Source organism: Sinohyriopsis cumingii, chromosome 18 (genome assembly GCF_028554795.1).
Source record: "Sinohyriopsis cumingii isolate HCF-2022 chromosome 18, ASM2855479v2, whole genome shotgun sequence".
Lineage (NCBI taxonomy): Eukaryota > Metazoa > Mollusca > Bivalvia > Unionida > Unionidae > Sinohyriopsis > Sinohyriopsis cumingii.
Window position 1 is genome coordinate 19,427,357 of NC_142978.1, and position 69,311 is coordinate 19,496,667.

At 35.6% G+C, this 69,311-nt stretch overlaps 1 protein-coding gene across 1 annotated transcript; it reads left to right on the forward strand.

Moving 5' to 3' along the window:
* Window positions 1-32,933: 32,933 nt before the first annotated feature.
* LOC149776176 (uncharacterized) lies at window positions 32,934-57,158 on the forward strand. The gene is made up of 13 exons (XM_089942485.1): window positions 32,934-33,066; window positions 36,775-36,876; window positions 38,868-39,005; window positions 39,632-39,727; window positions 41,012-41,158; window positions 41,438-41,533; window positions 43,415-43,563; window positions 45,364-45,462; window positions 46,895-47,028; window positions 48,335-48,468; window positions 49,149-49,196; window positions 50,097-50,290; window positions 54,257-57,158. Exons 1-13 carry the CDS (start codon window positions 32,986-32,988, stop codon window positions 54,855-54,857), a joined length of 2,019 nt encoding a protein of 672 aa, XP_089798611.1. The 5' UTR covers window positions 32,934-32,985; the 3' UTR covers window positions 54,858-57,158.
* The last annotated feature ends 12,153 nt before the right edge of the window (window positions 57,159-69,311 follow it).

Consider the following 69,311-nt stretch of genomic DNA (forward strand, 5'->3'; position numbering starts at 1 on the left):
AACGTTCCTGTTTACCCACCCGACGATTATCTTGCAGCGCAATAAAAATATGTCGTGGCGCAGAAACCCCTTGTTGTGATGCTATATGCCAAGTAAATATATCTTTGACGGAACTTTGGATAGCGTTTGTGGTTACTGTTAACCACGATAACAGTGATTTACCGCCTTGATTCATAAAAGAGAGTAATCGCGGTTCTTCTGTGACCGATGGAGTTAATACCGGCATCCACAATGAAAGTTTTGTTATATTTACCATACCAGCATCAGCAACACCAGCCCCTCGCCAGATCGCATCATTGTCATCAGTTTTTCTTACGAGCACAACTATGTGTTTAGCTCCAAAGATGACCCTTCCAACATCTCTGCAAAATCCGAAGATGTGAGAAAGTGGAATCGCGCACGAAAAACTGTTATTGTTTCCTGACAACATTGCTCGGCGTGTTGTAAATCCTAAGTTGTGAGTCTCGCTAACTTTTGTAACATTCAAAGCAGCAGCCGGTTTAGCTATGACCTTAATGGGGGCATCAGCTGGTCGATCAGCTGCAGAAGTGTCTTTTAATACCACTTCAGTATACTAAATATGATCGTCATTGTCGGTAATATCTTTAGCAAACATCATTGATGGACCAGCTGATCTTGTATAATCATCAGAATATCTTGCTAGACCAATTATTGTTGTAGCAACATCGACATCCTTCTGAATCGATTCGATATTTCTTCCATCAATCATGTAGATAGCACTATCAAATAATGCCATAATTCCATTATTGACAAAAACAACTCGTGTATTGGGATCGTGCGCAGTATTATCCGCCTTTACAAGTTCGCCTTCTACTTCAATAAACGCCTCAGTGGGCAGGAAATATCTACTTGTATCATGAACTTGAAGTTCGATACGCCCTCGTCGATTTGGGTTTCGTGCGTCATAGGAATAAAATTGATAATCACGCACTGAGTTATCTCGCTGGACCGCCTCATCTATATTGAATGCTGGGTCGGATATGTATTTGAACATTTTATACTATTGCGTATTTTCCAAATAGTAATCATTATCATCCCACACGAAGTCCACTTCCTGCTATCAAATTTGCTGTGATATTTCTTTGTGCGTCAGATTCCTGATCTATCAGCGCTGCTAGTTTCTGATTTACAGCCCGATTTATCACCTTACTAACATACGCGGGCATAATTTCGGTGCTTGGTAATTTCACCGGTGGTGGTGAACCTCTTTGAGGTTTACGCATTAGTCGCGCTAGTCTTTCTTTGATTGGCCGAGAGTGCCTTACCAGCAGCACTAACAATTGCACCAGGAGCTTTTCCACTAACAACAATGGCTTTCATTGATAACTGTTTTGCAAGAGGACCCACTTTTGGTGCTAACCCCGCAAATAAACCCTGAACCACATCGCCGAGTCCGTCTCCGTAAGTTGCTCTATAAACTGGTAATCGTGAGTTTATTGCTCTGACTTGTACGGGTGTGTAATGTTTGTTGTATATAACCATATTATGTTATTTGTTATTATTTATCTAATCGCTGTGACTTTAGTCACTATAATCATCAACGAGTTCATCAATGAGTTCTTGGTAAATACTAGCATCCATGACACCACCTTGAAATAATCGCCGACAAATATCAGCGGCTTCATTAATTATTTCTGGTGAGTTATTCCCAGCTCGTTTTCCTCCTATGAGAACTTCTAACCGCGAAACGTCATTGAAAATATTATCAGGGCAGGGAATAAAACCACTTCCCAAACCTTTGCCGGATGGTTTTTTATGCTAATCGGCTGTGTTATTATCCGGGGTGTTTTTAATGGTGTTGACACATCTGCGGTCACAACAGGGCTTGCAACTCTCTTTGCTTTAACATCTTTCTTAAATTGTTCAAACTCATTTTCGTATTTTGCCGTGACCCGCTGAATACCTTCATGTGTAGTAAACACCAACCGTTCCCATTGGTCATACTTTAACGACGGCGAACCCAGCTCCAGGTAGTTTTCATGATCATTAAATTCACCTACAAGATCAACCGCGTTATCGTAATTTTTCATCTTAATATTTTTTGCTACATCCTCCTTGATTTCTTCCTTACCAGGTTTGTATTCCGGCGGAGCTTCGGCTCCAGGTAGCGTTTCTGACGCACTACAAAAACTTCTTCGGGTGGCCTTGTTGCAACTCTCCTGATAGCAGTGACCGCCCTAGTAGCTGCTTCAGCGGATCGTTCAGCTGCGGCTGCTAGCCGTCTTGTCGCAACATTTTGTTGTTGAGCAGTACGCGATAATGATGTGGAAACAGGTTTAAACAATAGTTCAGTTGATTCTGTAAAACCCTCCATAGCTTCTTGTTGTAATTGTAAATTATTTTTGAAATCCTCCTTTACAGGGATATATTTCTTAAGTGCTTCTTCTCGCTCTCTGGCTAGTCTAGCCGTGTAAGATTCCGAGTGTACCATATTATTATATAACAATTTTTTAATTTATGACAACAGACACGCGAATGTTTTTTTTTTTCGCACCTCGATAAAGACCTTAGTTTTCGAAAAGGGACGCAAGAAGCAGCAGGGAGGGCAACGACAACAAAGGGCAGCAACGACGGCGACAATTGCGTTTACATAAAGCGTCATCGCGGTTTTATAAAGGGTTTATTTCTGCATTTGGAACCTTCTAAAAGTTGTAGGATTCGCCCTCCCTGCTGATAATGTAAATGTCGAAAACATGAATCTCTTTTACGTTTTTTTATAGATCTAACCAGAAGTACCACGTAAGGCTGCAGAGACAAAAGTGTCATTGATTCTGTTTATGAAATAAATCCAGCGTGTCCTATTGCATGATAAATAGAGAAGAAAAACGCAACTATGCATTACAGTCTCTAAGGCACATTCTGAGTTTCTCCAATAATAGGAAGGCACGGATATTTTAAAAATGGAAATACAAAATTCTATAGTCAATACAATATTATTTTGTGATAATTACTTGATTAATACCGAATGACTTTAACATAGTGGGTCTAGTAATACTCTGAACAAAGTGATTTATGTATTTTAGCAAAAGTAGGAGATTCATACAGGGTGAATTTTTCCATGAAACTGTGTACATTTCGTATAACATCAATCGTTACGATAGAAACTAACACAACTTGAAAGTGATAGATGTCCACGTATCATATTGGTTTATTTAACTAAATTTTTCATACGCCTATCACTCTTTTGCTGAAGAAAGATCCGACATTAAACCGTCATTTTGTGTAAGTAACACGATACACTCGTTTTCCGCTTCCGTTATCACCATACAAGGCTGGATCTACTGTTCCTTGAGGTCTCCCGGTTATAACTCATCAACCGCGAGCAAACAAGCCATAGCTTCACTTGACACGCAAAAGTAAATGAGTGTCATTCTCTGTAACACATCAGTGTCACCAAGCTCCAATAATTTATCGAATCTCGCTGTAAATAACTGTCACAATATTGATGTTATTCCAAAGACAAGAACCCATCTTATCCTATCACACCTCTTTCAACCTGTCCTCGGAGATAAACTTTCAAACACCTGTTGAAATCTTTCGTGATGCAAAATTTGACAGCTGCATAAGAACTGTAAATAGCATGAGTCTGCTGCCCCCATGCATATCAGAATTCATGCTACAAGCTGCAATATTCGCGTACACATCAGATGAACAATATGTAATTAGGTTTAAGATTTAAGATGATGCTAGCATTTAAAAGGTTGAAAAGTTAAGAAATTTTTATTTCTTTTTCAGGTAAGTATAGTGATTTCATTAGATTACCTGGCAATTGGTTGATCTAGAACAAAAAATTGCCCAAGTAATTAGATCTAGATTGCTAGGTCACGTGGTGTTGTCATTATATATAAATCTGACAGATGACTTGACACTTCGAGGCTCCTAACGATACTGATCTAGCAGTCAAGATTATATATATATATATATATATATATATATATATATATATATATATATATATATATATATATATATATTACTCTGACACAGGTTAGAGAATTTTTAATTTTTACTGTAGGGAGATTCGAACCGAGGTCCACGGGTAAACGGCACCCATTGCCTTGCCTGTACACAGGAGCTCATATGCCCTCACGACTAAGCACACATCATCAAAAAATAATATTACTCAGTCAGTGTTATATGCACTCATGTGTAGCAGACACACTAGCATGACGACCTAGTAATTTATTTCTCATATATCTATAGTCATGTTTCTACACTAGAACGAATTAAAAATTCTCTAAGCTCTATGATAGTATTATTTGTATCAAAATATTAATTCTGCCTACTAATTTCAAGCATTCTCCTACAGAACCAGGGATAGCACTTTCCGTTCTGTCTTGTATGTATGATTGTATATATATATATATATATATATATATATATATATATATATATATATATATATATATATATATATCATTGCTTCTTTGTTCGTGTACTATAGACAATAAACGAACATGCAATTTCCTGAAGATTAATACTGTTGTTACGATATGATTGAAACCGATTTGATTTTAAATCGAGTGAAAATACAGAACATAATGTATGCGAACGAAAAAGTGTTTATGAAATGAAAAATAAAACAAAAATTAAAAATCAAACACGCAGACCCTAATAATGATTTACCTCGCACACTGACAATTCAGTATACACAAGATTCATAAACATGAGAAGAAAAAAACACTCGTCAAATGGCTCGAAACTGCCTCACTGAATATGTACTCAAAATAACTCATCTGTTGTTGTTGTTGTTCTACGGTTTAACGCCATTTTTTTCAGCACAAGATAGGCTATACATGGCGGCCAGTATAACTGTTGGAGGAAGAACCCTGGAAAACAGGGAAGAACCACCGACCCACGAGAAGCTACAGGCAGGCTTTCCCACGTACCCACGCTAGCCGAGCCTTGGACTCGAACCCACGCAGACAGAGGTGAGATGGCAGTGATCCGGAGCGCTTTAGACCACTCAGCCACTCGGGGCCCCAAATAACTCAGTACGATTCATGTAAGCAGAGCAAAAAAAAAGTTGATAAATATGATAAATATGGTTCATGCTACTATATGATATACAATGAATACGGCTTATACAACCACGTGATGTAAAAGTGGGTATGGTTCATATTACTATATGATATACAATGAATACGGCTTATACAACCACGTGATGTAAAAGCGGGTATGGTCATATTACTATATGATATACAATGAATACGACTTATACAACCACGTGATGTAAAAGTGGGTATGGTTCATATTACTATATGATATACAATGAATACGGCTTATACAACCACGTGATGTAAAAGCGGGTATGGTCATATTACTATATCATATACAATGAATACGGCTTATACAACCACGTGATGTAAAAGCGGGTATGGTTTATATTACTATATGATATGCAAAGAATACGGCTTATACAACCACGTGATGTAAAAGCGGGTATGGTTCATATTACTTTATGACAATAAAGAATGAGCATCAACCTCGTAACCATAGGTTTTAAGAAAATGAGTACAACAATATGCTTTAAAGAAATCAGTGGTTCAGACAACCATGTGATTTTGAAGAAATTAGCATGGTTCATACAACCATATAGCTTTACAGTAGTATTTTCACAGTCCGAAATCCGTATCCTTCAATTAATTTTGACTGTCACAAACTGCGCTGCCTCACTGCCAGGTGACACACGGCCAGTTATGGTACTACATATAACAGCTACGCTGCCACACTGTTGGTTAAAACTGTTATAGCAATCGCTACACTGCCACACTGTTGGTTAAAACTGTTATAGCAATCGCTACACTGCCACACTGTTGGTTAAAACTGTTATAGCAATCGCTACACTGCCACACTGCAGATCATGCTATCACATTATCAGCTATACACTGCCACGCTGCACTACTTCAATCGGCCTTATGCTGCCATGTTGCCAGACCCATCAGCTATATGCTCCCACGCTTTTCCAGCTCTTCCCGCTTTTGCAGCCCTTCCAACCCTTCCGGCTATTAATAGACCAAACCGGCCATCGTATAACAGTGATTAAACGTTAACAATACCAAAATATAAACATCCCCTAAATCATGACCAGCATATAGAAATACACTAAAAGTGGCAAAACAAAACAAAAACAAAATGAAATACTTGCTACCATCATCATTTATCTACATCAAAATAAAGCCCTCAAAGATGATTTATATCAAACTGTCATTTTTCTACCCAAGAATGAGCGAGAATTGTACCGTCACATCCTAAATGTATTGCCATACCCTCAAGCTAGGTCGGAGCTACTGTTTCCACGAGGTTTCCTGGTTACAAATGAACAAGTGTGAACAGCAATGTCATGACCTTACTTAACATAGACATTTAAATAATTAGTATTCACTGTAGCAGATCTGTATTATCAAGTTCCATTCCGGCTATAAATAACTCTTACAATGTTCCGCCAGAAGCAGTTCAAAACGCTATCAGCCGGACCTCGAATAGAGACTTTCCTAGCTATGGTCGCTTTAGGAAAAGAGTTCATTACGTCATCGTGTTACATTCGGGTAAGCCCCAGAGATACAAGTCAACAATCATTATATCGGACAGTACACCTAACTACGACGTTGCTAAATTCCACAGAGTAGTTAGCACAACATAATTACTATATGATTTTGTGGACGTGTGCACGTGTGTTTCCTCTGTAAAGTAGAAATGTCACTTACTGTCAAACTATGAGTCAAATTCATTACTACCCTATTTACACGCTTAGATCAAGAGTCCAACTACAAAAGGCACAGACCCAGACCTGCGGTAGCATAAAGCGTCAGAAGATCTGGGTCTGTGCAGTTTGTTAGGAGTAATCAGTAGAACAAACAAAATAGACCCTAATCTGCAGGCGCATTATGCTACGACAGATGATTATATTCGTTGCTTGCACTTTGGCTCAACTTAAAAGTGAGTACATACGGTAAATTGTTTTGGTAAGCCTTTACAAAGATCTTATTTAAAAACATGTATATCATCGTATCATCGTTTTCATTTTTTAAAGAAATACGTTTTATAAGTTTATATAGGATTGTACCCAGGTCACTCAATTGCGTGTATCAGTTCTTGGAAATGTATTACCGTGATTGTCGTGAATTAGAAGACTTGAACACAAAAAAAATGTTTTATTTTCTTTGACCTTTCGGAAGCTTTGTATAGAATTTTGCATCATGTGTTAGTTTCTGTTTTTTTTCTAGGCTGGTTTCAAGATTATGTACTTAACAAAAAATAAAAAGTGGTAATTAAGAATGTTTTAGAGACAAAGTTACTCCTTACACCCTGTGTTATCCCAGGGTGTCTTAGAGCCACTACTAGTCTGAGTTATATTAATGACATTCATTATTACATTAGTTCCATACCTCGACATTTCACCGATGATTCCTACCATGATTAAGCTTTTCTATAGCTGGGATTAAATTTTAATAGTTCGAAATAATGATCTTCACTCATTGCTAATATTGTTCAGACAGCGGCTTTTGAAACCTGATCCGGAAAGATAACGTTATGCTTGATACTAGCATACCGGTTAGAATCCTACCTTGACTAGAATAGGACAATATTTATCGAACTTTAGTCCAGTAACACAATCGATTTGGTTCGTGTTATCTTCTGATTGCTATTGATAAGGTAAAAAATTCTACTTTCAAAAGTGTTTTTGACAGTTAATTGTCCTGATAATTCACACCACAGTCAGATGCTTGATAATGGCCAATCTTTTTCTTTTTCATTTATGATCTTAAACGTCGTATTGGCAATAAATACAATACAGAGAAGACAAAAACAATATTCTTGCATGTTCAGAAATATACAAAACATCATCATCATCATCATCAAAACATACAAACACAATAATTATAACAATAATTTTCTCTTTCTTATTCATATGTGTGTGTGTGTGTGTGTCTGTGCAATCAGCTTATTTTTTTAAATTATACATTTATGTTGTTCATTCTTTTTACAGTTATATTTCACTTAGACAGAGGAGGTTTTATGTTTTAGAACCTTTGTCTGATCCATTTGCAGCCTATCTTTGGCACTGAAATGCGCCTAAACAAATCACCAATTTATGGATTAGGATTATCGATTTGTCAGGAATTCAATGGCAAAGATCTACATCTTGTGGGTCTTTTTGACTCGAGATGCAGATACACATGCCAAATTGTGTGTATTGCTGGAATTTGAAGTGTCTGTGATTACAAGATAAATGCATTTGATGTACAGACAGGAAAACTTGTTATCTTCTTACGGCAATAATTCTGACAACCGGTAGGCAAAAGTTACATATCTGCCTTAATTATCTGTCAGAAGAGTCTGCAAAACGGCGGTTTGCGTGACGCCAAGTCTAGAGCACTTGCCAATTGACAAAGGGGCCATATCTATCTATCTATCTATCTATCTACATGCCTACCTACCTACCTACCCACCTTTCTTTCTTTCTTTCTTTCTTTCTTTGTATGTATGTATGTATGTATGTATGTATGTATCTCTCTATCTATATATCCATCATCCATCCCTCAATACCTACATCCATCCATCCATCCATCCCCCTCCCTCCTTCCCTCCCTTCCTCCTTCCTATCTCTCTCCCTCCCTCCCTCCCTTCCTCCATCCATCCATCCATCTATCTATCTATCTATCTATCTATCTATCTATCTATCTATCTATCTATCTATCTGTCTATCTATCTATATATCTATCTATCTATCTATCTATCTATCTATCTATCTATCCATCCATCCATCCATCCATCCATCCATCTATATATCTATCTATCTATCTATATATCTATCTATTCATGTAAATAATGTATATGCATGTAAAATCGGTATCTTGGTAAGCTAGTGAAGTTGTTATTGGATTGCTAGTCACGTAATTTAGGAACTGAGTACAAATATTGTTGCAAAACAAAATAAAATTAATTTTATTAGCTAAAATTATATGGTTCTTATTTTTCTGTACGACAAGGAAGTCAGATAAGTAGAAGAGATCAAAAGAGAATACTGGTGATTGGTTTAGGACAGAGATTTTACGTTTCCATTCCTTTGCATCTGTCCATGACGGTCACTTCCGATAAAAGCCTGGAACACACCTATAAAAACATCATGTCATGCACTGGTCACGCACTGATTAATGCCAATCACACTCATTAGAAACAGGGACGTCATTGGCGGGGAGGGGGGCGGGGGGGGGGGGCAAAATGCCCCTTCCCACCCCGAATTTGCATGTACTGTAAAATTGATGTAGCCTATATACAAAAATTAACAAGCCCGTCAAGTTTTTACCCACCCACCCCGATAAAATTGAAATGACGTCCCTGCTATTACTATCTCTCTAATCTGTTATTCAGCCTGAGCCAGCGCGTTGATATTTGCATGAATCGAGTTTTGCCCCCCCCCCCATCAAGTTTGCCCCCACCCACCACCCACCACCCACCCCGAAAAAAGTTGAAATGACGTCCCTGATTAGAAACTGGAAATAACGCTTGAAAATCATTACAATAAGTTTGCGTATGTTATAACAAGTGCACTGGATTTAGGCCTACAAAAACAAGTAGGAAAACTGCATCGGATTATGTTATCAAAAAACAATGGTAGAACTCGCACATTGCCATGGTCTTTTTTATGTTTGTAACAAGTGTTCAGTCAATAGTATTTGTGCCGCAGCAGACTAATTAACCTGTACTGCCGCACTTTTAAGTTCAAAGCTATTTGTCTTGTATTCAAAACGGTGTCCAATCATACTTCTATCTCGACAAGAAGCAACGTCTCGCATAAATCTTTACTTGCGAAAGAACGAATGTAAATAAGATGTTCTTCACCCTGCAGTCTGAACATTAAATTGGTTGCACCTATATTAAGATGCTACATTGCCAGACATCATCTCTTTTTATAACTCTTCTGTATCTGATCTCGTTCTTCTTTGGACAATTTAATATGTATGCCTATATTGTTCAGTCAACATTCGCCAATACTATAACATTCGTGTAAAATAGCAACTCCAAAATGTCAATAAGCTAGCACTAAAGATATTGGTATCATTATTCCCATAACGATTCCCCACCCTCATCACCCTTCACCAAAAAGACATCCATAGTTATTCTACTTCCGTTCATCAACAACAGCTGTCATTTTACTGTTCTTGTACCTGACGCAATGTACGACGTCTAGTCACTGACTCCTCGTCAGCAATAATATATACATGAAGTTACTAGTGTTCAAAATATTGCATTCATTGACTCCTCGTGGGCCATTAAGATATACTTGTATTAAATATGTATCTATGTGTGTGTATGTGTGATGAACGCTGTATCATTGATGAACCAGATGTATAAATTTTGCACTGAATGGAAACGAGGCTTGATGAAAATACGAGTGGTATATCAAACATATAGCATACATACTTTTTTATTTATATCACACACAAATACATATGCTTGTTTTTCTAACGCAGTTTAGACTGACTGCAAGCGTGTATTGACGGAATGAATAAACACTGCACAACCCTTTCCTGTATGTGCGTTACAAAATATAGTTCTGTACCTTTTGCGAGTAATCACAGTCTCCTTCTACAAACCGATATGTTGCTTCTTTAATTTTTTAACTTGTATTTTCATTCATATTAGTTAAACAAATATGAAACACACTTATGATTTAAACATGAAAAATGGTTCAGATAAAGAAACGTAGAGAACAACAAACATAGCATAGTTATGTACTTGAACATTGAACACGCAGCATATTGAAACGAGTGGGAAATATCAAGTCAGCAAAATGAGGAACCAGCAAGAGGTTTTTCAAGCATTTAAATGTATTAAATTTGATCTAAGTCATTATAATGATTTAATTAACATTACTTCCGAAAATACACTTGCTTCTATTCCTCCATTTATATCTTGTCCTTTTCCGTCGTTTCACGTGATTATAATTTGCCGTCATTCATAGGTCCAGAGCCATCATCGCATGACACAGGCGAATATCCCTCTGGTATCTTTCTACTATGGTCGATCGAGAGAGACAGACAGACAGATAGATTTAGTGATGCAGTTGGGGAGACTTACCATTAAGGCATTTGTTCATTGCCAAAATCTATGTTTCTTTATTGGTCGATTAGTCTGCGTTACCGACTCAGTGAGAGAGAAAGGCTTGGGTGAGGTGGAGGTAGAGCGGACTCATTGAGAGAGAAAGGTTTGGGCGAGGTGGAGGTAGAGCGGACTCAGTGAGAGAGAAAGGCTTGGGTGAGGTGGAGGTAGAGCGGACTCAGTGAGAGAGAAAGGCTTGGGTGAGGTGGAGGTAGAGCGGCCTTCTTACATTTTAATATTAAATAATCTGTATTCAGACCCTTATTAATGTTTTGTGTCAAATGGAAAGAAAGAAATAAAAATAATCAAAGCATTATACAGACTACAGTATGTCTTCTTCCTAACGAATTATTGTACCGCATTGTCTTGACAGACTGTTGCAACGTTCTATAATTGGTATTATTAACATTGTATTAAAATCCAATGAAATGTGTACATATAACCGTTATGTAGACCCAGGTTCTTGTAGATTACTTGGTGGTACACGTTCAGTATTTATTTCATTCTCCCTCGACAGACTTTCTCTCCGTTGTGCATGAGAGAGAGAGACAGAGACAGAGACAGAGAACTCAAATGGAAATCATAGAGGTTTTCGATGAAACTGTGTCCCTTTTCGAATTCATTTAGATTACGGGGATTATTGATGGTTTATATCGTTATTTTATGACATTGCTAATGATTAATCAGTGGAAAGTTTGGAGAATAGAGAAATGGCGTCATACTCTTGAAATATAACCTCACGTTGAAACAACATGTACATACTGGTATTACTGCGCCATAGGGGATCATAATGTTATATACCAGTAATATTGGTATATCAGATTACTGTATTCCAATTCCTATACTTTAAACGCCGTGTCATTTTCATAAGACGGTCAATTTCTGTGTGTGTGCGTGTGTGTGTGTTTGTTTATGTGTGTGTGCGTGCGTAGGTGTGTGTATTTGTGTGTGTGTTTGTGTGTGTTATTCTGCTTTATAACATATTAAACTGACAATCATCACCGACTGAAACTCTTTTTGGAAAACTTTGTAGTTCTATGAGCAGGACTCACAATCAGCAGGCTGGATTTGAAACTTTCCCAGACGAGACTGGTTGCACTTTACCTTCAGTGCCTCGGCTAATCAATCTTTCGTGCGCCAATATGCCGTGTACCGTCAATCAATCAAGCAATCAATCATTTTATCATTCATTTTCCAGTGTGCATTTATTCAGAAGTCTACACTAAGCATTTGCCTAAGTCTATAATTATCTTCCTGTCATTCCTTTGTCCATTGTGTACTTTACAGTCTGCATGTCTAAATTCTTGAGTCAAGTTGCAGTGAATACAGATCAACGTTGATATATATATATATATATATATATATATATATATATATATATATATATATATATATATATATATACGAAGTTGCCAACATAAATGTTTATTAAGGATATGTTTGTTCGAAGGTACATTAACATTAGGTGTAGGTTTGTTATGTGGGTTTAATGTGTAATTTTTTTCTAAGCTTGCTTAGCCCTGAACGTTGGGAAATCGTTTTGAATTTGCACCGTTATCAACTTGTGTGTCACATATATATATATATATATATATATATATATATATATATATATATATATATATATATGTATACAAAACAGAGTAGTACAATTCATTATGATAATATGGATCTCATCCCTATCCAGACGCGAAGAGATTTTTTCCTCACCCAACTGTACTTAGTTTCAAATTTTCCTAACATGAAAAGTCTCTACCACGTTATAACTCTTTTCATCCTTGAAATGCGCATATAGTTCGATAAGCCCTTTTGAGAGTCTATATCGATCATATATTTGCTACCTCCAATGGTAAAATGATATTGCTTGCGCAGAACATCTTGAGCTTACATTACCGGTTGCCATAAGATTGGTGATGGACAGTTTAATGTCTTTTTGCCAAAGGATTAAATATTTTGGACTCTGTGAAACCATGCGGTAGAAGAAACTAATCTTTTTGAATGTAGAAGTAATGTTCACAGCTCGTTTACGCTAAAACATAAATTGGAAAGATTAACTAGTGTGTACAAAAAAGGATAAATTGAAAACCATTCCAAGCTCTAGAGGGATTCGTAAGAACTTGTTAAAATGTTTCCAAATTCAAATATACTTATAATATTGTATCGATTTTTAGTTTAGCTGGTATCGAGTACTTCGTTCCCGTTACTGTAAATCTTTGATTAATTTAGCTGTTGTGCGAGACAAGGATATCCATCACAGAATGATCGAATATTATTTCATTTCAACCCCAAACCTCATAGGAAATGATGTTTGCCGACTTCGCATCAATTTAAAGTCTATTCTTCATATTAAAATAACGTCCTATATTCATTTCCAGAAGAAAGTATGAACATTTCAAAAATATTAGATTGATGCCATTATCCAAAATTCTGTTCTACATACGACAAAACAATAAAGAAATTATCTAGAATTTGCATAGAATAAAGTTTATAATATAGACCGAACACAGATAGCCGAACTCAATACCGTCTCTACTCCAAGCATTGATTGGTCACATTTAAAAACACGGAATTAAGATCTCCGTCTATCCAAGCAACACGTGCGTTGAAACGTACTCTTCCGATAAAACGATTAACTGACATTACATATCGCCGTTTGGGCGCAATTGCCGAACAGTAGACAAGAACGACATTAATCACAAATTGACTGTGGATGCCAAAAGATGCGATGATAACAAACTGACATAAAATTACTGGATACGCCGAAATGCCATAATTTTGAGATTTTTTAGTAGAAGACGTTGCATGTCGGCGAATAGTTTTGGAGAGAAAACGAAAGTGTCTGAACTATACCGACTGCTGCTGGTAGGGACTTCTTTACTAGATGGGCATGCTAATCTCTGTAACTGCAGACAGGTTAAAGCTGCGAATGGAAATCTTGATTCTCCTATACATTTATAATTCAATACGATAAAATCGATCATCATATGTACAGTAAAAAGCTAAGGATTCTTCAAAACACGACGTAGAAGGTACAATATATGAATTAAAGATGTTCAGAGTACGATGAAGATAAAACATAGACGTATATAAAACAAGTCTTTTATAACAAATTCAATATGGATTGTTATTAGCTACCAGGTACATCTATCCTGGCTATAGTCCCACTATCCGATGCAGACTTGTAACCAGATTTATCTCCAACTGACTTATGTCCCACTATCAGAAACAGCCGATGCAAACCTGTTTTCAGGCCTATCCCCTACTGCCGTATGCCTCGCTGTCAGGAAAAAAAGCCGATGTAGATATATATCCAGGTTTATCTTCTCGTGATGTATGACCCACTGTCAGAAACAGCCGATGCTAAGTTTTATTCTTCTTATCTCCTACTGAATTATGTCCAGCTGTCAGAAAGAGCCGATGTAGATCTATACAAATTGAAGCATCTGTCATAAATTGTTATTGATGAAGAAGAAAAGCCAGAAGAACACTACTAAGCTGCAGTAATAATAATAATAATGGTACTACTACTACTACTACTACTAATACTACTACTAACAATAATAATAATAATAATAATATTGATAATAATAATAATAATAATAATGATAATAGAATGTAAGTTAGTACATTAGCATGGTCCACCACAGTAATATCATGTACAATTTACCTCTTGCAGCAGCTAAACATATTCTGTGAATCGACAATTTTGTCAACAGAAGTAAACCTGTGGGTAATTCCATTTACTTTCTCATCGGTTAACATAATGTCTTATTGTTAAATAGGTACCTTGATTAGAAGCTAAAACAGCTGTACCGTCTCTTGATTTTTTGCAATAAAACTACACCCCTATATTTTGGGATATTGATATCAGTAGTTTTGTGTATTGCCAATGTTATTTTCATTTGATCGAAGATGTTCGAGAAGAATTTATAAAAAAAAAAAAAAATCCTTCAGTCAAAACTATATCTTCTTGAGAAATAACTTTAAGAAAATATAATTATGAAATGGTATCAATAATAAGGGTAGGTATAACATTGATGACAAACGTTTACAACTATGAAGTTCAGAAAAGATTTCAAGCCAATTTTAGGATAGATAAAATTCATTTGTAATTACACAAAAATATGTTCACCCCTTGATATCAATATTTTAGCATGCTCTGTTATCGACATATACTGTAGGTGACAAATGGACCCCGCACAATCCAGATGAAAATATATTTTGCACTTCTTATGAACAAAGTCAATCTTTGGTATTACTGTAACGCTACAACCACTAGGACATTCAAGCCCCTGAAATAGTCGTTCTATCATTGAATTCAATTACAAAATTAGAACTCTTTTTAAATGAAACAAAATTCACCCCAATATCAATACCTTTGTATGGATTTTTGCTTGCATGTACTTTGAATTTAACATTAGATCCAACTAACTCATTATTAGAGACACGCAGTAGTTTAAGATTGTTCGCTCTGATCAGTCAATGTTTTTAGCTGGTGCTTAATCCTTGTATGTGAAAAATAAACAAGCTTCAAGTTACTTTTGATCCAAAACTTTAAACATAGTATATAAAACAATGAGTCGGATGAGATAAATATTGAAATTTAATCGTTTTGATATGTATTGACTCTGTCTCAAAAAATTATATTCAGTATCAAATTTATTTATGTTACGTAAACATTCCGTGCGAGAAGTCTGACACCTATTAACTAATAATGTTATAAAATTAGGACAACGCATATATTGTTGATGGGAGGTGTGCGAGGAATGGGCGTGACGTCCCGCTCGCCAAAGGAAAGTGAAGCGTTTCTCACAGCCTCTCCTTTCCAGGTGTAGTGATCGCTGCGGAACCAGTGTCTGGTTCTGCTGTGCAGGAAGTTACTTGCATATGGCCTCTCCTACACTATTGTGTCCACAGCATCACCTTCATGAGCCCCCCACCCCCGTTTCCACAGAGCCCGCTGTGTGGCGCGACCGAGTGCCCGGCGGTATAACTGGGTGGGCAAACTGGGCTCGATAGCCTTGGCAGGCAGCCAGTCTAAGAGAAGAAAACTCTGACTCCAAACCCGGGCAGATGGAGCTCGTTAGCCTTGTCAGGCAGTTCGTCTAGGAGAAAGAAACTCTGATTCCAAACCCACCAAGTCTCATCCACTGGATAATGGCTCCGCTGCCTTGTGGATATCTTCGGGAGACGGAAAGGCCACGGGAGTAAACCCATACAGAAAATACGGAGTGGAGCCCTTAAGTCGGCTTGGTGACATCTACGACTTCCTTCCGGCAGCTCCTGCATCCGAACTTTTGTGAAATGTCATGCTCAGCATTCCTTTGGACCCCACCAGCAAGGACGAGAGGGGGATCCTGACGTCTGGGCAGCCAAGGATCTCCATACTCCACGCCCAGCCTTGCGCCCAGGAAAGGTCACTCCAGTCTCGTTACTGAGTGAGGAAATAGCACGGAAGTTGTTTGTTTATGGGTTATAAGTCCTATCTGATTGGCATAGGGAAGGGGCGCCACAGGTCAGCTTCGACGGTGGGAGGGATCATCGTGTCACACTGGCCGACTAAAGCCCGCCACAAGCCGGGCAGCCCCCGGTCAGTATGACCAGCAGACGGTAATTCCACACCAGACAAAAGAAACAAAAAACCAATAAAGAAGACACCAGCTGTTCGATTCGCAAGCTGCAACGTGCGCACCATGTGCACAGGCATCTCTGAGGACCTCAGGGAGGTGGACGACACCAGGAAGACGGCATCATCGATAGAGAACTCACCAGACTAAATATCAGCGTAGCTGCCCTCCAGGAAACCAGGCTTGCCTCCAGCGTCTCCCTAAGAGAGGAAAACTACACCTTCTTCTGGAAGGGTCGAGAACCTGAGGATCTCCGCCAGCACGGAGTGGGCCGTGCCATCAAAAACAACATTCTATCCTCGGTTGAGCCTCCCACAGGGGGCACTGATCGTCTCTTATCCATCCGCCTGACCACTGCTAAGGTCCTGTCAACATCCTCAGTGTCTACGCCCCCACCCTCACGTCTTCGGAGGACACATAGGTTCAGTTATATGGGCAACTGGACGAACAGATCAAAGAATGCCCCAAAGACGAACACTCCTCGGCGACTTTAATGCCAGAGCAGGTGTGGACCACGATGTAAAGGTCTACCTGCCTCGGACATCATGCCACTGGAAAGACCAACGAAAGTGTAAGCCACAACAAAAAGGGTCATGGAAACACCCCATGTCTCATCGCTAACACCGGCTCGACTTGGTCATTACCAGGAGCTCTGCCCTTAACAGCGTCCTCTACACCAGAACATACCCTACCACAGTGCAAGCTGCGACTCTGACCACGCCGTCGTGAGCAGCAGGGTGCGTCTACAGCCACACACACTAGACCGCTCAAAAATAAAAGGACCCCATCGCATAAACACTGCGCAGATGTCTTTCCTCTCCAATGTGAAGGAGTATGCGTCCGCCCTGGACGTGGCTCTTCAGGACCTGCCAAAGCACGATGCCTTAGCCAAGCGGAGCGCCAAGAAGGGTGCCACCTAAAGCACAGCCATGTCCACGTTTGGCAAGAAGGCACGGTCCAGTCAGGACTGGTTCAACGCATATCTATCAAGGATGGAACAAATAATCGAAGACAAACGAAAAGCGTTCATAGCTTACCAAAAATGCCCTAATGAACGGATGCTTGCTGCTCCCAGAAGTGCCCGAATGAACACCCAACGCATCGCAACACAGTGCATTTAATGAGTACTGGCATAAACTGTGTGAAGGAATACAGCGCATTGCCGAGTCCGGAAAAATCCAAGGTATGTACAGTGGCATCAAGAAGGCTCTAGGCCCTACAGTAAAAGGGGTTGCTCCTATGAAATCTCTGACGAAAGAGGAGATAACTGACCGTGAGCAGCAGATGGCCAGATGGTTAAAGCACTACTCAGAGCTATACTCCCGAGAAACGTCGGTCACCGATACGGCCCTTAGCAGCATAAAGAAACTGCCCATAATTGACGAGCTCGACAAAGTGCCCACCTTAGAAGAGCTCAGCAAAGCAATCGGCTCCATCCTAAATGACTAAGCACCAGGCGCTGACGGCTTTCCGCCCGAAGTTATCAAATGTGGGAAACCAACATTGTTTAAACCGTGCATCAGCTACTTTGCCTCTGCTGGGAGGAAGGAGCAGTCCCCCACAATCTTGACCCTTTGCAAAAACAAGAGCGACCGCAGTGACTGTAATAATTACAGAGGGATCTCGCTCCTGAGCATCTTTGGCAAAGTGTATGACCGCATGATGCTCAACAGGCTTCAGTTGCTGCCGGACCGTGTGTACCCGGAATCCAAGGGGGCCTTCAGAGCAGGCAGTTCGATGACAGACATGATCTTCTTCCTACGACAACTCCAAGAGAAGAGCAGAGAGCAAGGTCAACCACTCTACATGATGTTTATTGACCTCACCAAGGCCTTTGACCTGGTCAGCAGGAAGGGCGTTTTTGAAATTCTCAGTAAGATCGGTTGCCCCCCAAAACTCCGCAGCATGATAATCTCTTTCCATGCAGACATGAAGGGAACAGTCCTGTATGATGGATCCTCCTCAGCCTCTTTCCCAATCAACATCGGCGTGAAGCAGGGCTTCGTGCTGGTGCCAACCCTTTTCGGGATCTTCTTCTCCCTGCTCCTGTCCTACGCCTTTGACTCTTCCACTGATGGTACATATCTACACACCAGGTCCGACAGGAGGCTGATCAACCTAGCACGACTGCGCTCAAAAACCAAAGTGAGGTCGGTGCTCATCAGGGAGATGCTTTCTGCAGATGACACGGCTCTTGGGACCCACACCGAGGATGCCCTCCTGAGACTGGGAGACCGTTTCGTTGATGCCTGAAAGCAGTTTGAGCTCACCATCAGCCTGCAAAAGACAAACGCCTGCTTGAAAGATACCACCATTGCCCCTTCCATCACAATTGATGGTGTCACCATGGAATCAGTCAACAACTTTACGTACCTGGGGCAAACCATAATCAACAATCTCTCCCTTGATGTGGAGCTGGACAGAAGGCTTGGAAAGATAAACACCATCATGACACGACTAACGAAGAGGGTGTGGGAAAACAACGCACTGACAGAGCACACCAAGATCCAAGTCTACCAGGCCTGCGTTCTCAGCATCCTTCTATACGAAAGTGAGACCTGGAGCATCTACATGAGGCAAGAGCCTAAAACGCATCCTGAAAATCAACTGGCAAGACCGCGTCCCACACAGCGATATCCTGCAGCGTGCAAGTACCCTCAGCATGTACTCCCTGCTGATCAAACGCCGCCTTCAATGGCTGGGACACGTCCGATGGATGATGGGAGGCTGCCAAAAGACAGCATATATGGACAGTCGCCACGGGCACCAGAAGATTACATTTTGAATTTACAAAGAAAGCTAAAAGGCTAACTTTTTGAATGAGTATTTTACGTCGATTCATCTATTGGTGATCGTAATGTTGCAATCTCAGACTTTCAAACTACACGAGAATCCGTCCTTGGACCTGTCTTGTTTCTAATCTTCGTAAACGATATTTCTTTCGTTTAAACTGTAATGAAATATCTCTCTTCTTTTTAATCTACTTAAATGATATTGCCGATAGTATCAATTAACTCGTCCGTCTCTTTGCAGATAAATCATCTCTTCATTATTCACCCCTTTATTCTGCAGAAATATAATTACTCATGAATAATTATATAACAACACTGCATACCAAGAAATGGCTCTTAAAATGTAATAAAGAAATAGTGGCTATGATTTTACGAACAGGAAAGTGGTAAATATGCATCTAAGTGTTTTAAAAATAACGATATTATGTGGATTATCATCGTGGCGTACTACTTTTATAAAACGTAAAGTCTTATGTTGATAGCATCATTCAATTATAAAAACAGAATATCATTGAATATCCAATATTTTAAGACTAAAATACAAACTTAACATGATAATGTTTCAGAACTGTATATAACTTATATTAGGTCTATTTTGGAATATGCATGTGTCACTAGAATAGATGATTCTATACATTTAAATAAAAAAAAAAAACAACACTACAGCTAGAAGTGGCAAGAATAGTTGAAGCACTTCCAAAGTAAACGATTAGGCAATCTCTTGAATATGCAGCTGGGTAGGGAAGTCTGCAATCTATATGAAAGGGACAAAAATATTAACACTACATAAAATTTAAATGAGGCAAACTCGGATGTCCCTAAGGAATTACTCCCTCTACTGTGTCCAAACAAACAAGCCATAGCCATGAACGTTCAAATAATTAAGTCACTTGCAAATTCAGGCTAAATTCAACTAAATCATCTTTCATACCCTCAACAATGGGCTTGTGAAACAATCTTGCATAGGGTAACTAATGTAGCATACCTAACAATCCTTTGAAAAATGTTTATGTCCAAATGTAGAATCAAGTAAAATTCCTTGTTTTAGACATCGAGTCTTATATATTATCCATACTAGATTGCCTCACAGTGTAAACTGTTCGTTACCGCGTTCAAAGTGGTTACACCTCTTTTTATTCCTGCTATGAAATAGAAAGCACCCTGCTTTTCATCAGGTTATGTCCCAGGTATTAGCAGCTCCAATCTGAGTTGATTAGACAATTAGCCTTTTGGGAAAAATACGGTACAAACAAACAAAAAAATCAGAATTCTCCAACATATGTGAAATATATAAATAATATCGGATGACTTAAATAATTCATTCATATCATTAATGCTGTCACTGTGTCTCCTACCCCACCCCACCCCACCCCACCCTCTTTCTCTCGCTCTCTCTCATTTGTTTTAAATATTATATTCATAAGCTCAATTTCTGTATACCATTTGCTCAGAGGAAATCTGATTCATATAAACCTAGTAGCGAACCAAAGTTAGAAAGGTCCTTAGAACTGCATAATTTAACTGTATTACAATGCAAATGTTATGGTATAAAGTATTTGGACTCTTGTATTCAGCCTAGGTTTTGTGCTCTAATATATTCAAGAATATAGGATCTGGAATTTTAGCGAAATTTAATACTGAACGTGGAGATATTTCATGACAGTTTAAAAAGCAAGACGGGGAGATATTTTTGATTTGTTTATTTAATTACATAGCATCACATATGCATGAACGAGAAAATGACAGAGAGATAAGCAGGTTACAAATGGCGGTATTTAGACATACCTATTCGACAAATAAAAACGTATATAAATGCTTAGGTTCATCCTCTTCACATGAAACTGGTGAAGAAAGCAACTGCTCTGAATATAATGCATATGCATGTGAAATATGTTATATGTGCTTTGCTCTCTGGCAATAGGAAATAAACGGGATGGTATCAACAAGGTGGTAAGAGGTTCCATCGTCACGTGTCAGGCTAATAAAGACAAAAAATTGCAATCATCTGGTCGAAAACGGGGTTTCTCTTATAAACTAACTAAAAGAGATCTCCAAAATTTTAATACTTTTTCGGTAACATATGCACAGATATAACTACTAGGTATAGCTATGGAGACATAAGGTACACATTTAACTTATCCGGGATGATATTTTGGATTGCGAATTGTTAAAAGGAGACCGTATTTCTGCTAATGATATATATACTTTTAAATATGTATCTTGCACTGAACTTAAACATGATTCAGGTTCTTTGGGTGTAATGATAGTTGTTATGTACTGACAACAACAACCTTCTGGTGTAATGATAGTTGTTATGTACTGACAGCAACAACTGATAATGCGGAGTAATGTTCGAAGGACACTTTTAATCTGGATGAAGTTCTTATGTGAAGTTAGAATTTCTTTATTTATCATATAGCTTCTAATATGCCTTGGATCGAACATATTAGACGCTCCTTGAATATCAAAGGACCTAATGCAAAAGTAACCAACGAAGTAAATTACTATCGTTTTGTAACATCTAGACTTCCTTTCAAAGTCAATGTAAACAAAGTAAATTTTTTATCGTCTGACAAGTAAATTAAAGTTTTAATATTTTGTTATTTCTCTTAAAGAAGTGTAGAATACCAATCAGATGTTCATTAGGGTAAAGTATTACGGGTATTCAATAAATACATTTTCTAACATGACCTTTATATGGTGGCACATTGTTAAAGGAATCATTATCTTCTGCAACGAGGCACTTCTTTCCATTTATTCTACATGCATATGAGCCAAAGGCATACATACATGCGCTTGGCAGATCCAATGGGCATTTTAATCATTGACAAAGATGCGGTGAATATTCTGACCAAGTTTCTTAAAGCTGCTATGCTTAGTGGAAAAAGCAACGTAGCGTATTTATTTAGGACGCTGACGACGTATTCGTCGTTGTTGATACGTTATAGAAGTCACAAGACCTTGACCTTAGCTCCCAAAGCGCCTCCATCTACATAGCATTCCCGTGTTGTTTTCAGCATGTGATATTGAACATCAGATACAAAGAAAGCTGTACATGCATCAAAACATTATACTAGGTTTTAAAACTGTAAAGATCAGACACAAAGAAAGCTGTAAATACATTTATACTCTGTACTAGCTTTTGAAAATGTAAAGATTAGTCATCCAAGAAAGCTGTATATGCATTTAAACGTGTAATAGGTTCTAACTCCTATAAACTGACATACACCATCTTTTAATTTCTATATGGATATTCACAGTATGGGATATTTTGGCTAGTGATGTTTTCAACGGTATAATTCGACTATATCAGCCATGTGTTTTGATTCGACTGTATCAGCCATGTGTTTCGATTCGACTATATCAGCCATGTGTTTTCATTCGATTGTAGCAGCCATGTGTTTTGATTCGACTGTATTAGCCATGTGTTTTGATTCGACTGTATCAGTCATGTGTTTTGATTCGACTGCATCAGCCATATGTTTTGATTCGACTGTATCAGCCATGTGTTTTGATTCGACTATATCAGCCATATGTTTTGATTCGACTGTATCAGCTGTTCTATCCAGTTTTTAATAACTGTATGAATATTGACAATAATGGACTCTGTATTCTGCGTTATCTTTATTGAGGATATATATATATATATATATATATATATATATATATATATATATATATATAGAGAGAGAGAGAGAGAGAGAGAGAGAGAGAGAGAGAGAGAGAGAGAGAGAGAGAGAGACAGACAGACAGACAGACAGAGACAGACAGACAGACAGACATAGATTGGGTGAATATTTTGTAACACGCAATAACTGTCCTTAGAACATTCATAACGTTTGGCTTACATATCGTTATTCTGTTATAGATCCTCATGCACAGATTTATACTGTTTGTTACACTATAGATAAGGGTAACTCGAAGGGTTTCGTTCTTGTTCCACTATATATAAGGGTAACTCGAAGGGTTACATCAACAATTAACTGTCAAAGGTGTTGAGACCTTGAAGCCCGTGACGCTGTTGTTGCAACGTCTAGCAGCAAAGATCATTTTGACAATTTGTGTTGGATTGCATAAATATGTTCATTCTTCCTGAAGCTTATATAATTTATTTAACTTTACATGTTTTACATTAATTTTTATTCAGCAATTGCTCTGATGTGCTGTTGATCACTATGTATGCTATATATGCTATATATATATATATATATATATATATATATATATATATATATATATATATATATATAAACACTATATGTCAATTAGTCACAGATTAGATAAACTCGATGAATTTTTAGCATTAATGTACTTAGTGGTCCAGTTTCTGCTGTAAACAGTCGTAAACTTTAACTAGCCGTCTAGACAACGATATCTGATAGACCTGTCTGATTGATGCAAGCTTATATATGTATGAAACAACGATTGAATTATAACATTACAAGGTATTATAACATGCAAAATGAATGAAGTATACCATTTTTGGTATTGTGTCTTCTTTATTGATTATCTATGTTTAGCGGACTGCTGATAAAAAAATCAATGGACAAAAAAATTGTCGCCTCCTGAAAAGAGTTCTTAATTATTTATAGTCTAAATATGAAAATAAAACAAAAAAAAGTAATGAGTTCCTCGGTCCTGTAATTTATACCGAAATATATTATACGAGCATCTTCAATATAAAATGTGGCGTCTATGAATATCTATACTAAAAAGGACATTTCTTTCTGCCACCTAAACATTGCATCTACTGGACACTTCCATAATGTAAAGGTAATGAAGGACGGCAGCGACTTCTTTTCATTTGCTAAAACATTTGGTCTATTTTGTGATAGCAGTCCGAAACATAACCGGCGAAAAGAAAATATTATCAATAGTAATGTTGATCTAAATCTTGACCATGCTTCAGAATTTGTAGCAACCTTCGTAAACAAGTTCCATTTTTATTTTAAAATGATTGCTTTTCGTCAGGGTCATTTTTGGTGTGCGTGACACAAACACTGTCACGTGACCCCCCTCCCCTTTGATTTCGCAATTCCGGTTTTTCAATTACTGCGCATTCGTTAGTTTTAATAGAGATGCGTAGAGAGAGATTTCTCAGTTTTGGGCTTTTTACACTGACGTCAAGTTATTTTCTTGTAGCCAGATTTTCTTCAAATCAGTTGGATTTCAAAAGGATTGATTCTTTTTTCTCGGGAAATATTTTGAAGATTGCTCACACAGAAATTTCGGAAAGACATTGCTTACAAATTTAATTTGGATTTGCAACACCGAAGTGTCATTATTTGTATTTCTACAAGGAACTGTAGATAAGCACAGTACTGACTACAGCATACGTCATCGTCATCCATCTTGGATTCTCCATCAGTATTCGAACTTGAAATTATTAGAACATTTTTTATTAGGACTTCTCCAATTTAATTCGTGGATTATTCTTGTATTATTTTTTTATTTGATTCTTGAAGCCGTAAGTATATATATATATATATATATATATATATATATATATATATATATATATATATATATATATATATACACACTAAAATAGATATATACTAAACCATTCACTAAAATAGATATATGCTAAACTTTACTCTCAAATAGATATACATCAAACTATACACTAAATTAGATATAATACACTTAACTTCACACTAAAATAGATATACGCTAAAGAACACCGTCACGGACCCCCTACGGCATTATTACTGACACCGGGAAAGAACGTACAATCAAAAGATTAAATAGCTCAGAGCCCCAAGTCAGCAAGGTCAACGGTCTTGGTATATAAAGTATTTTAAAAAAATAAAGTGAAAGGAATAACATTTTAATAAACTATGTCACGGTATTCAACTAGTACAGGACAATTTTTCAATGCAATTGCTTCCAATCAATACAAGACCTATTCAAATTGCCAGTTATTTCATCACGAGAAATTAAAGATGAGATTGTTTCCTTCCCGTGTCCCTTCTATGTTACTCGTCTGAAACTTCCGCCTTGTCAGTACTTCCGGTACCCTTATTTCCGTTCTCCGACCCTTTGCCTTCGCACAACTGCCTATCCTCGCGTGTTCTCCACGCGACGTTACGACATGTTAAAAATTCTGCTATATATAGAAGATTAAATTTCTACTAAGTTAAATGCACACAATAACGTATAAATCTTACAACACCTTGTTACGGAAGCAAGACAGATTCAGCCCCAGATATTTTACTTCAGAAACCTTTGTTACAAATCTCGTCTGAAGTTCCTAGAACTCTCTTTCCCGCTCGTTTTTATGAGTGCCCAATTTGTTCTCGGAGTATGTGATGTTTCGTTAGTCAAATCAAAACTATACTGACTCTTCCAAAATGAATGTAACAGGATAATATCTGGCTGCGTGAGAAACCCGCCCAAAGTTTGACTATCTTACCGGGTAGTTAGGATTAGATACCGGTGGTCTCTTTGAAAACTGTCTGGTGTAGTAGCACTGATATGCTATAATGTCGGGTTTTCCGGTCTTTACGCCTAAGCCGACCGGTGACGTCAATGGCTGATTGCAAAACAGAGTTTCTCACCACCGAGGCAAGAATCTCTTTGAATTAGTCGCGAAATTGACTGTGACGTAATCACGGACAGGTAGTTTCTTTGTTTCAGAATAGGTCTAAAATCGTAATATTATTTTGCACGTATTGACTTTAACCAAAGTACTTTGAATTGGGAATCCTATCAGAAGACATGAATAAACATGAGGCAGGACTTGTTAGCAACTTTCCTCACACAACGTGACATATACGAGAAATATAGATACACACTAAACAGCCTCCTGTTCATTGTACGATATTATTTTTCAGTTTCTGGGGAATAAAATAGCAGAGAAGCAGCTATATTTTTTTTCAAGCAACTAAACTTGCAAACCACTATTTGAAGCAAATTAAACTAAATTTTACTCAATATAAACCCTTGATTTCGCAAACTAAACTGCTTGTTTTAATTATAAATGTAAAAAAGTTATGTTCGTAATAATAGAAATTACCTCAGATTATGTATATTCGTTTCCTCATGTTAATATTTGTAGCTCTATGGCGAAGAAAAGAAATTGAAACTAGCAAATATAAAACTATTGCACGTTCTTATGTTACATGTTTAGGCTCGAATAAACAGTAACACAAGAAAGAATGAAAACAACAAACTTTAAAAACTTGAACAAATTATTTTTTTCCCTGGAAAAATACTGTAAAAAAAAATAAAAATCAGAACTTACGGTTTTAAGAATAAAATCAAAAAATAATCCAAGAATAATCCACGAATAAAATTTTAGAAGTCTTAATATTGAAATGTTCTAATGATTTCAAGTTCGAATCCCGACGACGAATCCAAGATGGAAGGCAATGGCAATGACGTATGCTGTATCCTGTATTGTGTTGTGGTCTACAGTTCCTTTTAGAAAAACAAGAAGTAATCCGGTGTTTGAAATTCGAATAAGATTTTTGAGAAATGTCTTTGTTCAAGAATTCCGTATGAGCACTCACAATATTTCCAGAGTAAGGAACTAATCCTTTTGAATCCAAATAATTTTGATAAACATTAAAATGTAATTCCCAAAATGACACAACAAAAAAAACACCTTTAGGTCTCAGTGTTTAGAAGCCCGACTGTGGGATCTCTCTCTAATCAATGGTTTAAAACTTGAAGATCGCGAAAACAGATGCCCGGATAAGGGTCACGTGATCATCTTTAGATCACGTACTCTCAGCATGACCCTGACAAGAACCAATCATTTTACTCAAAGAATAAAATTTTAAAAAGTTGTTTACTTCACTAAAATTTATTTACAAGCCTAGGTTTTGTTCAATGCAGCCGCGATCTCACTGTTGTTATTCCCACAATAAAAATAAAGTTAAAAAACACTTGTTGAGTGACTGTTACTAATTATGAACTAAGGTCTGGATCCAGGTCAGCCTTATGTTTTTACAAAAATGAAGAGTCAAGGTCAAACTATTTTCTGGAAAAAGTATCGAGTTCCTAGCAAACAGAACTACATTATTTTGACATATAATGAAATTAAGAAATAAAAAGATTTTCAAACTTACAAAAAATTAAATCAGATATAAATTAAATCAAATAAACTTAACAACGTATAGTTGTAAAAGCTTTAATTAAGATCAATAATATAGTCCTTAGTAAAGTAGAAATTTTCCAGCTTCGCGGATGTTAAAATTTTTAAATCAGGACTAGTATCCATGAAAGCTTTGCGTCCTGAGATACAATGGAAGAAGAAAGCATAATGTTTTCTAAGTTCTTGACGATATTCTAAGAACTAAATGAGCATTCAACTCACGATTTAGCAATTATGCAATACATTAAAATACCTGTTCTGAGACATCTACAGCCATCCTCCATGACTGTCGTTGAAATGATGCTGCCCACAGTTCATATTAAATCTAAAACCGTTGGTAAATGTACCACGTCCCTGTGGATGTGCTAGTTATTCTTTTACCTTACCTCACTCATATGAAGTCAAAAATCGTGGATAAATTTATCATGTTCTGTGGATGTACTAGTTATTCTTTTAATTTACCTCACATAAAGCCAAAAAGCTTACATAAATAAATCGTGTCCCTGTGGATGTACTAGTTATTCATTTACTCTACCTAACCTCCTTCTAAAGCCAGAAATCATCTGTAAATACCTCATGTCCCTGTGGATGTACTAGTTATTCATTTACCCTGCCTAACCTCCTTCTAAAGCCAGAAATCATCTGTAAATACCTCATGTCCCTGTGGATGTACTAGTTATTCATTTACCCTGCCTAACCTCCTTCTAAAGCCAGAAATCATCTGTAAATACCTCATGTCCATGTGGATGTACTAGCTATTCATTTACCTTACCTCACATCATTATTAAGCCAGGAATCGTAGGGACTATATGATGCCCCAGTGCATGAAGATAGAATTTCTTACTTATCTACCAGTGTGATACACTTATTCCACACTAATCATAAATTGTAAATACGGACATAAATGAAAAATCACTAAGAAAGCATTAAAATTAAACTAAAGGAACTAGCTAGTATTGCAATAATAATAATGTAGTTTGTTTGTTGTTTAATCGGTCTATGATTCTGTTAGGCATAGCACAAAAGCGAAATCACACAATGTATTCTTTGTTAAACAGTTTAAAACACTCCTTATTTAGTAAACGTTAAGGATTGATCTTAGAACTTGTACAGATTCAAACTGGATGCCGTTGGAAATGATTCATGAAAGGCACATACAACTAGAATTCTGAAATCCGTAGTAAATGCACCCTTATTCTCTCACTTATAACAATTTTCCGTCAAATCTGCCACACACCACTACCAAATTCCACATTCCCGCTACGTATCATTGCTCAGGATGGGTAAACTTAGTTGCTAAAACCAGTGTGTTCATCAACGACAAATACTAAATGAAATCTCACAGTTGCAGATTTCTGTATTACGATATGTTTGATGACAAGCGCCAAACCACTTTTACGCATGCAAACACAGACGAGTTGTCTCTCGTGATTCGCGTTTTATAGCTGAGACAAGAATTGATTTTATTTTTTCGATAGTGCTCGATTTATATTGCGATCGGTCACTCAGTTTTAAGAATTATCAAATGATCATTTGGTTGATCGATCCACCAATACTTATGCACTGAGAGAAACGGGTGCATAGGCTTTTAAAAGTAGTCATGGAAAGACACTAAAGCAGGCAGAAAAATATCCAGATCTCTGCATTGATCCAGATCTCTGCATTGATCCAGATCTCTGCATTTGCGTATAAATATTGAGACGTATTTATATTTTTGTATTATTTATTAAAACGCATAACGCATTTATCCTTTAATGAAACCTGATATGTAATGTGCGTTTCAATTAGACGGGTGCCTGCTAAATCAAAACGTTCTGTACTATATTTATTCATTCATCTAATCAACAACGTTCAATGTACCAGTCTGATTACTGTAATTATACATAAGCTTGAAACAGACCTTAGAGAATACCATCACAAAGCAGCATACAATTTAGAACGTATTTTTTATCCATGAAACCCTATGTAATGCTGACATTGTGCTTGAGTATGTAATATAGTTAGGTGTCCAAAACTGTGAAAATATAGACCACAAATGGATTTTACAAATGCATGTAGCGTAACAAGACACGTCCGATTATTTTAAAATGTGTCTGTGATGAACGTCGTTAAAAACAAGACATAAAGATTGCAATGTCGAAATGGCATCCATCCATCTTAAGACTGGCGTCCATCGGTTCGTTCGTAGTCAACTTTCGTTAGAAGGAATTTGAAAGGCAGAATAATTTTCTGTTTTGTTCGTGATCATCGTCAGAACTTGCCAGTAATTTTTTGAAGGGGAAATTAATATCCATAGAAATGCGCTGCTAAAAATAGGTCACGATATTTAGGCTAAAAGGGTCAAGTTGTCAAAAGAGACGTTTTATTACACAATAGTTGTGGACCTGGTATATCTCTTTTCAGAGAATAAACTGTAATCAGACATTGCAGGAGACTAGAGTGTCATGAAACAAAGCTAAATTAATAATAATAATAATAATAATAATAATAAGGTCGTCATATGACCCCTTCACCCTACAACATAATTTAATTTGTTACTCAATTCTTACGTAAAAGATTATCTCAGTATATTGGCTTTCTTTCCTTATGTACGTATTAATATCGCAAACACGAAACCATATTGACTAATATTTTGTGAAGACGTCAAGAACGCTTTACTTTATCCTCAGATTCATTAATATTTTATTGCTTTCAATAACACAAAAGGCCACACGTTGTATAATTACTGGAGAAAGAAAATGAAAAGTTTGAAGCACACGACGTTTACAATTAAAATCTTGGCATACTTCAATGAAATTGGTCTAGAGCTATTTGAGAATTGGCGATATCGAACGGTTGTATATATCAGGTTTGGCAGAACGTTTGCAAGATTTGCATAGCAGACTATGGTGTTACATATATGAGATTTAATTTATATTTCATTTAAGTTGTATTTGATTTGATTTGATTGTTTATAGGTTTTGGAATCTTTTTATTTTCTTTAATGTCAATATAATGTACTTTTGTTTAAAAGGAATTTGATATTTTCCAGAAAATTCAGTTTAACCTGAGCTTTAACTTAAGAACCTAATAATAGAAACACTTTCTTTCTTCTTTTTTTTTAACATAGTTCCTGGCCTTGATTGAGGGACAAGTAAACAACTTTTTCTAGCAGTAAAATTAATGGTTCTTATCAAGGACATACAGGAGCTATGTGACTTTTACATGTAAACATGATCGCATCATCTTCTATTTCATAATATATTTCGCAGTTAGGCATTTCCGAAATTGCGAAATACTTAGTATTAATAGTGATGTTGAGAGAGAGAGAGAGAGAGAGAGAGATCTGAGAGTCCATGGCTTTTAAACACTTGATGTCAAGTTCTTTTTTTCTGTTGTGACCAGTAATGAACTTTTGAGTTTTTGAGTTATTTATGTATGTAAAGAAAATAAAAAGATTCCGAAACCCACAGACAGTCAAATCGAATCAACCACAAATTAAATCAAATATAAATTAAATAAAATATATGTAACAAGTGCAAGATATTTAAGGATGCTTGATTATAAACTTCTTTCCGATTTTGTTTCAACGGGTAATATTAGGAGTCACGTGAAGGTAAATTATAGTCTGTCAGTCGGTATTATCTGTTTAATCTCATGAGAAGGCGACATAACTTTGTATGGCTATTAATATTTTTTTAAAATTGTCTAGACGTTTGAGGAAATGTCCACTACCTCATATTAGAATAAGCTCAAAGAATTATTGATTGCTCTATTATAAAAAAATAATTGTTTCTTGGAACATTTTGTGTATTACGTATAAACCGTGTTTATTACTTTAATACGTATTGGAAAATTTGTAGCGTTTTTGCATCCACATCTCATCTCATTCTCCCTCGTTAGTATCTGACGATGTTGATGTCTCATATAATACTATAGACCTAGAGGAAAGGGCATGACGATTTCTTTATAATGTAGAAAATATGAATCCCGATGACTCAGAATCAAGTAGTGAGGAGGAAGTCATTGAGGAGGAAAATAAAATAGAACACTTTTAGTAAAAGGATAGTGGATAATTTTGTCAGAAAGGCATGCTGTTGAGGAGAAAATTGCATTGTTAGTCAAAACAAATATGTTATTTATGAACACATCTTACACATGAGGAGAATGCTAAAGGATTAGAGAGAAACAGTGCCAATTGATCGAGATACTACTTGACAATGGAGCGACTGGAATGGATATTTTGTCCAGTTCTTTTAGCCCCTGCGTGCCATACGGCATTGCGTTTATCAAATTTTATGTCATCTTTGCATATTAAGAAAATGTATCATAGTGTCTTACATCCAATACAAAGATGCTGATATTATTCACCACGGATGATCATAAAAGCTGTTTAATTAATCTTGGGCGAATGTTACTAGATAGATAACAATTTACATTATTTTGCCTACAGTTTGATACCAAATTTTGTTAACAGTTTTGCTTTCAATATTCTCAACGGATGAAGAAAATACTACTTGTGAAATGTTACATTAGTGCCTAATCAGGATTCTGTTTATGTAAACAATTCAATTATTCTATTACAGTTTATGCAACGGTGCCTTAACGTAAACTGATGATGGGGTGATGTTTTTGTCGTTGATTCATTCAGTTCGACGCGTCACTGACTCATCATTCCTCTTGTGTTTTTGATGAACCTGATCAAGAAGAAAGAGGTCTCCGAATATTTGGGCTGTATTTATATCTTTGATTCATTCACTTATACGTGTCGCTCATCATTTGTCTTGTTGTCTATGATGCTGATAAACATAGTAGTATGTTTATCCGGGTTGGTTAAATTTTAACTTTGACCAGTCATTTAGTAAACAATGTTGGACGCACCTGTCTGTATGATGTAAATAAACTAAGTTTGAAACAGCACTTGAAGCGTGTTATGTATGTATGTATGTATGTATGTATGTATGTATGTACTTGCATGCGTACGTGTGCGTGTGTGTGTGTGTGTGTGTGTTCATTGCTATTGATCTGCCTAAAACTATATTATCTCTTCTAGCAATTTTGTTTCAAATTTTTATTAACAATTTTGCAGTCAGGCTGAAAGGAAATGTGAGGCCCAAATAATGTATGGTAAGCATAGGTCCCCAAAACTGTGTGGTATATATGGAGCCCCAAATATGTGTGGAGTAGAAATATATGAACTTTTAGAGTCTTTCATTAAGTCAAGATAACAGGCTTGATGCGGTTAATCTCGTCCTCTTGTAAAGGTGACATGCGTTATCAAATCGGGTATCAGATAACTGGGTATATTGCAGCATGTATATTAACTCACCTCCGTTGTTACATTATACTCAGTCAAACCATGGAGAAGGGAGACACATCTATGTGTCCAGAAAATTGTACCCAAAGGGGCACTTGTGACGACGGGATTTGTATTTGTCTGGTATGTTTATTTTCCCTCCCATATTTCCTTCTGCCCATGCCGCTTCCTCTGAATACGTTTGCTATATTCTGGTGTGCTGGTAGAGTCCTCAGTCGTCGTTTCTCTATACTTTTAGACAGTGACAGAGAAACGAGGACGTTGTATAGAAATTAAAAAAGGCATTGTGTGCTATTGAACACTTGCTAATATATCTCAGCAGGTCTGCGTTCGTTATAGAGAGAAAAGATTTTATTATTCGAGTCTCTTTTATCATCTTAATGAAACTAAACACTGCCTCATTGCTACAAAAATGACGACGACGCTTAAGTTTAAAAGTGGAAATTCTCATCAATTCAAATCTACACGGTTGAAGTGGCTTTCACTTCGAAATCTTCATGATATACTTAAAAGCACTGATCCCATGAGGTGTTAGGCGAAAACAACTCAATGTCATGAATGATATTTCGTCAGTAAAATAAAACCTGGTCAGAATGCTCCGTTTTTGTTAATATCAAGCAGGGGCAACATTATAACTTCCTTTGTAATCGTCAGTATTGAAATTTCATACTAATGTTATAATGTCAAGTTAGAGCTATTTCACAAATGACATTCTGTAATATTATTGTAGTACGTATATACCATGAAAAGAAGTTTCATACATGTGGCATTCGGGCATTAGCAGAAAAGTAAAAATAGAAAAGTGAAATGAGGAGAAAGAACACACTGAAAGTAGATATTCAGCAAGGACTATGTGCTTCTTTCTTTCGTTTTATTTCGTTTAATAATATGCAGGACCAATAAAATAGCTATTCTGTTTCAGTACCATAAACCTTAGCTCTAGTATAGACAGACATAATCAGTGGTATTGTAAACTCTGCAAAACAAATTTGTGCTGAAGACGCAGCTCAAAAAAAAAAAAAAAATTGTTTTTTGGATAGATGTACTTGACTAAAAATCCGGAATCCTGTATTCACTATTGACATAATTTGTGAAAACAGTTACCCAAGATGGATTAAAAAAATTTCAAGCCACCGGACATGATTTAAATAGCAAATTAAAAATGTCGATATTGAGCCGTAACAAAGTGTGAAAACAAAGTTACGATTACTCGATAGATGACTGTTATTTGTATAATAATAATGTTTTAAAGTCATTGGATCTTGGTTATAGAAATGTATGGAATCTCTACGTCATAGCAAACTCGATCTTTCCGCCGATTTGGAATTCAACAGGTATGGAGTTTTATGGATTTAGATTCTAAGCATTGATTTATAAATAGGAGAATCGAACTAATGTAACATTGCATGAAGACCTCACACGTTCAGCTCTGCAATTCTGAGACATCTTCAGGGAGAAGACTACGGCTTTTACTCGATACAATGTTAAAATCACACGCACAAAAATTATCAAATTTTGATTGAGTACTTTATAATTGGAATAGAAAAATAGAAATACAAGTTTCATAAAGTATTATCAGTAGCCTTTGATGTATTCAGTCCCAAAACTTTTGAGTCAATCTCTATGTATTTTATGGGACTGTTTTGTGAATTCAAAGCCAGGACTTGTATTATTGAAATATATTGAGCAACAGACTCGGACTAAATCCACTTAAGACTGACATTCAGACGACCAAATTAGATTCATATAACGTTCAAACTAGGCATGACACTAGTGCTTCTACCAGTAGGACCTATGCAGAATTGAATGGATTATGGGGTTTATACCAGCACGTAGAATCAGACTGATTGTGCGCTTTCTACCAGCACGCGAAATCAGAGTGATTGTTAGGTTTCAAATTAGAGCCTGCATTTTTGTATTTAACAATCTCGAGCTGTAGCCTGAGTTTCCCATTTAACTGTTTCTTGAACACGTGGTATGATGAAATTAACTTGAGGCTGAATAATGTCCCCAGGTCCATATAAATCTTTACAGTATGCTCTGGTCAATATATACATTTCCGATACGGATGTTCATTATCTGAATGAGATGGCAACTATACTACTGACAAAAATAAGGCTTGTACATTTTGCGCTATGCGGACCCAGGAAGTAAAAGAGTCTTAACAATTAAGACTCGCACAAAAGTTGTAAAGTTAACACTTAATACCAGATCATTTCAAAATATTCGAATATTTTCAGTGTTATGATTTTCTGCAGATGAAAAGTATGTGATATGCCTAACATAATGATTCCCCTCCGCCCAGCTCAGTGCTAGGATTAAGCTGGAAATGCAAGATGATAAACTCAGGTAAATGGAACGTTTCTAAATCATACGTCGGGCGAGATACATGACAAACTTTAAAGATCCAGCATCCTGGAACTCAACTACTGTTTCTAGTTATTGACTTTAAAGAGGCATTAATTACATTACTGTTAAATATTTCTTTTAATTTTACGCAAGTGATGCTCAGCAATAATTTTTTGTATTCTTCTACCTTTTCGGCCATATACAATGCTAAATATATCAGAAATTCCAATCAGGGGAAAATTAGCAAGAAGGCAACTTCCTGTCTGTTTTGATAGTATGAATTTGCATTCAACGGTAATCATATGCAAGCTAAAACAATAAATGCGACGGCACATTGCATATTTAAATACACGAATACAACTGAAGGGTATTATTTTTCCTGTGAAAAGCATTTTTATAACTTTATTGTCAAACACTATATATACCAAAAAAATAATATTTTACCCTCAAATGCAAGGCAGTTTTCTTCTTGAGGCACGGATCTTTCCGAAGTATATAACAAAACCTGACAGCATGGATAACACTTTAAAAAGAAAAACAAATGTGTGGCGAGGAATCTGATCACTCGTCCCTCGGTTTTGCGTGCATACTTGACATAGAATGTGACATGATTGCTGGTGTTATATAGGCGGCTAAACACATCTACGTGACCTTTAAGTTGTAAACTCTTGCTCAGAATAGAAAATATTGTACAACAGGATTTAGAGTCGGGTTGGAAACAAACATTAAAACAAACAAACATTATTCACGTGATTGTTATAACGCCGCTTGACCAATAAAGCGCAAAGAGCAGCAATGTCTCGTTACTGAAGCTGGTCTATCTAAGCTAGCCCGATGGCGAACAATGATCATTGCTCCGCTTCTCTCTGACCTATTGATCAGCAAAAAAACTTACAAGACTATGATTTCATTTTTCTTCCAATGATTAGAACCCTCACGTAATTTTGTATGATATTCGCTCGAAAAGTTGAACACGGCGCAGCACAACATGCAAGTATGCCTCCGAAAAGTTGTACTCGACTTAGCTCTATAAGCATTTAGGTCTTCGGAAAGCTGTAACCAACGAAACCCGATATACATTTAGGTCTTCGAAAAGTTGTACCCGACGGAGAACTCTATGCATTCAGGTCTTTTCGCTGCTACTTAATGACCCGATTTACTTTTTCGTTTTGTTTGTTAATTGTTTGTGCCGAAATTTGGAGCGAAAACATTTTGATTTTCAAAATCATCTGAATTATCCAATTGATTCGTGCATTGACATAGAAACATAATGATGCCAAAGCTTTGTTTGCATTGTCTTTCGAATTAAATTTCGGACCATGGCCTACATGAACATTAATAATTCTAATTCTCTTTTTAGAAAGTTTGGCAGACAGTCAGGAAAAGTTCTTGGCTTGCATCTAACTGTGGTCAATGAACATATTGATTCATTCTGACTTCGTTGTCGAAATCATCACGAAATTAAACTTGTTCTATTTGCAGATCCAGTTCTGTGGTAATTCGTGCAACGATGTAAACGATAGATACTTCATAACATTTGGGGCTGTATTTGTGTGCCTTGGCGCCGTTGCCTTTGTACAACTGGTAAGTTGAGATAATTACCACAAATTTTATTTCTGGAGGGTTGTTTTACCTCTTGATTTTAAATATTGAGGTTCAATCATATTGAAATGTCCATTACATTCACAATTCATTTGCATTAGATTTGTAAACAGATGCATGCATTGTCTCGTGCAAAATTAGCTTTCATTTCGTAATTTTATTAAGCATTGTTTATTATAATTATAGTAGCAGATTTTTTAAAAATCTTGTTGACAATTTAGAACTTTCTAGAAATGAACGTTTGAAACTCATCCTGGTTCTTCTTTTGTGACTTAGTTTCTTATATAACCTTGTTTACTTGAAAAATTACCCATTCTCGCATTTAACATCCGAGGCAGTATCAGTCTTATTGTTGAGTTCAGTATTTCGTTTGGTTGGAATTATTTATTTGTATTATTATTCACTGGAAATACAAAGCGCTCATCTATAATATTGTTGGACTTGAACGATTTTGCATTACATTATTGTGATGTATCAAATTATTGTTGTCACGTCATCACACTTCAGGCCATCGGCACATTACCACGTTTGAGAGTACAGGTACACACACACACACACACACAAATATTCAATATTGGAACTTATTTGAGCAGTACTGTAATTAAGTAGGAACTTTATTCGATTAGACTTATGATTATTATTTTAGGACGATTTGGGAATTATTTAATTACTGTAAGTTCTTTTTAAAATTTTCCCTTTGTTTTCTAGGAAAATAAATTATTTGTTGAATTTTACGAAACTTGCTGATTTTCGCTCTTTTCTGTTACTTAGTCTAAGACCATAGAGTCGTAAGAAATCTTTGCAAGTGTATTTTGTCCTATTTATCGAAAATACGGATAAAATAATTTCCTTGTGTGGATTTCACTTAGTGTTTGTGACCTTTATGTTACGTGTTTAGGCTCGAATAAACAGTAACACAAGAAATAGTGAAAACAACAAGCTTTAAAAATATAATAATTTATTTCCCTGGAAAAATTCTGTAAAAATGAAAAATATGAATTTACGGTTTTAAGAATCAAATCCAAAAATAATCCAAGAATAATTCATGAATAAACTTTTGAAGTCCTAATAACAAAATGTTGTACTGATTTCAAGTTCGAGTCCCGACGAAGAATCCATGATGGAAGATGATGACGTATGCTGTAATATGTAGTGTTGATGTCTACAGTTCCTTGTAGAAAAAATAAATATCACTCCGGTTTTGGAAATCTGAATAATTTTTTTTATAAAGCTGTCCTTGTTCAACAATTTCCTATGAGCACACCTATTTTCCAGGAAATAAAAAGAATTAATACTTTTGAATCCATGTAATTTGAAATAACTCGAAATAGCACAACATACACATTCCAGTGTACAGAAAAAGCCCAACTAATGAGAATGTCTCTCCAATACAAAGGTTAAGGTTATATCGTATTCTAAAACGCAAAAGGGGGTCACGTGATCATGTTCCAGAACCTCATCGAAATTATTTACTTGTTAAACATCACGTATATCCAGTGTGGCCCTGACGACACCTAATCACTTTACTCTAAGAAATAAAATAAAATTGTTTACATCTTAAATCAGTAGTCCCATCATGACCTCGAAAACAATCAATCATTTTAAAATAAAATTAGAACTTATTTACGTGGTTGCTACTAATTTTGAATCAAGGTCAGGATCTAAGATGACACCTGGTGTTTACTAAAACAAACAGTCAAGGTCAAACTATTTTCTGGAAAAAGTATCATCTCATGTGAATAAATTTACATTGCAATAACATGCAATGAAAAATATTTAAAAAAATAAAACTGACAAACAAACAATTAAATTGAAATAAATATATATTAGATAAGATGTAATTAAATCAAATGTACATAAAAGTGTCGCATGATATCTTTTGCAAAACTAAAATAAAATGATACCTATGTAAGTCAGTGCTAGTTTTTTTATATAACCATACCAATTAATGTATTCTCTCTTCACTTTTTCAGTGTCTTTGTATTTGGGGAGAACACTCGAGAGGAAAATGTAGCTCCCTGACGAATACCTGCAAATTTACAATTCAAAAAATTCTGTACTTTCTCACAATTTGTGCTACAGTAGTTCGTGGGACATACTATTTGACAAAGGTTGGTTTCAAGAGATTTTTACAAAAACGGAAGCAAAATACACTTAAACTCTTTCTTTTAGATCAAATCAATTTTACTGTTTTAAAGTATGGGATCAAACTTTCTACGTCCAGGAAATCTTCTTAGACATGGTTAAATTATTCACGTTTAATATGTATATATTTAATGAGAGTTTCAATGAAAATTAATATAAGATGCAATGCTAAATTAGACGATACCATAAGATACTTCTGTAAAAATATAAGGAACGTCTGTATCAGTGAAAATGGCAAAATTATATATGCCCAGCGTGTCACTATGAAAGAATTATTAACATTATGTACACGAATGTCCATAGTAAATTGACGATGATATCAGGTGTGATAGGTATGTGTCTTTTCTCACAATTGACAAAGAGGGAATGTACACACTAAAACCCTCGGCTAATTTCGGTTTGATACTTGATCCAGTATTGCAAGGGTATGTGCTCGTACAGCCGAGATAGCCCTAACTTCTTAGGTTTCCTTCTTTTCCAGAAACAAACCCGACGCTTACGCCTGGATGGTCAAGAGAATGTATTTAGTTTCTTGTAACCTTTCGCTGATTTCCTAAGTATAGTAACGTTGAAACACTTTTCTTTATTCCAGTGGCGTGCGTCCGATGGTGCGACTTCAGAACTTTGGCTCGTTTATTACCCTCTTTTGCTGACTGGCTTTTCTCTCATCGTCGGTCTCTGGGCAGAGGCATGTATGAGAGAGAATAGAGAGAATTTTATAGAAAGATGGACTAACGACTAGAGAAACCAACAGATAGACGTATACATACATACATACATACATACATACATACATACATACATACTATTACGACTCTATGGTCACAGAGTAAGTAACAGATAAAACCAAAACCGATAAGTTTTGTAAAACGTAACAAAGAATTTAATTATCAAAGTCATAAATGAAAATGTGAGAAGAACTAACATTATTTTTAAAGTTAATTCAAAACTAATCCTTATAAAGGTCTATGAAATGATTTAAAAGTTCTTTATAAATGTCAAAACCGGAAATACACTGGTTCTCCATGAACCGAGAACGTTGTTAAGATGGCGATGTCCTGAAATCCTTCAAATAATTTATAACAGTTTCAGAATAATAATATAGTCCAAATAATGAGCACGTTCTATTCCACTGAACAGCCTAAACAAATGTTTTTCCTCTCGAATAATATCTAATTACAACATAAAACACGTCTGTAGACTTACAACAGGAACACAAAAAATGTGAATAACTCCAAATTCGTAATGAATCTGATTGTTCAGTTCTCTCTTTATATCAACTATCTCCTGCGACTATAGTTCGCAATAGACCCCAAGTGACGGATCACATTACCCATTTTACGTCAAACTTGTCAATTCATGAGACCGAACTCAACCAACAGAAAGTTAATGAATTCTTCTAGAAACGTCGAAATTCCATCAGTTGAAAGAAATTAAGCCATTGTCGCATTAGGTCTCATTATTAAGATTTTTATTAATATAATACGTACGCATCTGTTATAGATACTATGCAATATTATGCTTCTAAGAGATTCGTGTCACTTAGGCAAAAGTAACTAATGAAAGATAGCTGGTACAATTTACAGCCATTAATGAAAAACATAAAAATTAGATAAGATCATGTACAAGGAATTGCAAACAATATAGATATGCATACCAATGCATGCATACCGCATCTTTGGAAAAATTCTAAATAAACGATACAGCATATATTATCATAGTGTGACCACAATAACTGTATTTCGAAAGTACGGAATGAAGCAGCTTTTGAAACTTTCTTCATTAAAACATAATACTATATGACTGAAATAAAATTACTCAAACGGTCGTTTGGAAATAAAACAAACAGGCCATGTACTTCTAGTAAAATATAAAATGTGTGGGCGTATACCATCTGTTCCATGAAACTTATTAATCACATATGGAGCTTTCATCATATCCTGTTTCATGGAAACCTTATCTCCCTTTACAGGAGTTCCATGGAAACAACGCTCCTCGCGATAGACAGAATGTCGTCAGAAAGTCCAGAGTTGGCCTTACCATTTTCAACTTCTACATCTACTGCATGCTTCTGATGCGCATCCTTATTAGTAATTTCGTAAAGGACAGTAGCATTGTGGTAATCCCCTCTCTCTCTCTCTCTCTCTCTCTCTCTCATATATATCAGTACGTCTTTCACTGTACCATTAAAATTCCGGTTGATAAATATACGTGCTCTGATTCACGGTCAATAATTTTTTTAAATAGGGAAATCTATTTCAGTAAATTTTAATTTTCTACAGTCCAGTCTGTCAAAACATAAAACATATCGTGCACATAGCAAATACACCTTGTAAAAACGATGTGGAACTCTTGGTTCCAATGTTCCAATAAAATAATCATATCGTTTTCATTGTAGGACTTAGTAAGCAGATTGTACAACGGAATGTTTGCCCTCATAATTTTGACGACTGTCGTTTTCTTCCTGATCTATGGAGTGGAGGTGTACTTCAAGGTAAGTAATAAAATTCATCCGAATGTCTCGTTTGTCGGCAGATGGCGCCAGCATACTACTGGCTGTTTAAGTTGAACTAGGCTAGGAAGATTTTCAACGTACCACTCAAACTGTTCTCAGCCTTTTCCGTCTCATGCCAATAAAATATATCAAAGCTGAACTGCCCTCAAACCCATTGCTGATATAATGGCATAACTATAAAAACAACTTAATGGACATCACATCAAAAACATGCATGAATAACATAGAAATTTCAGCGTGAAACGTAGGGGAATCTTATTTTGAATACTTCTCATTTCATAAGGATACTTTATTCGCTCTACCAGCCGGATTTTCGTCCGCTAAGAGCTTGGAGAATTTGGAAATATCGGTACGATTAACTCCAAATCTCCTTAAAAATTTGAAGTTATTGGAGAGAGGTAAGGATGCTTCTATTGCTTCCTGTACCAGACAAAATTGGAAGTATTTTAATGCCACTGAGATGTATATTTCTAATGTTTCTATTATGATCATGCTTTTGTTTTCCAGTGTAAAACACTGATGGAGAAAATCGCTTTCTAACATTCCTACGAATTGCACGATCATATGTTCCGGTGTATATTAGCGATGGGAAAAATCTCTGAAATGAGCATGACATTTTCTAATTATATACCGGTGCACATGAATTTTTCATCACTTTTCTTGTATTATCTAACTCTTATGTTTGGATGTCTTCAAAACCGATCACATTCATTCAGGAGATATGGGGTAGCAGACACTGTACAAAATTTACTTATAAAAAACAACTGAAAAGCTTGGCAACATTCAAACATTACGCACATCCGAAACTCAAGAACTGATAACGGACGAGGACCAGTCAGCATAAGCTATTGTGCTTTGTGGCTAAGAAGGCGGGAAAAATAGTCCTTCTGTAGGTGAATCACTCAAATCCATCAAACTTATGGGTATTCCAAGAACTATTTCAGAAGCACTTTTCCGAGGAAATGTTCCGATTCATCCGGATTGTTTCTTTGTTTCAGAAAACTTTGATCATGACCGAAACAGTTCAAACAGGGAACCCCACTTTTGAAACAGCTAACTCCAAAGATGCATGAAATATGTTTCGGAGCTGAGTCTCCGGACAAATCCTATCTTGTCAAAATCAATACATAAACGAACCTTTCCCTCCGCATGGATTGCTTAGGACTATTATTACTTTATATTTTGCAATATTGAAGGATCGTATGCAAAATGGTAATAATAACGGAAACAAAAAATATATGTCGGCTTGTCTGTCCATGGGTCGGCGTCTCTGTTTCATGTGTCTGCTTATCTGTCAGTTCCTGTGACGGCTTTTCTGTCCATGTGTCGACTTGTCTGTGCATGTTTCGGCTTGTCTGTCCACGCATCGACATGTCTATCCATGCGTCGGCCTGTCTGTTCGTGTATTGGTTTGTCTGTTCCTGAGAAGGCTTGTCTGCACAAGTGTCAACTTGCCTGTCCATGCATTGGCTTGTCTGTCCATGTATGGCCCAAATCGGTCCAATCGGCCCAAGGCCGTCCAGGCAAAGAGCCGATTAAAGGTTGAAAAAAATGTAATGATTTAAAACGTGCTTGAAAACTCTTTATGAAGAAAAAGCCTATCCAGATAAATGTAAATACATAGTCCTACAAGAGTAAATGTGAAAAGTGCGTATGTTTTAAAATGTTAGTTTCGGTCTTCTTTCTCTTCTTCTTTCTTCTTCTTCTTCTTCTTCTTCTTCTTCTAATAATAATAATAATAATAATAATAATAATAATAATAATAATAATAATAATAAAAGATAATAATAATAATAATAATAATAATAATAATATAGTATTCTTTTTCCTGGTGACGATTATTATTATTATTATTATTAGTTTCACGGAGCTGAGAGTGTTCTATACAACGGGCTGGATACTGTACAAGTACATATGTCCCGAACTGGCTTGATAGCTCAGGCGTGTTTACAGCTGTTCGTTGTCCTCTTCTTAATCCTAGATGGCTTAAAACAATTATGGATCAATAAGTAAGAGTCTTAGTATAATTTTAAATACCCAATTTACATTCTGCTGCTAACACTTTGGCCTGAACTACAAAATTATGCATGTCTATTGTAGTCTCACTATTCTCACAAACAATATTACACTTTTCTAAAAGAAAATGATCTCTCTTCTAACTATTGTTATTGTTATTATTATTAGTATTAGTATTAGTATTAACTGTTATTTTTAAACGCCCTCTTTATCCTCGAATTTCCTTGTGAAAATCGACTTTAGGGTTCATTATATAATATATTTACATATTTCTGTTCAGTTTCACATACAATATTGTACCAGGGATGTAATTTATATAATATATTTACATATTTCTGTTCAGTTTCACATACAATATTGTACCAGGGATGTAATTTATATAATATATTTACATATTTCTGTTCAGTTTCACATACAATATTGTACCAGGGATGCAATTTATATAATATATTTACATATTTCTGTTCAGTTTCACATACAATATTGTACCAGGGATGCAATTTATATAATATATTTACATATTTCTGTTCAGTTTCACATATAATATTGTACCAGGGTACATACAATATTGTACCAGGGTACATACAATATTGTACCAGGGTACATACAATATTGTACCAGGGATGCAATTTCCGGAGGTCGGTGTGGGTCAATATGGGCCCCTGCCTTTTCTCCACTGCAACAGTTGCTTGTTCACTAGAGGGAGACCGAGTCGAATCTCTTCCTTTTATTTCTTTCTTTCTTTCTTTTTTTTTTTTTTGCACAGCACATTCTTCGAGTTATGTTAGCTTTAGATCTTTTAATATTATGCAAAAAGCTATTGTTATTTCTTAACGTTTTTTGTAATGTATGTATTTTGCTTTTCCCTGAATTTTGCTTTTATGTTTAATTTCACCCATTTCAAAGGTTTTATTTATCTGTACCAGAGTGTAAATATATTTTCTGTGTCAAAACTTTTTGTTTGTAAGCGACCATTCTCCTAAAGAAGACGAACTTGTCTAGCTTGAAAGAGGCTAATGTACCCACGTAACTGTTAGGTTTTATCATGCATGCATACACACACACACACACACACACACACACACACACGAACACACACACACACACGAACACACACACACACACACACATACATACATACATACATACATACATACATACATACATACATACATACATACATACATACAATATCTAGTTTGTACGATTTCTATCAGAATATTCTGGATAGAAAATCTTCTCTTTTCTTACGGTAGATATACGTTGTCAAACAAATAGATGAATGCATTCTATCTTGGGAATAATTATTTGACAGCTGTTACTTATAGTTCAGAAAAACATATCACCGAAAGTAAAACTTAAAATATAAATGAAGATATATTAGACCCGATTTTAAGATAATGACAAAATGAAGTTTGACTAATAAAACTAATTTCTTACGCCTTTCTCCCTTACTTTCCATTTCTAAAAAAAAAATATTTTTCTGCATTACTACTAATCATAAACGAAACACACCAGTGAAAAGAATCATCAAGTATTTTGAATAAAAGTCCTTCATATATGTATATATATATATATATATATATATATATATATATATATATATATATATATATATATATATATATATATATATATATAATTGTCCCTTTTCCCTTTGCAGAGCTAGTACGCATTCCTACCGCTGCCATTTATTGCCGTAATTATAATTAAAAATACAATATTTGTAAAGGAAATCTTTTATTTATAATTATTACGGATTTTTTTAAATATCAATTTTCTGATAAATACAGGGTGAGCGTTCCTGGATTGAACATGTACGACATTGGATTCCGTCTGGTTGAGTTTGGTGTTGCTCTCTGGTTTCCTTGTGTATTATGGAATTGTTTTAGGTACGATAAATTACTTATTTGGGCACAAGAAAATTCTGAGGAAAGCGCACACACGCACACACACACGCACGCGCACACACACATGCACACATGCACAATTACAGTTTTAAACGTCGTTTCAGGCTAAGATAATATCTTTATTACTAAATTAAACGTAGCGCAAAGTCGTTACTAATATCGCATGAGATCCGGCATTATCTTAAATTTACGAGAAAGACCATGTGGCAACTTTCATACTTAAATGGACTTTTATAATTGACTGATTGCCAACTACGCCCACTGTCAGTAACACGTAAACATGTTGCAACTCACAATGGCCAACCAACTACTGCAATAACTGAGTGGACGTGAGCGTTAATAATAATAATAATAATAATAATAATAATGCTTTATTTATAGAGGGTGACTCATTAGTCAAGGACTATTCTCCCTTGAGGCCCTCTTAAGAAGCGTATAGCAATGCACATTATATGAAGATAGCATGATCACATTACGGTTGAAAAAGTATTGCTTGGCTAATCAGACTGACAGTCAGCCACTGTATAAATGAAAATTGTCGCAACTTGCAATTTTCTCATCGAACTTTCCTGCACTGTGCAGTACACAATGAACATGTTTTATTTTGACTTAAAAATGCATTTTTACCATGATAAAGACCTTGATATTACTGTGCCAGGAAGTAGGTGTAGCCATCTCTGCTTCAGCGATGCATCAATTGTTCAGTTTGATAATTACTGAAAGCCATGTATTTTATTTTCACCATTGCAAATATTCACGAAATCAGGTAAACAATACAACATAATGCCGACAAAATATTGTTACAAAGTGAACATTAAAAGTTGAAATGATACGGTTGTGTTTGCCATTAATGTGAACTACATTTAACAGTAGGATGTTCTATACTTGTTTTAACGGTATTCAATTAGACATGTTAGATCATCCTAATGTATCCGTCATTCGGATCTACGCTAGTAAAGTGAACACTTATGCTGGCAAAGATCAACATCCTGTTTGCAATTAATACTATGTCAATATGAGTGGTAATAAAAGATACTGCTACAATGTTGGTAAGTTCATATTTCCGTTAGGTTTTTCCGACAATTTCATGAACTATATCTGACAATACCATAGCATTACATTAGTGGAAAACCATGTGGCTTTCACATTTATAATCGAAACAGATTTTCCGAATAAGGTAGTAATTATCCAGAGAAATAAATTTTTGAAAACTATACAAATGTAAGAGTTAACATTATTGTGCTCGGTAAGAAAGATATGAGAGTGAATTTCGGTTATTTTCATCCTCATCATTATCATTTACTTATTATTATTATTGATATTATTATTATTATTATTATTATTATTATTATTATTAACAAAAAAGACAGCATTGATATACATCAGTTGAATGTATTCTTTTATATAATAACAGGCCGGAAGAGTTGTGGGTTCTTAATCCAAGAAAGATCTTTAAACAACTTAGTATGGACTGTAGCGAGACTGAATCCGATCGCCTGATTACGGAAAAGCAAACTTCGTGTCGGTACGGCGCAACTGATGATCACGGTAAGCGATTGTTTCTAAATGCGAAAGTTAGAAGTTTGAGCTATTAGCACTTCATGTTGTGGTAAATCCCGACGCTTTTTAGTATATATTATACAGAAGACCCACCCCTAATAATCACTGCAGCTAACATGTCCGACCCGCCCTCGGGACAGCAGACATGTGGTCAGAACTAAAATCCCCTGCAGTTCATATATGCATTGATACTACTATTTCATGCACAAACTTTAAAGCAAAAAATTAAAAAAATAATATGATCGACATTGTTTAAATAATCTTTTATATCCATCTCAGACTTCACGACTTTAAGCCAGAAACATCTCAAGGTTACGATAAAGACAGGATTTAGCCTTGGAAGTAATGTGGTGACGGACAGACGGACGTACGGTTGTTGTGTATTACATTATCTACAATCCTAAAGCTTGGAGATAACGATATTTTAGAGAAACATTATGAACCATGAAACAAAGATTGAGATGCAATGCATATTTAAATTTTCGAGAAAAACGTAAGTTAACCTTACATTTAAAACAATGACAATATATTTCATAATGTTATCACTTCATTCTCAGGTCTTTCTTTTCAACCTGTAGAATTTTGTCGTTTTTGAATAAGTATAGCACTATCAAATACAGCTCAACTACCTGCATCGGCATAGACTTTCTTTATAGAGGCATTTATCATATTGAAAAACCTTTTTATCCTTGCCTCATGGCTATCGATGAACTATCGCCTAAGATAAATTATGATGGTCCGATGATCAGTCTTATAGTCAAGCTAGGCTTGAATATGAACCTTAGCACATTTTGTATTTCTCGACTGTGGATCGGTCTAGTGGTCAACAAGCATAACAGATGGTCCACATTCTGGAATGGTCAAGCGGTCGATAAGGAGCCCAAACGGTAGCCTTAGCAGCATTACGATCTAACATATACAATTGAAAAGCTTTTAAACTTAGGATCACGCGCCTAATTTTGTATGATATTTTCACTGCATACTAAACATTCGAATTTATTCCATTGGTAAAACGTAGATTGTAAAGAAATCGATATGCTGATTAGAGGGTATAACATTTTTTGCCTTGCCAAGCATTGTATTTAATGGTAGCTATTTCCTAAATTGTCCATAGCACTGTAATAAAAGAACAAGTTTTGTTCATGTTATTATTTCTATGATAAAACGTGTATCATAGAAAATAAATTAAAGTAGCACTAATAATGTAGGGGGCGTGCATCATATAAAACCAATTAGGGTAGCATTAATAACGTAGGAGATGTTCATATGTAATGTTGTTTGTTTACTGTTCCAGAAACAGATGTAGGTGATTGCTGGATATGTTATGACAGCGACAGGCAGGACGCTGGTGCACTTATCAAGCCGTGCAATTGTCGAGGAGATGTCTCAACTGTTCATCACGGATGTCTCAAAAAGTGGTTGGCAGAGGTATGTCATACAAATATATCTATTACATAGGTATGTCAGATAATGTCCAAGATGCATCCAACGTAGGCTTGGGTAGCATCGGAGTACTATGTTCTAACAGCTTCAGTCCTGGGTACCATTCTGGAGACGATATGTGTCTGCGTTTACAAGCACCTTTTAAAGATCGATAGTTGTTTCAGCGCTCTTCTGATTCCGACATCTTTGGAATGGTCTGGAGATCGTGCAGTTCTGTGCTTGAATTTGACATTCATCGCAAATCAGAAGAAGAAAATAGCTTGTTTGTTATTGATTGGCACAGACTTTAAGTCCCAAGTTAAACTTTAAGTCTTCCACTGAAACTCAAGGTAGTAGACCAGTCTCCCAGGGAAGGAAATGACCGTGCCGGATGGGCAGTCAAAAATACTTCATGTAGGTTGTTACCTCATAGTTTTCTTCAATGAACATTAGACAAATCTAGCTAATTGAAAATTTAGTCTTGTGTGAAGAGTATACGTCTGTGTAAAGAATATCCCGACAAGATGAAAATGTATGAAGGGTACACTTTTATTACACCTCTATAAAAATATATTAGAAAGACATTTCTAGGTACAGCCATGAGCCTAATATGCACCAATGCCGAGAGTTTCTTTACATCGAAATCGTACATTATGGCAAGATTTTATTTCTTTTTTTATTTCCAGTGTGTTGAAGCCGGACATGATTTTAAGTGCAAAATTTGTGGCAAACACGTAAGTGTCATTTAATGCACGCAGACAATTGTTAGAGTTCAATCGCATATGCATCTGACCGTACTTTCATTTATCGTATCTTAGAGAATGCAAGTAGACGGGAAGGTACAAGTAGTAAATAGAATAAATTAAAAATGGAAAATGATCTGAAACCCACTTACATACACATATGCACTTATCAGTTTACCTACCTACCTATCTACCTACCTACTTTCCTACGTATACTCCTAACTACTTACCTAACTACCCAAATACATGCATACGTGACCACATATAAAACATAAATGCATCCGTAAATGCATCCATTTACCCATCTATGTGTAAGAATAAACATATCCATTCAACCTGAATATGTCAATGCAGGCATTCATCTCATCTCATCACATTCATACATACATACATACATACATACATACATACATACATACATACATACATACACACACACACACACATACATACATACGTACGTACGTACGTACGTACATGCATACATACATACGCACCGACGCACGCACGCACGCACGCATGTATGCACACACACACACATATATAATACATACATACATACATGCATGTTTACATACATACATAGAGACATCCATGCATGCATACATACATACATATATACATAGATACATACATACATACACACACATGCATACATACATACATACATACATGCATACATGCATACAAACATAGATACATACATACATACATATATGCATGCATACTAGGTAGCTAGCGTACTGTTGAACATTTGAATGAGCAGTCCATTGTGTTTTAAACACCTATTTTGAAAATTGCTTTTTAATGTACACACTACTAATCGAAACAAACAGATTTATTGTATGCCAATAACTGTCACATGGCAATCACAATGACTTTGTTTTCCAGTACAAGCTAGAGAGTGGGTGGGTGTGGCTACCAAATGGAGTATGTTCAACTGAATGTCTTAAGACACTAGCGTGCTTATCTGTGATACTGGGCTGTCCAGCTGCTGCGATTCTCATTACTAATCATTTAGACGAAGACAACCGTAAGCTTCTGGTAATCGGTGTAACCATCAGCATTGAAGTACTTGCCATTAGGTAGGTTTAAAACATGTTTAGATATCACGCCACTAAATATATCAATTAGAGGATATTATTATTCCAATTAAATTCTTTTCTTTTTATGTTATGTATATTTAATTTAAAGTGTGTGTCTCACTTTTGTCAGTGATTGAGGGTAGAGTTTTGGACTACCGGACTCTTATCATGACTAAGGGTTGTGTCTACCTGACTTTTGTCATTTTTATACCTGTTTGAATGAAGTTAAGTTCTAGACTTAACCTAGTTTAGGAATTAGTTAAATGTTTCCCTTTAAAAATCATTAATTTTCTAGAACATTCTTTTGCGTCATATGTCAGGTGTCATTTTGAATACAAGGATATTTTAGTAAACAACTATTCATTCCTGTATTGTTTAGTGCTCACCAAAAAAGAGTATCCTAGACAGCCAAAATTAAGTTCCTATGTTTTCATTTTTTATTAGGATGATAAACGGACATTCGGTTGGTTCTTGAAAAATCACTCGAAATTGCACTAGTAATTTGTCATTTCATTTGAAGTTGACGATTTTCAGAATTAGGTCAACAGTGTTGACCGTTTGAATTTTGAGTGTCCCATAAATATTGTTTTCGCAAGACATGGGTTTGTTGCACTGACTAAATCTCACGGAAACGAACAGAAATGCGGACTAAACAAGGTACTTGACACTTGCATATCAGTTCCTTGTTAATTATAGAATACAAAGGATCGGGTCAGTTTGCATCTGTTTGCATTACTCCAGGGTGTATATCATGAAATGTAACAAATGCTTTCATTGTTGTCAATAGAAATCGTTCGTTTCTTCGATAAGTGTATTTTGCGTGCAAAAATGTCAGCCATTTTCCATGTTTGATTTGAAAGTCAAACGAGACCATCTTAAGAAAAAACGTGTAGTGGAAAACAAGGGTGGCCGGAAAAAATGGTAGCGGACAAAATGGTACGGACAAAATGTTGAGTGGACATAATGGTATTGGACACATTGGTACGGATAAAATGGTGCTGACAAAATGGCACGGACAAAATGGTATGGGACAATGATTAAATGGTATAAACAAAATGGTATGGATAAAATGTTGCAGACAAAATGGTATGGGACAAAACGGGATATAATGGTACATATATTAGAATTTCGGTTGCTAATGAAAATAATATTTACCTAAAATCATAATAAAATTTAATTTGTATACACATTAAAATATTCACTCATCCATAAACTAACTGAAAAAAGATACCAAAACAAATGATTTTTATTAAATTTGTGTAACTTCGAAAATGTTAATTGTAATTTATATATATATATATATATATATATATATATATATATATATATATATATATATATATATATATATATATATATATATATATACTTATGCCGAATCTACAAAATGCAACGATACCAAATAGTAATTCAATGCAATTTCAATGACTGAAAAAAATTCGCAACAATTTTGAATCAACAAAATCAGTCTTCCATGACCTAAAAGCAATTTATGTCAATATACCTGTGCATTCAAACCAGACATAAATTAATGGACAATTGTTATTCATATCATCTGAGACAGAGTTTATGTTCGTATCATTTTCAAATCAGACAACAAAAATCATTTTCTGAACTGCGCGAGTTAAACCTAAAATATAGCCAGTCTGGCGTCGGACAAAGCTGACAGTTTAGAGTAGAATAAACTAAATTGCGGCCTAAGTTATAACAGTATTGTACGGCACATAGAGTTTATCGATCAAAGTATCAAAGTGAACAGCGCGCTGAAGATTGGGTTGCCTTAATTTTTGTAGTTTGAATCTAAAACTGAAAACAGTTGCATATCATTTTAAGAGGACTTTATTGTCTTGATTATTTAATTATTAAACTTGTTAATTGTTATTCATCATGTTAGAATATGTTACTTCTCAAAAAGGGACTCGCAAGCTTGTATTTAAAGGTTATTTGCCAAGAACACAGATGGCAGTGATGGCAAGGAGCTCTGGCGTTGTGAAAGAAGAACATGCAAGGCATGAATTCATACACAAGCGAATGTAATCGTTCTTGAAGTTGAAGTTCATAATCAAACGGTAACGCATGGACAAGTCGAGGTTGAAACAGCCCGTGCCAACATGAAAAGGAAAGCCGAAACAACCAAAGAAGCAACACGATTGATTGTAAAAATGAATTGCTGAGTGTTGCAGTTGCAACCGCTCATCTACTTCCAAAACGAGCAATCTTATCACGAGATGTACGAAGGCACCGTCAAATAGCTGGACCGAAAGATCAACAAGACATTATGGTTTATTCTCAGACACAGAGCAACCGCCCATTCTTCCATGTCAACCGAGATAACATGATCATTTTTGCAGCATACGATGATCTGGATTTCCTTTCGAGATGCCAAAATTGGTTTGCCAATGGCACATATCGAGTCAGCCCGAGTGGATACGATCAACACGATACATGGCATTTTTAATAGCGAAGTTTTTCCTGCAGTGTATGCATTACTATCAGAAAATAACGAACAAGCATATCAACAACTACTTCAAGAAATTCTCACCTTGCATGCAGGTTTAAATCCAGTTACTGTTGTATTTGATTTTGAATTGGCAGCAATTCGAGCTTTTCAGAATATATTTCCGACGGCAACAGTTTAAAAAAATTGTTTGTATAGGTAATTATTACAAATCATCTATGGTCAGTTCGCAATAGCAGCCTATTAATGTTATTTAGTAAAAACTTATCTGTTGTTTTTACATTTCGTAATAATAAAATTGTAGTCGTACCATTTTGTCTGTACCATTTAATCCTAGTACCATTTTGTCCCATACCATTTTGTCCGTACCATTTTGTCCGCACCATTTTATCCATACCAATTTGTCCAATACCATTATGTCCACTTAAAATTTTGTCCATACCATTTTGTCCGTACCATTTTGTCCGCTACCATTTTGTCCTAGTACCGAACACAAGGTTAGAATAAGGCTCGTGTTGTTTCTTCGGTATGTACGATATGTTCGTGCATGACTCGTTGTACAGAACACTGCGTTGTAAACTGATATTTCTATTTGTTTAATATGATCAAAGCAAGTGCAGTACAGTAAGCCAAGTAAACGTATTTGATAAAAGTACAGTACAGCAAATCAAAGAAACATGTATAGCTAAGTTCAGTACAGCAAGTCAACAAAAAAATAACTTGTATGGCAAAGTACATCACAGCAAGTCAAAGTAACTGTTATAGCACATCACATTACAACAAGTCAAAGAAACTTGTATGGCAAAGCACAGTACAAGTAATTCAAAGAAACTTGTATGGCTAAGCATATCACAGCAAGACAAAGAAACTTGTATGGCAAATCACATTACAGCAAGCCAAAGAAACTTGTATGGAAAAGCACAGTAAAGTAAGGAAAAGAGACACGTACGGCAAAACTCAGTACAGCAGATCAAAAAGGCTGTATGGCAAAGATCAGTAAAGTATATCAAAACAATTTCTGTGACAAAGCGCAGTACAGAAAGTCGGTAAAACGTACATGACAAAGATCAGTACAGCAAGTCAGAGAAACGTGTATGGCAAAGCAAAGTGCATGAAGTCAGAAAAACTTGAAGAAACTTGGGCAGGGGGGACGGGGTTTACCACCTTTACCATGTTTGGTCATGTTTAATTTGTGCATTGTGTTTCATTTTCAAATTCAACGATGTAAAAAATTTCTCTCTCTCTCTCTCTCTCTCTCTCTCTTGGAATGTGTGTGTGTATATATATATATGTGTGTATTTAGGGATAAATTTCTTTTTAAAACCGGCAAAAAATATATATATATATATATATATATATATATATATATATATATATATATATATATATATATATATATATGATTGCTAATTGTAGTCTGATTGATAACTTACAAACTTGAAAAATGAAAGACATTTTTGTTGTAGTATCTTTTATACACATGTAATTGCAAATCTCCCTATTTTCAGAATTTTTGCCTCAAGCATACTCGTGGTTTATAAGAAGATGAGGCTGGCCGGCACAAAAATATTAGGAACAGTCATATATCCTCGTGAACCACGTGATAGTCCGATGAATGTTGATGTAACGGCGTCTCAACGAAGTACTATGCCACAATCTGCGCCTGAAACAGAACGAGACGCAATTTTGGAAGTATACAAGTCGAACATCTCTTCAGTCTGCCCATCTTCAGACATTTCAAACGACGATGCTTGTACGGAAATCACCGTGCAACAGCGGTTAGAAAATTTGTCACATAATTTTAATGCCAGATCTTTAGCACAAGGAGATAGCAACAGTAGAGCGTACTGTAATGATCAAACTCCTTCTGGAAAGGAATCTCTTCAAAATTCCGACTCAAGTATCCACGGTCGGTCATTCAACGTGGACATTGAATATCAAAACAGCTTTGCAAATCAATCATTCGTTTTGGGGGAAAGTCTAGACAATGTGTTGCAAGATACGGTTACATGCTATGAGCGCCATGATTGTGCATGTGATAACCCGTGGAAAGCAAGTAAACGTGATTCACTTTCTCAAGCACATGGGCATGATAATACAAAATTATAATACCATACGTCTTAACAGAAAGCAAAGACTATGTACGGATCCTAACTGCATTAAAATGCTTTATATACTAAACATAGTTTTTCAATCCTGCCCTTGTCTTCAAAATTAATTTGCACTTGCATATATTAAATATAACTTAAATGTTTATGGTCATAGTTTTAGTACATGAACCTGTTTTTTAAGTAAACAAGCAATTTATCCAAATGATACAGATGTGTCCGAACATGTTTATATATATATACTGCTCCGGTGGCCTAGTGCTTAGAGCGTCCGCCTCGGATGCGGTAGGCCGTGGGTTCGATCCCCGTCCTAGTCATACCAAAGACATACAAAAATGTTACTCACAGCTGCCTCGCTTGGCTCCCAGCATTAAGAGGTTAGTGTTAGGACTGGTCGGCCTGGTGTCAGGATAATGTGACTGGGTGGTACATCATGCTATATGTTTGCGGCATGATACCCCAGTGCTAGACATCACTATAAACTGCCACATTGCAGACATCGTAGCGATATGACTGAAAAATTGTTAAAGCTACGTAAAAGTCCAAACTTACACACACATCATATATATCTTGTGTAACCTTTGGCACATGACTGTATCTAGATTGTGATTTTTGTTCCTGACTCTGGACTGTAGTATAACTAGATTTTGCCCGTGGGTGTCGATTCCATTTTAAAGATATTGAGCTCTAGCTATGTGTATACAAGTATATAACCTATATATTGAACCTTCTTAAACGTTTGGAGTAATTTCTAATTGGATTGTGAGGTAATGTTGGTTCTTAGAAGAATTAAGTTATTTCCCATCGGATGGTTCGGCCAGGTGGGTTCTTTTACGACATGGAGTATTGTGACATGGCACGTAGTGAGTAGGAAAAAATGCGTTTTAGGGCTATATGGGTATATATAAGTGGGGAGATCTGGACAATTATTTTATTCTTATTTCCAATGTTCTTGTTTTAGCATCAGTCGACAGATGTTTAATGTTGTGTTTAGATAAAATTTGTGAGGAAACATTTGTGGGTTTTTTTGTTCATTGGGTTACAAAGTGCGCATTTTACTAAAATATCATCTTGGGACTATTGTGAATTTGTTGGAAGGAGTTTTGGACAAAATGCCATTGCGTTACATGAAGACTGTTGGCACGTCAGTACATTCGATGACCTCGAATTCATTCGGAACACTCAATTCTCTTGGACTTGTGTAGAACTTTTAGGATTATATTGGATTTAATTCATAGTACTGTAAGTTCATCTTAAATGTTCATTTTTAAACTTCAGAAATTAAATTATTTGTTAAGATTTACAAAACTTGCTGGATTTGCTTATTTCTGCTAGCTTATGACCAAAGAGTAGAAATGTATTGTATACATGCAGCTGAAGAAAATGGCCTCAGGATACAGAGTCAAAAATTATCTACATCGGACAGCGTCACATAAGTCACTAAATGATTTTACTGGCAAATGTTCATCCTCGACATTCCTTTTCGTGATGTTTAGACCTACACTATATTTGATTGGTATCCAAGAAGTTTTTAGAAAGTTATTTCGCAAAAACATAATTAGTGACGGACGGGAAGGGAAGTCGAATTGACATGCAGAACTACACCCCTCCACCGGATATTATAGTGGACAGTACAAATACTATAAATATCCTACACTTTTCGCCCCAATCATTTTATTTGTCAATTAATGCACCTAACAAAATGAACACACACATACACACATACGCACGCGCAGACACAACTGATGGTACGGAAATCTGATGAAGAGAAACCATGCAGATGTGCGATTGATAGAAAATTGGAAAGTTGTGATATCTTTGGTCTTGTATTGATTAGAGTAAAATAATTTATAGAATGGACACGTTGGGCTTTCTAATTTACAACAGAAGCTGTATGGAATTCTTTGAAAATTTACGGGAATCTTATGACTTCTAGCGGAATCGCGCCAGTGTTTGACACCTTTTGGTCAAGCAAATACCCCTGGTTTGTAACAATAAATTTAAAAAAAAAGAAAATGTATAGAAAATGTGTAAGAAAGCCAGCGTTCCAATCCTGGAAAGTTTGGAATTTCTTTATCAAGCACAAATATGACTTTTGCTGATTTTTTCCCGAATATTTCAAGATTTTGCATAAGAAAAAGGTATGTATATATGTATATATAATATATCATCCGAATCAAAAGTGGGTCTCTTTCTTAGTACAGATAATTGGTTGTAGTACTATTTAGAAAGTACCAAAATTGCAGAAGGATTTATCTTCTGTTTTCTTTTAATGTTGACGTCGTACATTTAACGCACTTGTAAAAAAATAGATATAAATTTTATTTCTGTATTACTATGTAAATCTTATTGGTTGGTTGTTTCTTGGGCCAGTACAGCTTAAAATGAATGAACTAGTGTCCAGTCCTTTAAATATATGTATATATACTAAATGTTCTTAAATAAAATATGAAACTCTTGTAAGTATTGTCTCCCACTCCACTTCTCTCTCCTTCCACCCATCCACCCAACCAATCACTTATCCCTCTTTGTTTCTTTCTTTCTTCGGCTTGGTCATATTATTTCGAAACTAATTTTAAAACAGAATGAAATTTCAAAAGAGAACAAAATGTAAAGACTACAGAGAAGAACAGATTCTATGTTTTGTATCTAGTAAGTATTCAGATTTCAGACCTTGCATTTTAGCAATCTTTACGTTGGTTGCGAGATACACAACGCTTCTAACGGATACAGCTCTCTTTCAGACGGACATTTCCTCGACGTAGCCACTCACGACTTCAACAGTACCTTTCAGTATGCATTCCTGACAAAATTATATTCATTAAAACAATCGCCTGTGCATGATGGACAACATTGCGGCTTGACTCTCAGTGATTCTGATCAAACTACAAGATCAGAATGGAAAGTGCTCGCACAGTCTAATTATATACATGTGGTTTCCTTCACAAACGAGATTTCCCCATGATAATATCTAGATAGGCCGTTGAGAGATACATTAATAAATTGTAATAACTTGTCATACATTCGACTGCAAATAATGTTTAAATAGTTGCGGAGACGATCTTGACGAATTTATACACAAGCTATCAATGCAAGGGAAACAACTTCATCACACTGGATTATTTGGCTTGCGGATTTACTGTCTGTACGAATAATGATAATCAACAGACTGTTTTTGTAAGCAAAGTTATGCGTTTTATTTTGTTGTTCTTTAGTTTTATTTATTTTGTGGAAGAGAATTGTTTCTATGTAAACATGAAATCTGAATACTGGCTTGTCACACTTATTTGACTTCCATTTCCATGAACATTGACATTTACATGGACGCACTAAATAATAAGGGTAAGGAAAGATATTTAGAAATACAGTACCCAAGTTTGAATATTTCACGTTTAATGTATATAAAAGTAATTTATATAATAGTAACCTGAAACATCACATCTTATTTGTGGTCTTTACATGAACTGATAATTAAAATGTGCAAAGCTATTTCAATATTTATTACTATAACGTGACTGACGTTTGAAAAATGTAACTGCTATTTTATTAGCCTATGTGTGGCTTTTTCGCTGAGCCAAGGTTGTTTTTGTTCTCGCGGAATGGAATCTGGATTGCCAATAATTATGTGTATGGTGGCTAAGTTCTTTTTATTGTTACGACAGAAAAGCAAATCCAACACGTATCATAAAATTAAACAAATAATTTTATTCCGGTGTATGCAATGAGTCAATAAGCCAAGAGGTCGAATGATTCTTATTTACGCTGGCTGAATGGATTGTCACACACCAGCTGCTAATCTATTGTCCTCGTTAACTTTCTTGATGCAATGTTTCATAGTTAGGCTTAGCGATAGACGCTATAACATAGCGAGGGTCCCTACAAATAGCATGCAAGTGAACAGGCATAAAAATGTCTTCTTTAGCTGGCAAAAGGAATGGCAAAAATGTCCTTACATTCTTGCATCTTGAATGTCCTCAAAATATACTTTCTTTGTTCTGCAAATCCGAATTACATGAGATATGTAATGGGATGTAAGCTTGATTACACATTTCGAAGTTGTCCTGTAATTTCGACTATATTCCAAATGCGATAACATTCTCCTTACCGCACCCCAGATGAAATGAACGTGATATTTCATAGTATCATTTTGACAGCAATTCAAGGAGTCATGGGCGCCCGCAGGATTTTTTGCGGGACGGGGGGGGGGGGGAGTCAGGAGTGTTTGCAGGGGCGGGAGTCAGTCACGGCCGGAAGAGTTAGTATCGTAAGCAGTCTGAAACTAAAGTTATAAAGCTAATATTTACTAAGCGTTTTGAACAGAATCTTGTAACATATGTTCAGCTTCATTTGCATGAATAAACTTGTCATATATATATATATATATATATATATATATATATATATATATATGCAGTGTGATTTTTTACAGGGGGTCACGTGACCCTCCTTGACCTATACTGCGATCGCCCATGGTGGGAGTTCATATTTTCCCACATTATGATTCCAAACAGTCAATTGACAGAACAGAAACACACATGAAGCTGAGTCAAAACACGTCCTTCCCTGCTCAAAACACTTTTACTTGTCTTCATGAGGAAATGACACAGGTAAATCAAGTCCATAATCAGCGGAAATGAGTAGAATCGAAAAACAAAGACAAACAAAAAAATCATTTCATCCCAGATAAATTGGAAAAGCTGTTGTAATACGCATTCATTCACAATAAGACCCTAAATTTCATTTTGAGTATACCAAAACAACAATTCTTTTCGAATGTAATGTCGAAAAGGCGACTAAGTTCACATTTCGCTGGGCGGTGGTATATGCGCACTAATATTGTTGTTTTGTATTAATGAATCTTCGGTTGCGTATCAATTTTTAAATACAGTAAACATTAAATTACTTTGTTTCTTATATTGTAGTTTCATAGTTAAGCCCTATAAGAAAATGAGTATATAATAAATAAATGCATACATACAAACATACATACATACATACATACATACATACATACATACATACATACATACATACATGGATGTATGTATGTATGTATGTGCATATATATATATATATATATATATATATATATATATATATATATATATATATATATATATACAGACATACAGACGTACTTACATGCAAGGCAGTAATAAAGAATGAAAGGAAGATGGAAAGAAGAGTGAATGTAAATAGTAGGAAGAGGGAAAGAAAGAAGGAAGGATCGATGGGTGACAAGCAAAGAACCGATATTTCTTAGATTTTTCGCTATAGTTGAGAATATATCAAAATAAGATGCAAAATAACGATTTATTTTCAAGTTGAAATATGTATAATTAGGGACCATCCATTTAGTGCCCATGGAGGGGGTGGGGTGGGGGTAACCAAAATGCATACACTTGCGTGTGGCGGGGTCTACTGATAATGTACGTACGCATAGGAAACGGGGTGGGTGGGTGAAACCTAGATAATACTTTATCTAAAACGTTACCTGTTCGACTGGGTCAAATCAGCGTGTGAATTTTAGCGGACACTATGCAAACTGTTTAAATTTACGCAGCTTCTTTCTTTGATGCAGCCAGACATTCAACGTCGGCGGACTATCTGTTTTATTAAGCATGTAAATATTATTAATCCTTTATGGTTTATGCGTGCTTTAAATATAGGCCGTTCTATAGAATTCGGCTTGGGGGGGGGGGGGGTGTGCGTCAAGCGTACGTACGCAGGAGGGGGTGGGTGTAAAAAATAGTATGCATGTGTACAGTGGGGTGGGGTTAATCTTTGCCAGATTTTTGACTATATACTAAATGGATGACCCCTTATACTTATACCCCTTATTCCTGCAACTACTGCTTGACTTTCCTTTTCTATACTATTTGAATCTATTGCATGCTGGATGGATAAATTGCAGCAAACTGCAATACAAATGACAGACAGTAGGTAATATATTACTGTTCTGAACCATGTTTGGGTTGAGCTGTGCACACGTACATCAAATAAAAAAATTATCCAATGATTAATACGAATATCCGTTCTCTTATATACTGCATACTCATTGCTTGACCAGTTTCTTTATTATAACTGATGTGATTTAATAGTCTTAAAGTAAGCAACAGAAAAGAGCGAAAACCAACGAGTTTTGCAAAATTCAACAGATAATTTATTTCCTCTGAATACAGTGAGAAGATTTAAAAAGAGTTCTTTATACTGATTATTCCGAAAGAATTCTAGCGTTTTCCGCTTATGAGCTTATAGCCTGGTATAGTGTTTATGTGCTAGCAGTCCTGATAGTTCGCTATGACATAATCCAAAATGTCTTTGAATTTACAATTATCACCAAATAGTGATTCAGTTTGAAAAGCATTAATGAGCTTTTAGCAATTCCAGTGAATAATTTAAATAAATCTTCTGAAAAAAAACCTAAACACAGCAATATCACTGAATCCATTAAGGATGTAAAGATAGCAATGAGTACTTCTGAAGTAAGCAACTTTGTTTACATACCTCTCCACATGACCTATGTCGCCATTTTCTGGAAATGCTATTTGATCTTAATGAAATTTTTCATCTAATTCGTAAACAATGTCATGTCTGAAAAATTCAATTTGAACAAGCTACATGGGAAAGGGTTAGCAATTATGTTTTCTGGAAATGCTATTTATCCATCCAGCATGAATCCTGAATCCAGATCCAAGTAAATATGTTTACCTCCTAATCATAATGTTCTTACAAAATAATTTAAAATCATACACACCATCATTAGCAGATTATGTTCGTTACCACTGTTAAGAAAACAACGATATTTCTTAACCCCGTGCTACTAGACCACTTCATCAACTACTGCAAAATAATATAAACACTACCATGCTGATACACGTTACGAAAGGACAATTGCCCTTCCTTCTAGCTCACATACCTTCTATTGAAATACTTCCATACTAATGTGATATTAAAATCTTACTACTAAATTAAACGGAACTGGTCAAATGCTATTGCTGTGGTGTTGACAATCATAACACAAAATAATTCGAAATTCTTCGAACAACATAAATGATGCAGCAAAGCAATCTCGGGATTGACTCAACAGTTATCAGAGAGACAAATGAGATATTCAATGAGCTGAACTATTTGTTTACAAGTTTGGATACTCAACGTTAGTTTTGAGACACATCATCATTCAGGATAAACACGTATTACTTTGTCTATTTCGAATATCGAAAAAGATACCAGACAGCGTTTCAGGAAAGAGGCTAAATTACGGCTTACATTCAGTGATGGAAACATTCAAGTAAGCACAGCAAGATCATGAAAGCTGTGAAGCATGATGATGGATCAAAATTACCTGTTCCAAAGAGACAAATATGCACATTTCCATTCGGCTAAATTTACGGAACAGTTCGAAGATTTCATTAATACTAGCAGGTCAATAAACAACGCTTCATCAAAAACAGATGCAGTTTGTGTGAAGGAAGCTTCGATTGCAATCATTATATGGTGGCTCACTGCAATTAGTAACTGTTTCTAATTTAACCATTACAATGGCAAAAAGTGACATCGATATTAAATCAATCATACGTTTGAAAGAATTGAAAATCATATAAAATAATAGCAATGGTGGTAGATGAATTTTCAACTTGTATGTCTACATAAGAAAATTGGTCAGGCGTAAAATACTTTCTCCATAGTTGTGTGCCATTTTAAATAGATGCCGTTACCGTACACGATGTAGGTACACCAAAGTTGGACTTTGGACGTTACCGTAGACGACGTACCTACAACAATGGTGGACTTTGTACGTTTCGTGAACGACGTAGCTCCATCAAAAATGGACTTTGGACGTTACCGTAGACGATGTTTCTACACCAAAGGTGGACTCTTGGACGTTAATGTAGACGAAGTACCGACACCAAAGGTGGACATTGCGGTACAATACAAGAAATTGTATTTTTATCATCTTTATTTCGTTATTGAAAGTAGAGTCTCTTTCCTGAATAGTCAATGTGGGAATAAATCGAACAAAGCAAATAGAATATGATGAATTGGAAGAATTGTTAACTAAACTATACTCCTACAAGTTACACAAGCACGTGAGCAAAAGCCCTTACGGAAAAATCTATTTTATTCGTGTGGATGTGGCAAGCAGACTTTCCTGAATGTAAACGTAGCAAATATACAGAGACGGACAAAAGTACATCTCAACGGTGATTCGTGTATTTTGTTCACACGCATTGTTTGAAAAAGTAACAAAAAGAGGAGTTAATGTAAAAAAAAAAAAAAAAACACTGTCACAGACATCTTTAAACAACGAAAACCCTGTAAAATATAATGTTTGACAAAGTAAAAGAGTTTGAGGTAAAATAGTTTTACAACAAAAGTATCAAGGATCTATAGTCGAAAGATCGAATAGAGCACTGAAAATTAGAAGGTGGAAGTATCTCAGACAAAACGAAACCAGAAAATGGGTTGACGTTTAACTAAAGAAAATTCAAGGATTCAGTAGCACTCATCACTTGTCTGTTCCATTATTTGACACCTGACACGTGTGCATCTTTGAAGTTCAAAATTGGTGAACCAGTCAGAATTTCAAATACCTAAAAATATTTTCAAAGATTTTCCTTCCTAAGTTCACAGAGAAAATATTTAAATAATGTAAAAGCATCAGGCAAGTAACACTAGGTCATCTGGTAGTTTATAAAGTTGAAGACTTGAACGGAAAGGATATAGATGACATGTTTAGGGGGAAACATTTATCATTATAAGAAAAACCGGGATGTTTTTACAAAGTTGAAAAGATGCTGAAGACCCAGAGAATGAAAGGAAAATATTATAACCTGGAAATGGTATTGATATAATGAATCGCATAGTAAATATAAGCTAGTAGAAAACATTATTTTGTTAACATAAATTCTAGAAGCTCAATACAGAGAAAATTATCAAGCAGCACAAAAACATTCAGATTTCGAAAGATAAAGAATCTATAGACCGTGACATACATGGATGAAAAGAAAACAACAACAGCAGCAACACAACTAAGACAAATATAGCGCATCAGACCGGAGTGGTCTCAAAGGCTTTTATCAGGCCGGCGAATCAGGTTTTTGAGTATCGTGTACACATTAGAGTTCTGGTTCCTGGTATTTTTTCTGAAAATGATGAGCCAAGCCGACTCTCGGCCTGGAGTCCTTGAATGATGTGATGTAAAAGGCGATTCAGTAGAACGCTGGCGAGCACTTTGTCGCCTACTGACATCAAGGAAATGCAATGAATGTTGTTTCAAGATTACCTGTTGCCTTTCCGCTTGAACAAGTGGTCGATGGATTCATCATTCTACTCCTGGGGTATAGTTCCGCGAGTCCGCACTGAAGAGTTCAGCCAGTTTCACAATTGTTTTACAACCATTTTATTTGGGGGAACCAACTAACCAGACTAACTCGTTGTGTCACCAAGTTTTGGAGACGCGGACTAGCGCAGAATTCTTGAATATCATTTCAAGCATTATATTTGTTTTGGAGCACCCAATGGATGTGAAGTCATCATGGGCTATCACGAATAATCTTGACAGAGCTATTTGTGGATCTCGGTCTATAAACCAGCACTAAGAAAACACTGATGCAGTGCAACCTGTGTTAAACAATATTTGATTAACCACCCCAGATACCCTTTTCAGGGACATCAATTTCTCTTGAAACAGAGATACTCTTCTGTCATTGCCATTTTATGGGTTTGTGCACGTATTTGTCCTGTACAAATCATAAACTTAAATCTCTTGCCCTCTTGTGCGATATTATTTAAGTATATTTTGGGGTATAGCGTACATAAGCACTCATACCCGTTTGCGTGTGATAGTATATTTGTGTGCATGTGTGTAAAGTATGCGTGCAAGCGCACCTAACCTCCTGTGTGTTATAGTTAGTGGTTTCATCATCCTTTTTCTACATCCTACCCTTTTCGTTGGTTAGTAGAGGCTGGTGTTTATAATAGATTATTAAGTGTGTGATATTAGAAAGTTATGTGTTGCCTAGTGGATAACGAAGTTTTATATGGTAGATATAGATAATATAATATTTCCTTTTCGTTCCAATGCAGCTCCACCTATGTTAAACCTATGTACATTTTTAACTTAAACATTCACCTTTCGTCCCAACACATTTTCAACATGCAAGTATAATGTTAATTCCCGTTTGTCACTATATAAACCCACACAAGATAAACCTATTGATAGTTTTAACATTACGTTCCAGTTTGTTGCTAAAGACACTCCCATATGTTAAATTTACGGCGTAATATGCTAATTTCCGTATATCACCATTTTACACCACTATACTACTGACGTGATCCGTTAGTGTGGGGTCTGGAAAAACATTGTTGTTTTATGCATTAGAAAGAAAAGTGGTCCAACAACGATGGTGTCTTCCTCTATTGTGGTATGTAGTATTAAGGAACGTCGTTTGCCGTTTGCAATGATAATGTTTACTTGTGTTGTTTTATGAAATAATGAGGAAATTGGTCTATACGAGATGCGTGTAACCAGTTTTCATAAATACTCATTTTATATTATTTTTTTCTTCCTTATAGTGGCATTTGAAATGCAGCTGGCGACCACGACGAAAGTTTTATTGGTACTAACAGGACTATATAAGGAAGTAAAATATTCCAACCCTGGTCCTTTTTATAACTTGACGCAACTATAACGGTGTATGTAGCGTTTGTGAAGAATTTGAATGAGCTTCACCGTAATAAAAATATAGTATACACGACAAATTCTTAACTAATGTAACTATACTTCAGATTTCCCGGAAAATCAAAATTATGAACAACAATAACAATGAGGACGACGATGACGATGATGATGATACTTTTATGAGAAGTTTTGTCTCACAAACTCATATTAATGATGTTTCACATGACCAGAGAGAGAGAGAGAGAGAGAGAGAGAGAGAGAGAGATAGTGATAGAAAGACACAGAGAGAGAGAGAAGACGAAGAAGACGAAGTTCAAGCTCTCTTAAAAGAGGTGTCATTCATGACGGTATAGACACGGCTACATCTGGGGAATATGGCAAGCGAATTTACGGGGTTCTGTAACGAAACAAGCCTCTTTGAGATTCAGAAGAACAGGCTAATTTTATTGAAATACTCAACACACAAAATTACACTCCAACTTCAATTTACATAAATTTAAATTAAGGATATAAGAGATACATATAAAACTACGACATTCCTTCACTTACCAACATCATACATTTGTATATTTTCTGCCTTTTAGAATATAATAAAGATAATTATATATCGAATAAATTCACGATAGCTAAAGAATATAAAATTAAATTTTTCAGACTAATACCGCAATCATTTATTAGAAATATATTTTACTGAATTTAATCTAAAATGCCAACATATTAACCTCTATCATTTAAAGAGTATTTTATTTCCGAATTAACCATTACTGAGTATAAAGATGTTTGCGAACGTCGTTTTTTATATATACTATAATCAATAATATAATTACAAATAAATATAAGTTCTTCAAAACATTAAACTTTCCAAATACATTATATTAAAGAATAGTAAAGAAATATTAAAACAATCCAATGTTGCAACCTACCGATGTTAGATTAACATCTTAACACTATAAATCCCTATACTATATACAAATTGTACACAGAAGATATCTTACCTATAACGATACAAGCGCCTTTGAGATTTCGACCAACGGAGTAATACGTCAAACAAATTTTCTCGCTTTTATACACAGTTTCTTAGGACGCACATTAATATGGTCATAGGTCTAGTTCTTGAGCTACGACAAAATCTCAAAGTGAGGCTTCATAGTTTCTTACAGACTAACGTCTGGGTCTATGTACGTCATTAGACAGATAATTTTGTCACATCAGCTTATTTACCCACTCAGAGGGAATTTTTGAAATTCGTTATTTCAGCGACCTAAACAACTTACCGAGTGTAGATTTTGTGTGTGCTGGCTTTAAGATACAAGCGAAATGAATGGTGCAAGAGAGTTTTGCCTTTTCGATCATAAGGCGCAATTTTTATTAAATAGTATATAATTGTAATACCGAAATAAATGAATTAAATCAATATATTTTAATAGAAACTTACTTTCAATATAATTTAATGAAAAATTACTTTTAACACAATTTAGAGAAAACTTCAATATTATTACTTTTACTATAAAATTTTGTCCTAATAATACCCTCCGAGTCATTTGATCCGAGTCCTCGAGGCTCGAGAGAAAACCAATTACATTGATAAAAAGAAGGTAAAAGGTGAAAGATAAAATATAAAATGATAAAAACATTGCGAGACATTTTGTAAAGTTCAAAAATACAATGAGAAAAACACTGAAGAATACCAAATAAAATAAAAAATTGAATGAGAAAAACACTACAACATACTCAGTAATATGCAAGAAATACAATGAAGAGTACATTGCAAAATATTTAATAAAATTCCAAAAAATGTAATGAAAAGAATATTTCACGACAATGAATAAAATTCAAAAAATACAATGAAAGGAGCAGGGCACGACATTAAATAAAATTCAAAAAATACAATGAAAGGAGCAGGGCACGACATTGAATAAAATTCAAAAAATACAATGAAAGGAGCAGGGCACGACATTAAATAAAATTCAAAAAATACAGTGAAAGGAGCAGGGCACGACATTGAATAAAACTCAAAAAATACAATGAAAGGAGCAGGGCACGACATTGAATAAAATTCAAAAAATACAATAAAAGGAGCAAGGCACGACATTAAATAAAATTCAAAAAATACAATGAAAGGAGCAGGGCACGAAATTAAATAAAATTCAAAAAATACAATAAAAGGAGCAAGGCACGACATTAAATAAAATTCAAAAAATACAATGAAAGGAGCAGGACACGACATTGAATAAAATTCAAAAAATACAATAAAAGGAGCAGGGCACGGAATTGAATAAAATTCAAAAAATACAATGAAAGGAGCAGGGCACGACATTGAATAAAATTCAAAAATACAATGTAAGGAGCAGGGCACGACATTGAATAAAATTCAAAAAATACAATGAAAGGAGCAGGGCACGACATTGAATAAAATTCAAAACATACAATGAAAGGAGCATAGCACGACATTGAATAAAATTCAAAAAATGCAATGAAAGGAGCAGGGCACGACATTGAATAAAATTCAAAAAATACAATGAAAGGAGCAGGGCACGACATTGAATAAAATTCAAAAAATACAATGAAAGGAGCAGCGCATGACATTAAATAAAATTCAAAAAATACAATGAAAGGAGCAGGGCACGACATTGAATAAAATTTAAAAAATACAATGAAAGGAGCAGCGCACGAAATTGAATAAAATTCAAAAAATACAATGAAAGGAGCCTAGCACGATATTGAATAAAATTTAAAAAAATACAATGAAAGGAGCAGGGCACGACATTAAATAAAATTCAAAAAAATACAATGAAAGGAGCAGGGCACGACATTGAATAAAATTCAAAAAATACAATGAAAGGAGCAGGGCACGACATTGAATAAAATTCAAAAAATACAATGAAAGGAGCAGGGCACGACATTGAATAAAATTCAAAAAGTACAATGAAAGGAGCATAGCACGACATTAAATAATATTTTAAAGAATATAATGACTAAAAAGGTTTTAAAATATTTCGATAAAATTATACGCAATCTACTTCTACAGTTAGGCTTGTCAAATAATTATAACACCAATATTAGCATGCAGTTCTTTTTTTAAATTTTATTTTTGCATGTCAACTTACTCTTTTTTGTTATTTCCTTTAATTTGTTTATTTTGCATAACATCAGCAGAACATATTTCTGGGTGACTACGGTTATTATTTTGCTTCAGCCAAGTGTTATGAAATGAAGTCTCATTCTTCTGGATAGTGCTAGTAAGCCGATATTGATTTTATCTTCCTATTACATGCATAATATCGACAAAGAAATACCAGCAACATTGAAGAAAAACTGGTTGCGAAGAGAATGGCGTCAGAATGTGGTATTAATCAAGAGTTTAGGAAAGTGAAAATTTTAGTGTTGTGTTAGTCCTACCCTAATAACAACGACGTCTGTTCACTTGCAATGAAACCTTGACCTGCGCGTGTTTTTATATCGTATTAAATAACCGTACAAGAAAATAAAAGTATCATCTTCATTGATAAGAACTAAAACATGGACACATAGATGTGTATTTACGGTACAATAGTGCATGATGTTAAAGAAGGCTGTGTTTGAGGAAAACATCCTGAATTACTTCCGACTGAGCGTTGTGGAAACGCAATATCATGGTGTATCCAAATAACGTGAGCACAGAAGGGCTGGCTAAATATTGAACAAAGTTTGTATTGCAGATACAAGAGCAATACTCAACGAGGTTGGCATGGTTAGTTCAGATATATTGTTTACTTTGGTGACCTTAAAACT

Coding starts and splice junctions, on each gene's coding strand:
- LOC149776176 (XM_089942485.1), top strand. CDS start 32,986: ATGGAGAAGGGAGACACATCTATGTGTCCAGAAAATTGTACCCAAAGG. Junction 33,067..36,774: donor ACGGGATTTGTATTTGTCTG/GTATGTTTATTT, acceptor TTCTATTTGCAG/ATCCAGTTCTGTGGTAATTC. Junction 36,877..38,867: donor CCGTTGCCTTTGTACAACTG/GTAAGTTGAGAT, acceptor TCACTTTTTCAG/TGTCTTTGTATTTGGGGAGA.